This window comes from Gorilla gorilla, chromosome 6 (assembly GCF_029281585.2).
Source record: "Gorilla gorilla gorilla isolate KB3781 chromosome 6, NHGRI_mGorGor1-v2.1_pri, whole genome shotgun sequence".
NCBI classification, from domain to species: Eukaryota; Metazoa; Chordata; class Mammalia; order Primates; family Hominidae; genus Gorilla; species Gorilla gorilla.
The window spans coordinates 64,822,494-64,894,582 of NC_073230.2; the positions used below are offsets into that span (position 1 = coordinate 64,822,494).

Here is a 72,089-nt window from a genome sequence, read left to right on the forward strand (position 1 = left end):
TTATTCCTGCAGTACACCTGTCTATAACAGTGAATAAAGTGCTTGGGTTTTTTTTGTCTGCAAATTCTTAACTCTCATAAAACGATTATAAGGCATATAAAACAGGAAAATGTGGCTGAACAGAAACAAAATAAGCCTTCAGAAAACAAGCCCAAAGACAAACAGATTTATGTCTCGCTTTATGAATAATTTAAAACAACTATGTAGTCCCAGGTACTTGGAAGGCTGAGGTGGAAGGATCACTTGGGACCAAGAATTCAATGCTGCAATTACCTGTGATCTTGCTGCTGCACTTTATCCTAGATGACAGAGAGACATTCTGTCTCAAAAATAAAAAAGAGAATACTGTACCCACCAAAGCTAGCCTTCAAACACAAAAAATAAATAAAGACTTTCCCAGGCAAATGAAAGCTGAAGGAATTTCTTGACACCAGATGTGTCTTACAGAAAATGCTAAGGACAATTCTTTAATCTAAAAGGAATGGACACTGACATGTCAGAAAGAAACACCTAAAGTTATAAAACTCACAGGTAGAAGTATTAATAGGAATATAGAAAAACTCTGAATAATATCATAATTGTGGTGGGTAAACTGCTTATATTATAAATATGGACATATTCTAGCCACAAGTTCTAGCCACAAGACAAGTTCTAGCCACGAGAATTATGACAATTGGTTAAGAGATAGGTAATATAAGAAGATGTAATTTAAAATATCAAAAAGTAAGAGTGTCAGGGGGATGGTGTTAAAGTGTAGAGAGTTTTATATTACTTGTATTTGTAATTAAAGTTAAATTGTTATTAGTTTAGAACATGTTATAACCATAGAAGTTTTTGTTAAGCAGTCATTATGTTATCTGCAAAACAAAAATCTATAATAGATACATTAAAAGACATAGGATAAAATCATAACACGCTACTAGAGAAAATCACTTAACCACAAAGGAAGACAGTAAGAGAGGAAGAAAGAAAAAAAAGATTTACAAAACAACCAGAAAAGAAGTAACAAAATGGTAGTAGAAAACAATTACCTATAAATAATAACCTTGAATGTAAATGGATTACACTATTCAAGTAAACAAATGAAGCATGGCTGAATGGATTTAAAAAAGACCAAATATATGCTGTCTACAAAAATGTCAATCTACAAAAACATATAGACTTAAAATAAAGTGATGGAAAAGGGTATACCATGAAGTGAAAACCCAGAAAGAGCAAGAGTTATATTAGATAAAATTGACTTTAAATCAGAATGGTAAAATGCCATTATAAAATAATAAAGAGGTCAATACTACAAGAGTTTGTAACAATTGTAAATAAATATGTACTAAACACGGAGGCATCAAAATATCTAAATAAATATTAATAGGCTTAGAGGGAGAAATTAACTATAATACAATAATAATAGGAAATTTCAACACAAAAATAGAGTTAAACTGCACTCTATGCCAAATGTACCTAAGGGACATTTACCGAGCATTTCCTCCAGCATCAGCAAAATATAAAATTTTCTGGCAGGACATGGATATTCTTTAGGATAGACCATATGTTAAGTCACAATAAAGGTCTTAATAAATTTATAAAGATTGAAATTTTATTAACTATATTTTCTGACCAAAATGTAAGAAAACTAAAAATGAATAACAGAAGGGGTGGTGAAATCTACACAAATTTATAGAAATTAAATGACATGCTCTAGAACAATGAGTAGGTAAGTGAGAAAATTGAAAAGTGGTAAGTTTCTTGAGACAATTGAAAATGAAAATAACACATATCAAAAAAATTCGAGATACAGCAAAAGCAATTATAAAAGAAAAGCTTATAACAATAAACACCTACATGAAAAAGAAGAGATATTTCAAATAAACAACCTAATATTACATCTCAAAGAACCAGCAAAACAAGAAGAAACAAATGTTGAAAAGTAGAAGGGAAGAAATAACAAAAATCACAGTAAAAATAAATAAAAAAGAATTAAAAATAGAAAATATGAATGATGAAGTTGGTTTTTTGAAATAATAAACTCAACACTTCCTAGTAGACTAAGAAAGTAACAAAGAAGAGTCAAATAAATAAAAGTAGAAATAAAAAGGGAGAAATCACAACTGCTACCACAGACATAGAAAGGATCACAAGAGACTGTTAAGATCAACTGCATGTCAATAAAATGAAAAACTGGGAAAAAAATAGATAAATCTGTGGAAACATGCAACCTACCAAGATTAAATCATGAAAAAATAGCAAATATAAGAAGACAAATAATTAGTAACAAGGTCAAATTGGAAATAAAGACTCTCCTCTCAAAGAAAAGCCCAGGGACTAATGGCTTTACTGTTAAAGTCTGAAAACATTTAAAGAAGAATTAATACCAATACTTCTCAAATCTCTACAAAATATGAAAGAGGAGGAAATTACTGCAAACTCATTCTACAAGGCCAGTATTACCATGATACCAAAATCACAACGAAAAGTAAAACTACAGACCAATATCGCTCATGAACACAGATGCAAAAATACATGAAAAAATGTCAGGAATTTGAACTCAACAACATCTTAAAAAGATTATTTACCATGAGCAAGAGGAGTTTATCCCAAAGACGCAAAAATGGTTCAATATAGTCATATCAATAAACAAGACTCATCACAACATAATCAAAGTCAAAAACTGTATAGTCATTTCAACATATCCAAAAACATGTATTCAGTAAAATTTAGCATCATTCATAAAGAGTTCTGTAGATAAAAACTCTCTACAATTTAGATATCGGGGGAACATACCTCCACAAAATAAAAAGCCACATATGAAAAACCAATAGCTAACATCATACTAAATGGGGGAAAATTAAAAGCCCTTCCCCAAGATATGTAACAAAGCAAGTAAGCCCACTTCTACCATTTTTTTCCAAGATAGTACTGGAAGTCCCAGCCAGAGCAACTATGCAAGAGAAAGAAAAAAGGGACATCTAAATTGGTAAAAAGAAAGTGAAGTTGTTTTTGTTCACTGATGACATGATTATGTATATAGAAAATCTTGATTCCATTAAGAAACTGTTAGAACTAATACATTAACTTAGTAAAGTGGCAGGATACAAAATCAACATACAAAATAAGTATCATTCCTATATGTCAATAACAAAGTATCTGAAAAAGAAATTAAGAAAGCAATCATATAATTGCTAAAGAATAAAATAAAGTATCTATGAATAAATGTAACCAAGGAAGTGTAAGAGATCTACAATAATTATTAGGTTGGTGCAAAAGTAATTGCAGTTTTTTCCATTAACAGTAATATAAACAGTAATATAAAACACTGATGATAAAATTAAAGATACCAAAAAAGGATATTCTGCCTTCATATTTGAAGAATAATAAATATGTTTGCACTTTCCAAAATGATCTACATATGTATGACTATTTTCATCAAAATGTCTATGAAATTCTTCACAGAAATAGAAAAAAATAATAAAATTCAAATGAAACCAAAAAAATGCCAAAAATAGCCAAAGTAATCTTGAGAGAGAACACACACAAAGCTGGACATATCGCATCACATGACTTCAAGACATACTACAAATCTATGGTAACAAAAACAACATGGTACTGGCAATAACAACAGACACTTAGACCAGTGGGACAGATTAGAGAACCCAGAAATAAATCCACACTAAAAAGACAGATGATTTTTTGACAAAGGTGACAAGAACACACATTGGAGAAAAATAGTCTCTTCAATAAATGATGTTGAAAAAAACTGTATATCTACATGCAGGCTAACAAAACCAGATCCTTATTTCTTACTATATTCAAAAATTCACTTAAATGCATTAAGAACTTAAGTATAGAACCCAAAACTATAATACTACTTGAAGAAAACATGGGGAATTCTCTACGACATTGGTCTTTAAATGGAGTTTTTGCATAGGACCTCAGAGCATAGGCAACACAAGAAAATACAAGTAAATAGATTATATCAAACTAAAAAGGTGCAAAGCAAACAAAACAATCAACATAGTGAAGAGACAAGTTACAGAGTGGGAACAAACATTTGCAAACTATACAAATATCCTGAGTATATAAAGGATTCAAACAACTAACCAGCAAGCAAACAAACAACACAACAAAACAAATAATCCGATTTAAAAATGACAAAATACCTTAATAGGCAGTTTTCCAAAAAAAAAGTGTACAAATGACTGGCAGGTTTATAACAAAATGCTCAACATTACTAACTGTAAGGGAAATGAAAATTGAAGCTACGAGATACCATCCCACCCTAGTAACAAGGTTAGTATCAAGAAGAGAAAATATAACAAATACATATGAGGATGTAGTGAGAGGAAAACTCTTTGACACTGTTGGTGGGGATGCAGCTTAGTATAATCACTATAAAAGATAGTATGGTGAGTTCTCAAAAAGTTAAAAATAGAGCTAACATATGGTTCATTATTGACTACTGGTACACAGCCAAAGTAATTAAAATCAGTATGTCAAAAAGATGTTTGCACTATGATGTTTATTTCAGCTCTATTCACTGCAGCCAAGAGATGAAATCAAAACGTGTTCATCAGTAAATAAATAGATAAAGAAAATGTGGCATACATACACAATGGAATACCATTTGACTACAGAAAGGAACAAAACACTGTCATTTGTGGCAATATGTGTGAACCTAGATAATATAATGTTCAATGAAATAAACCATAGACTGAAAGACAAATGTTGCATGAGCTCACTAATAAGTGGAATATAGGAAAGCTGATCTTGCAGAAGTTAAGCATAGACTGGTGGCTACCAGAGTCTGGGGAAGGGTCTAGGAAGAAAAAGATTAAGGCAGGTCATTCACTGGGTGCAAAGTTACAGTTAGATAGAAGAAATAAGACAGAAGAAATAAGTTCTGGTGTTCTATTACACAGTTGGGTGACTAACAATTATGGTATAACAACAACATATATTTTACAATAGCTAGAAAATAGTAACTTGAAAGTTATCACTCTAAAGAAATGATAATGGCTTGAGATGATGAACATGCTAATTATCCTAATTTTTATAACACAACATACATATATATGTTTTAAAACATTACACTATACCCTATAAATATTTGAAATTAGGGGCCAGGCATGGTGTCTCACGCCTGTAATCCCAGCACTTTGGGAGCCCGAGGCGAGCGGATCACGAGGTCAGGAGATCGAGACCATCCTGGTGAACACCGTGAAACCCCGTCTCTACCAAAAATACAAAAAAATTAGCCGGGCGTGGTGGCGGGTGCCTGTAGTCCCAGCTACTCTGGAGGCTGAGGCAGGAGAACGGCAGGAACCCCGGGGGCGGAGCTTGCAGTGACCGGAGATCCGGCCACTGCACTCCAGCCTGGGCGATAGAGTGAGGCTCCATTTAAAAAAAAAAAAGAGAGAGAGAAATTAGGGCCTGACATGGTGGCTCACGCATGTAATCCCAGCACTTTGAGAGGCCGAGGCGGGCAGATTACGAGGTCAGGAGATCGAGACCATCCTGGCCAACATGGTGAAACCCTGTCTCTACTAAAAAAACAAAAATTAGCTGGGCATAGTTGCACGTGCCTGTAGTCCCAGCTACTCCGGAGGCTGAGGCAGGAGAATTGCTTGAATGCACGAGGCAGAGGTTGCAGTGAGCCACGATCATACCACTGCACTCCAGCCTGGAGACAGAACAAGACTCCGTCTCAAGAAAAAAAAAAAATGAAATTATGTGTCAGTTATAGGATAACTCACTAACTTAAATAAGTAAGTTTACCAATGCAAAAAATTCCAAGTTCCTGAAGCTGTGTTCTGTGTGTCTCTTGTAGAATAGCTTTCCCACTTTATCAGAATGTTTTCAACTTGGCCTTTCCCTTTATTTTCTGCTTGTCCAGAGATTGAAGATCAAATAAGACATCAGAAATTAGGGTCTTTCTAGGTCTTTTCTGAGCCAGCACCTGGCCCTAATCCTGTACATTGCCTGCTAGATTGTCTTAACTATCTGGACAATTCTCAAAGATTTTATTCCCAAAGCATTGACTCTCCATTCTTTCCTGTTAGGCATTTCAGTATGATTACTTTTTGTCCCAAAGAAATTCCTTTGCCCAAGGTTATTGATTTGTAATCCTTTTTTTCATGAAGAAACTGACTGCTATAAATTTTCTGTATTTTGCGTGCTTTGTTGTGTTGAGTAAACATTTTTATTCACGTGAAATATTTTCCAATTCTTAAGTTTTTATTTGACACATTGGTTATTTAGAATTTCATTGCTTAATTTTCACGTAACTGTCACTTACCGAAATTTCCTAATGTCATTAATTTTTAATTTTATTCTGTTGCAGTCAAAGAAAATTCTTTGCATTTACACAATTCTTTTAATTTTATTGTGTATTTAATCACCTAGAGTATAGTTTATTCCAAAGAACATTCCATGTGCACTTACTAAAAATGCCTAGCCTATTCCTGTTAGGTGGAACAGACAGTACCTGTCTGCTAGAGCTCAGTGGTTTTGTTTTCTTCAAGTCTATTTACTCTTTTACCTCTTGACTGTTTTTTAATTCATTATTGAGAGTGAAGTATTTAAATCTCTGTTATTTTTCGATTATCTCTTGCTTGCTTTATTTTTGTCAGTCTTTGCCTCATGTATTTTCTTTCTCTTTTCTTATTTGCATATTGGTTTATGGTTGTTACATCTTCCTAAGAAATTGACTTTTTTGGTCAATATTGAACGTCTCACTTTACACCTAAGCGTGTGTTTTTCTTTTTGTTTGTGTTAAATTCTCTTTTTTTTTTTTTGAGATGAAGTTTCACTCTTGTTGCCCAGGCTGGAGTGCAATGGTGCAATCTCGGCTCACTGCAACCTTTGCCTCCCCGATTCAAGCAGTTGTCCTGCCTCAGCTTCCCAAGTAGCTGGGATTACAGGTATGCACCACCACCCCCGGCTAATTTTGTATTTTTAGTAGAGACGGGGTTTCTCCATGTTAGTCAGGCTGGTCTCGAACTCCTGACCTCAGGTGATCTGCCTGCCTTGGCCTCCCAAAGTGCTGGGATTACAGGCGTGAGCCACCGCGCCCGGCCTAAATTCTTTTTTAATTGTGTAATTGCAACTACAACTTTATTATAGCTGCTCTTTGCAAACTTCTATTCTTTCACTTCTACACAATTTGTTTATTCGGATCCAAAGCAATTGTGCTGTAGACAGCATATATTTGTATCATATTTTTATATTCTGTCTAATAATCTGTTTTTCTTATTTAATAATCTTATTATATTTAGTATTATTTATATAGTTGGATTTATTTTTTCTGTATTTTTTTCTACATATCATGTGTATTTTATTTCTTTTTCTATTTTGCCTTCTTTTGCATTAAGAAAGCATTTTTATGTAATATTGCAATTTTAAAAATAATTTTTAATATATATTTGGAGCTATCTCTTGCTCTTTGAGGGCTTCTGATATACATCTTCATCAGAATCTGTTTTACATTTATAATAACAATACTGATAAGTTACACAAATGTTAGTTCTATGTATTTCTATTTCTGCTTATTTTGTGACATAAATTTTAGACTTATATCTATATATACTATAAACAATATTTTACACTTATTTTATATAATTTTATTTTTAAAAATAAGATGAGAAAAGAAAAAAGAGCAAAGATATAGCTACAAATCGATTGATATTAACCTTTTTATTTCCCATTTCTGAATTTTCTCAGTTGTTCCAGAATATTCAGCTAATTTTTATTGCAAAACATGTTATCATTCACCTGTTTTGTTCAGTTATTGGTGAGTATATTACACGTATTTGTAATTGGCCCAACAATATATTTTTATTTATATTGTTATGCATTCTTTTTTTAAATAATATAAGAAATGACCGGGTGCGGTGGCTCACGCCTGTAATCCCAGTACTTTAGGAGGCTGAGGCAGGCGGATCACCTGAGGTCAGTAGTTCAAGACCAGCCTAACCAACATGGAGAAACCCCGTCTGTACTAAAAAAAAACAAAATTAGCTGGGCATGGTGGCACATGCCTGTAATTCCAGCTACTTGGGAGGCTGAAGCAGGAGAATCGCTTGAACCCGGGAGGCAGAAGTTGCGGTGAGCGGAGATCATGCCATTACACTCCAGCCCAGGCAACAAGAGCGAAATTCCATCTCAAAAACAAACAAACAAACAAAAACATAAAAATAAAAACAAGATGAGAAAAAAAAGAGCAAAGATATAGCTACAAATCGTTTGATATCAATCTTTTTATTTCCCACTTCTGAATTTTCTCAGTTGTTCCAGAATATTCAGCTAATTTTTACTGCAAAACATGTTATCACTCACCCGTTTGTTCCATTATTTTTGAGTATATTACACGTATTTGTACTTGGTCCAACAATACATTTTTATTTATATTGTTATGCATTCATTTTTTAAAATAATATAAGAAATTTAAAAATGTATGCATGATGTCTTTTATAAAGACATGATTATCTTTACTGGTGCTCTTGTCATTTCATGTAGATTCAAATTATTCTCTTTGGTTATTTGATTCCTTCCTTCCTTCCTTCCCTCCCTCCCTCCGTCCCTCCTTCCCTCTCCTCCCCTCCCCTCCCCTGCTAGATCTCCCTCCCTCCCTCCCTGCCTCCCTCCCTCCTTCCTTCCTTCCTTCCTTCCTTCCCTCTTTCGTTCTTTCTTCTTTCTTTCTTTCTTTCTTTTTTTGAAATGGAGTCTCCCTCTGTCTCCCCGGCTGGAGTGCAGTGGCGCAATCTCAGCTCACTGCAATCTCCACTTCCCGGATTCAAGCGATTCTCCTGCCTCCGCCTCCTGAGTAGCCGGGACTACAGACGCCCGCCACCGCACCCAGCTAATTTTTGTATTTTTGTCTAGTTGAAATCAACTCAGTTTTTGTTTACCTGGAAAGGCCTTATGTTGCCTTTATTTTTTATTGATAGCTTTCCCATTTAGATAATTACTTCTTGACAGTTTTTCTTCGATGAGTAAACACAAAGATTTAAATGGAGTTGAAAGTCTTAGAAAGGGCAACTAAACTGTGGTCTAGAAAATGGAAATGAAATTGTTTTTAAATTGAATTGAAAATAAAATTATATTTATGGCAGATGATGATATGTTGGACTGGGATGCAGACGCCAGAAGGAATTAAACTATGGACAACAGAAATCTGTGAGTTGTTTGGTTCTGACTTAGGCCAAATGAAGGGCATGCTTTTTAGAGAATTAAAGATGTTTCATGAGAGCGCAGCCATGCTGAAACTAAAGAGGCTGAGTGCCTGCACTGTGCTAAGATCCACAGATTTATTGAAATAGAAGTCACTATTTTAACATACAACAATTTAACATACACTGTTAGACTAAGAAAGCAAGTAGGCAGTGATAATTATGATTAATGTTAACTTTAGTTTTAATAGAATCGTATTTGATGGGTGTCACAGAAGCCAAAAAAAAAAAAATGGCCTTTGCTATAAAATGTGTGCTCTACTACTGAGTGTGTAAAGCACTCCTGTGAGTGGAAGCCACAAAGAAACCTGAGGGTCAGGGTGGTAGAATAACCCTTTGATACTTCATATCTAAAAAAAAAATCTCTTGGCATGGACAGTTTGTATCCAAACACTCATTGCTTGAAATAGATGTGCATTTCTATACTCTATAAATGTACCTGGACAAAGTAGTGAGAGGTATAAAGCAGCCTACATTTTGCTCCCATGTCTAGTGCCCTGACTCAGAACTGTGTCCTCAGGAAAATGGAGCACTTTGCCCATTTAGGTCTGATAGAGGTGGCATTTTTCTGATTCTCACAAAGGTGATTTTGGTCTACTTCTTACCGTGAAAATCAGAGATTAGTAGGGAACATTAGTGAGGGCAGCCATGAATTACTTGAACCAGTATTAATGCAGTGGAAAATCTGACATTGTGTTTTACTAATTTTGAAGGCTGAGTAATTGGGAGATCACTGTTTTGTTTATAAGAACAGACACCGTACAACCCACTTGGCTGAGTATACCTGGGGAAATAAGCTTACACATGGAAAAGTTGGAGCACAGCTGTTTCTAATGTATTTTCTAGGAATCAAAAAGTTTCATTTTCCCTTGGTGGTTCCCTTTCTTAAAATCACAAAACCAGAGCTTGTACTATCTTTATATTTGACATGAAAATTATAGGCCTTGAGGGGATGGGCTGATGGCATTGCTGCCTTATAACCACATATTGTGAGCTTCATCTTACAAACATGGACTCACTCCAAAGACTCAGCTGGGTGACTGTCTGTTTGTCAGCATTATTAACAGTGAAAGCTCAAGACTCAGGTGAGTGGTGGGATGAGGCAGAACTTTCTCAGTGAAGAGCTAGGATCATTGTCTTTTCCTAATTTCAGTCATGTCTCAGTGAATCATATCTAAGTACAATAGGTGATTCCAAATGAAAAAAGCAACTTTATGAATACTGAGGCCATAATATATCGATCTTATACTTTGACAATTTTTTAATATTGTATTTGAATTGTAATTGTATTTTGTTATTATACTAGCTTTTTCTCAGTTTAACTTACTGTATATACCTAGGTAAAATTTTATATTTTGAAACACAAGAAACCTGAACTAATTCATAAGAATTTAGTCATACTTCTTTGTTCTTTTAAATTTGAAAACACTTAAATATATTATAATGTTTAGAGTCATCTCAAAGCTTGATTACTACTTAATATTTTACATTAATTAGCTTTCAGTGAATGACCATAAAATTATTTTGTTTCATTGTGGTGTGGTTATTGCACATACAGGATTTGGTTCTGGTTACCATGAAACTGTAAACAAATATCTCCTTTTGTCTTTTATCACATTTTGTAGAGTTAATCACTACATTACACATTTAAAAGCTTGTAATACTAAGCATAATTACAAATTTGTAAAACAAATTCAGCTTTAGTGTATTATATTTTATTAATATAAATAGCTAATATAATAAGTTATTTTATTAATAAGCTAAAACTTATAAAATGTTCTATAAGTTTGGGTAACATTTTAAATAATGAGAGAATAATAAACTTCGAAATTTGAAGAAAATAGCATCTCCTTATTATAAAAAATTGTCCAAGTTTTGCATTCTTACAGTTTTTCTGTAAGTTTCAAATTTACAATTTACATGTTAAAAATGCATTCATGAGTGTGGCCAGTAAATTTTAATTTTGCTGTTAAAATACATGTTAATTTTGTCTAACTTTATTAGGAAATAATGTTTTCTAGTTCTGCGATTTTTAACATATAAAAGAAAGGAGTAAGGAGAAGTCAGAAAAGAAAAAGATAATAATAATGGTTGTCTAATTGTGGCTCAAAGGGCACGAAGCCCTCAAGAAAATATAATAGCACAAAATCACTATGTCTCTGAACATTAGGAAAAAAACAGCATTTCTAAGTGCTTCAAATATCTGCATTTTATGTATTTAGGGAGGAAGGACCTCAACTGCTCATAGTAAGTGTACATGATGAATAGAAGATGCGGTTTTCCAAATTGCAATTTTCAACTTGGAAATATTCCTCCAATTTCAATATTTGACACATTTGGTAAGACTCTTATCTATACTGTGATGCACAGTGGCATGATTGTACAAGACCTTTCAAATTAAAAAAAAAAATGAGCATTACACTTAGCTGATATCTCCTCAGTTGAAATAATCAGAAAGAAGTACTCTTCCAAAAGGATTTTAGGCTTTTTCCAAATTGGTAGTGTAGAATTTGTGATCAAGAACCTCCAGTATTTTTCTATTGCCTACATTTAAAGTAATAACTTTCCTACTTATTTTTTCCTTCGAGCTAGCTGGGAATTAAATGTCTTAAAATTATAAATACCCGTGTCAGCAAGCATTGTGCTTCTAGCTGCAGTCTACACTAATTTCAACTTCCAAAGAGTGGCAGATGCATTACAATCATTCAATGCATCTGATACTTACCATATTTATTATTTTAGCCTTTGTGTATTTTATAAAACTTCTTTTAACAGGCCTAATCTTGGTGGAAACATTTTTTCTTTTCTAAATTTGCCGGCTGTATTTTTCAGTTTGCCATTTATTGCCACTTAACAACAAAGCCCTTCTCCCTGGCACCTAAATTTTTTAGGTCCAACAAGGCTGCTCAATGAATGTTGTAAAATGTATGATAAAAATGACATTTTTTATTAATATAATAAAAACATTTTAGATTTATATAGATTATATTTTAAAACTACACAAGGGACAGTGCAAACATCACTATTCAAATAATATTATTAATAAAATAACAATACTAAACAACTATATTTTATAATAAAGATGAGGAAGTTATTTTATCAAACTTCTTTTTCTACAAATAACATATCCATCATATGCAAAACAGCTTTTGGATTCCTGTTAAGTGGCTTTTTCCTTTTATATACCCTTTATCTTTGGTTCAGATGTCTGATCTAAGCTTCTGTTTTTTATGATCAGATTTTCATTCCTGGTCAGTATAATGGTGTGTTATTCCCCTATTATACATTATTGTTTTTACGCTTTGGGACTTAAGAATATTGAAATACACTAAAGTGAAAGGCAGTATAATGAGAATAAACTTGAGCTGCATTATGTGTTTACGGAGAGTGCTCAGGAGCTTCACCCTCAGCCCCAGCAGCCTTAGGTTGTCACTTCTAATGCCGAGAGCTAAGCTGTACATTTAGATTTTGAAATTTTTAATGGGTCACATGGAACAAAATTTTTCTTTGCACTCTGAACAACCTAAAAGTAGCATCTATGAATTTTTCCCCTATTTTGTTTCACCTACTTTGGCATCATATTAATGCAAATTCCATAATTCTTCTATGGTGTAGTTGCCAGACTTATCAAATAACAATATAGAGTACAGCTGAATTTAATATTTGAATTAAAAATGACTTCTGCAATATGTTAAAGGCAATTAACAATTGTTTAGCTCTGGCAGGTGAGAAAAATTTTTGAAGATATAATCAATTCAATCATACTCTATCTGTGTCCTCTAATTTATGACAACCAAGATTGTGACAACCAAGATTGCTGATCTCGTCTGGGATCAGCATCAATGCTCTCAAGAGCCTCAGTGGGAAAATACACCATCTGATCAAGCAGAAGATTATTCTGTTTCAGTGTGTTTAGGCTATTTACAGAGTAAGGAGAATGAATTAGAGAGCATAAGCTGGATGTTTTTTAGGGTGAAAAAATAAAGTATTAAAATTCTTATCTATGTTATTTAATCTATTTGTCCTATATCTTATTTTGGTGTGTGGTTCATAATATGTGGGTTATATTAATAAAACTATACAGATATATAGTTAATAACTCATTATACATATATTATTGTCTCATGTTCAAATATATTTTTCTAGTACTAAAATGTGATCCTTAAAATTTGGATACCATTAAGCCTTTAATTTAAAATTACTTCTTTTTTTTTTTTTTCTGATGTTAACTTGACAGGAGAACTGAACTGCGCTGATGGTGTAGATGTGTGCTGGTGGAAATCTTTCATTGTTTCTAAGATAAATGCATTTACTTATTAATGTTTTGTAGAAAGAGTAATAACCATTTAATCAGCTAGATGTTTCCTTTATAAAATCAAACATATCTGGTGGTTTTAGAGCAACTTTTTCTCAGTCACTAATTTTTTATTATTAACTAAGGATTCTCAATGTCAATATTTTTGCATCATCTCATATATTTTTATTTATGGAATTGTATAATGATAAGTGACCTGGAATCAGACACACTTTCATTTAAAACAAATCCAAGTGAATTTAATGGTGTTTCACTTTTTTAATGTCAGGAAGCTAAATTGTTCTTAGCCCTGGATTAAAGTAAAATGATAAATGACTTCTGAATCTTGGCCAAGTAACATGAAATGGTTACTGCAAAATTGTTCTGCAAAATTTTACAAGGTGTTATATTATTGAAGTTATCCCAAGAAAACTTGAGCAGAATTATCTTTCTCATTGAAGACTAAGTATTTTGATCTTATTGAAGATCTTATTGAAGTATTTTTTATCTTACTGAATACTAAGTCTAACCGAAGACTTAGTATTCTTATTGAATACTCAGACTAAGACTTAAGTATTTTTCTAGGCATGGTAGAGTATCTCTGTATTAAGTGAAATCTCAGGAAGAAGACCAACATGTGACATTCTGATGCAACTTTATGGTGAAACAAAGTAATTAAAAGTAGTGGCCAGGCTCGGTGGCTGCTCCATGGCCCACGCCTGTCATCCTAGCACTTTAGGAGGTCAGAAGTTTGAGACCAGCCTGGTCAACATGGTGAAATCTTCTCTACTAAAATACAAAAATTATCTGGTGTAGTGGTGAGCACCACTTGGGAGGCTAAGGCAGGAGAATCACTTGAACCCAGGGGGTAGAGTTTGCAGTGAGGAGAGATCATGCCACTGCACTCCAGCCTGGGTGACAGAGTAAGACTCTGTCTCAAAAAAAAAAAAAAAAAAAGGGTGTGTTTATTTTGTTGGTACCTGAGAGGAAAATATTAAAAAATGTGTTCTGAGAAAAGAGAGATCACATAATAAATCTCTGGGGTGTGAACTAAACTGAGATAGCCAGAACCATTTCTATATTATATGTAGTAAATTAGGGTTTGATTAAGCAGAATAATGTCCCCCAGTCCCTATAAGGATATTGACATTTGAATTCCAAGATATCACATTACACATTACAATTCATGACAAAGAGAATATAAGGGTGCAGACAGGATGAAAATTGCTATTATACTGATGAAATATCATGTATTTATCATGGTGAGTCCAGTAAAATCACAAGGGTCAAAAATCATGGAAGAGTGATGATGAATAAATTGTATCAAATGATAGATCGTGAGAAAGACTCAAATGAATGTATTTTTAATTGTTGTAGTGAGTCTTTTCACATTAACATACATTTAATTCAATTCAACTGTACAAATACTATTCATTTTATATGCCCAATTGAAGTGCTAAATATTAAATGAGAGAACATAGAATAAGGATATGATTATTCAGATGAATGCCAAGGTACATGAGGAACATAGATAGTATGCACCTTAGACAGGCAAAATTGAAAACGTATTTATTATATATAGAGATTCATAATCATTATATATGTATACATTTATTTGGTTTAGAAAATAGTACAGGAGACACATTATCAAGAATTTATATAAGATGGGGTTAATCAAGAAAATGAGAGTAAAATAAAAATAATGATAATGGTAATCATTTTGAACGCTGACAAAAGAACATTGATGACACAGATCTATTTTTTTCAGGTCTTCAAAACGTTTCTTCTATGTCATTAGGATGAACACACATTTCACATGTTATCTTTCAAAAAGGCCTTTTATTTTCAAGCTGGCATTGGAATCTCAGCCAACATCTTTCTTCTTCTCTGGCACATTTTCACATTCTTTAAGGATCACAAGCCTAAAAACCATGACCTGATCATCTGTTACTTGGCCTTTGCCCACATAGTGATGCTAGTCATTGCAGCAGAGTTATTGTCTCCAGACGTGTTTGAATCACTGAAATTTCAGAATAACTTCAGATGTAAGGCTGTGTTCTACACATACAAGATAATGAGGGTCCTCTCTATCTGCAACACCTCTCTCCTGAGCATGCTTCAGGCCATCACCATTAGCCCCAGCACTTCCTGGTTGGTGAGATTTAAACATAAAATCACAAAATACAATATCCTGGGTTTACTCTTTTTTTGGTCCCTCAATTTGTCTTTCAACAGTGACATGATAAGTTACATTGTAGGTTTTTCCAATGTGACCCAGATAATCCTGAATGTCAATAAATACTGCTCACTTTCCCCAATAAATGTCATCATCAGAAGGTTGTTTGTTACTCTGTCGTTATCCAGAGATGTCTTTCTTGTAGGAATCATGCTGCTCTCAAGTGCCTACATGGTGATTCTCTTGTCCAGGCATCAGAGGTGCTCCCAGCACCTTCACAGCACTAGCTTTTTATTAAGAACCTCCCCAGAGAAAAGGGCCACCAAGACCATCTTGCTGCTGGTGAGTTTCTTTCTGGTTATGTACTCATTGGACTTAATTGTCTCATCCTCCACAATGTTGTTATGGGTATTCAGTCCTGTCATCTACAGTGTCCACAAGTTTATGGTCAATGCCTATGCCACTGTCAGTCCTATGGTGCTAATCAGATCTGATAAAAGAATCATCAGTATTCTGCCAAAGGTTCATTGGAAGTGCCATCCATTTTTAACAAGTTGGTGATATTTATTCTGTCATCATCAATTAAATTATTCAAAAACAAAATTTGCTATCTGATTTAAATAAAACATGTGGAATTGCACTTTTGTAATATCTAATTTTTGGTTTTATTGAGATGGAGTCTCACTCTGTCATCCAGGCTAGAGTGCAGTGGTGTGATCTCGGCTCCTTACGGCCTCCGCCTCCCGGGTTCAAGCAATTCTCCTGCTTCAACCTCTCGAGTAGCTGGGACTACAGGCATGTGCCACCATGCTCAGCTTTTCTTTTTTTCTTTTTTTTTTTTTTGGTATTTTTAGTAAAGACAGGGTTTCGCCATGTTTGCTAGGCTGGTCTTGAACTCCTGACCTCAAGTGATCAGCCCACCTCGGCCTCCCAAACTGCTGGAATTACAGGTGTGAACCACTATGCCCAGCCTATCTCAATATTTTTAAAATTTCCTGGTGCTAAGAACTACATGGTGTCCTCAGTTCGGTGTCCTCAGTTCAGTTTCCCCCATGATTTAATATTCCCCAAGCATGTCTCTCACTTCTTAATTTTACCTTTATACAGGAAACACTAATTTTTTTTTCTTTTTTTTTTTTTTGAGATGGAGTTTCATTCTTGTTGCCCAGTCAGGAGTACAAAGATGTGACTTCTGCTCACTGCAACCTCCGCCTCCCGAGTTCAAGTGATTCACCTGCCTCAGCCTCCTAAGTAGCTGGGATTACAGGTTCCTGCCACCACACCTGGCGAATTTTTGTATTTTTAGTAGAGACGGGGTTTCACCATGTTGGCCAGGCTGGTCTCGAACTCCTGACCTCAGGTGATCTGCCCACCTCAGCCTCCCAAAGTGTTGGGATTATAGGCGTGAGCTACCATGCCCAGCCCATATATGTTGTTTTCAATGGCAGGATTTCATTATTTATGTAGATAAATAGCATTTCATTTGGGTTTCTATGCCATGTTTTCTTTATCTATTTGTCCCTCGATGGACACTATGATTATTCCATATCTTGGCTATTGTCATTAGTGCTGTGATAAATATGGGAGTGAAGATATCTCTTTAACATACTGGTTTTATTTCCTTTGTATATACTCCCAGTAGTGGAATTGCTGGTTCATACAGTAGTTTTATTTTTAGTTTGGGAAACCTCTACTTTTTTACGTAATGGCTGTATTAATCTGCATTCAAACCAACAGTGCATGAGGGTTTCCTTTTCTCCACATATTACCAACACTTGTTATCTTTTGTCTTTTTTATGACCATGCTAATTTAACAACTCTATTAATTTACATTTTCCTGATGTCTAGTGATATTGAGCATTTTTTCATACACCTGTCGACTATATATATATCTTGTTTTGAGAAATATCTATTCAGGTTTTTGCTCATCTTAAAACTGGGTGATTATGATTTTTATTTCTGCTGTTGAGTTATTCGAGCCCCTTACATATTTTGGATATTAACCCCTTATCGTTTGCACATGTTTTCTCCCATTCTGTAGTTTGTCTTTTTTCTTTTCTTCTCTTTTTTTTTTTTTTTTTTTTTTTTTTTGAGACAGAGTCTTGTTCTTGTTGCCCATGCTGGAGTGCAGTGGCACGATCTCAGCTCACTGCAACCTCTGCCTCCCGGGCGGGCTCAAGCGATTCTCCTGCCTCGGCCTCTGGAGTAGCTGGGATTACAGGCGCCTGCCACCATGTCCGGCTAATTTTTTATATTTTTAGTAGAGACGGGGTTTCACCATGGTGGCCAGACTAGTCACGAACTCCTGACTTCAAGTAGTCTGCCCGCCTTGGACTCCCGAAGTGCTGGGGTTACAGGTGTGAGCCACCACGCCTGGCCTGTAGTTTGTCTTTTCACTCTGTTGGTTTTCTATGCCATGTAGAAACTTTTATTTTAGTATTTTATTAACTTTTTTTCTGTTTTCTGGTTTTATACAAAGGTGAGACATTTTGCTCTCACTGCTTTTATGAGCTTTTTTTTTCATGTTGGTGTTATGAAGTTTGACCTTTTTAAAATTAAGGTTTATTTTATTTAAAATTGACATATAATTGTACACATTTACAGATACAGTGTGATATTCCAGTGCATTTATTCATTGTATAATGATATAACTAGAATAATTAACATATCCCTTGTTTTCAACATTTGTTATTTCTCTGTGCTGATAACACACAAAATTCTCTCTTCTAGCTAACTTAACCCATGTAATAATATATTATTAGTTATAGTCACGCTACTGTGTAATATAACACAAAAATTTATTTATTTATTTATTTTTGAGACAGAGTCTCGCCTTGTTACTGAGGCTGGAGTGCAGTTGTGCAATCTCGACTCACGGCAACCTCCGCCTCCTGGGTTCAAGCAATTCTTGTCTCACAGCCTTCCATGTAGCTGGGATTACAGGCATTTGCCACCATGACCAGCTAATTTTTGTATTTTTAGTAGAGATGGGGTTTCACCATGTTGGCCAGGCTGGTCTCGAACTCCTGGCCTCAGGTGATCCACCTGCCTTGGCCTCCCAAAGTGCTAGGATTATAGGTGTGAGCCACCTCGCCCAGCCTATTCTTTCTGTTAAATGGTAACGTTGCATTCATTGGCAAACCTGTTCTCATCCCTTCCTCTCCACATCATTTCCAGCCTCTGGTAACCACCATTTTACTCTGCTTCTGTGAGATCAGCTTTAAATTTTACATAAAAATGATATCATGTGATGTTTGTCTTTCTATGATTGGCATATTTTAATTAACATAATATCCTCCAGGTACATCCATGTTGCTGCAAATGGCAGGTTATTATCCTGTTTTAGCAAAAACAGTATGGAGATTCTTCTAAAACTTAAAAATAGAACTACCCTGTGATTCAGCAGTTTCAATACTGGCAATTTCAATCAATGTATTTCAAAAGGAAATAAAAGCAGTATGTCAAAGAGGGTGTTTATTGCAGTGCTAATCATGCTAGCCAAACTATTACTTCACTTAAGATTTTTTTCATCTCTTTTTGACACATTACACTTGTAAACTTTCAAAGGATTTAAAGATTTTCAGTTTTAGAAACTATCTAATCACCAGTTCTTTAAATTTTTTTTGTTTATATAGTCTAGTAAAGGAATTAGATGTTCATTTCTTCTCAATCCTATCTTCATATATGAATAATTTCATTCTCTATTGACTTGTCTTCTGTAAAATATGTAACTATATCAATTTTGCTTAGTATTCGATTTTATTGGCCTCTCGTCAGCTCAGTGTATTTTAATATGTAACCCATATGTTGTACATTACACTGTTTCACCACATTTGTAATAGCTTACTTTCAATTTGCTTATTTTTTCAGATATGACTTGAGAAGCTTAGTTTTTTTTTCTTTGCCCATTACTTTGGCTGTTTTTCATTGTATTGACAAATATTTAAACATAAGCTAAATATCTGATGTTTATGTACCATATAATTTCTTTTGACCCTTCATCTTGGTGGTTTATCTAATTGTGTGCAACATAATGCATAACTTAGTTTTCACATATGGAAGATATCATACTTGGAATGTCACCAGTCTGTATATTTCTTCGCTGATTCCATGTGCCTTGTTGGAAGTTGAACAACCCACATGAATCTGACGTTCTTGTGATTAGTCCTGTCTGAATAGAGCACGTGCTTCTTAGGTTGACTACTCCACTGGGATTATTCCCTTCATTTACTTCTCGTCCTGGGAATTTATATTTTTCTTCAACTATATTTAGCATAATATGGATTGTTTTAACTTCTTGACAATTTTAATTGTCTGTATTAAATGTTTAAAAATATATATTATTTTCCTGAAAAGCATAAATAGCAACAGTTGCATACATTAGTAAAATGTGGCATAGTCTGACATAAAACGTCATCTCGTGTGAAATCTCAAGTCTCTTGATGTAGAAGACCTCCTTCCCAATACATCATATTGTAGTAACTTGTGAAGTGTGATTACTTTTTACTATTATGTATGTATTGTATATGTATTATGCACAAATTTCAGAAACACTCCAATGAATATATAGCCAGAATTACTGTTTTATATCATAGAAAGCTAATATGGGTTATTTACCTTAATTCAGATTTTTTTCTAGAATTACTATTATTTCTCACAGCACTTCCCTGATATCAAAAATGTAGTTGGATTTAGATTTTTTATTTAATCCAGAAGATGTTGAAAAAGGTTTTAAGTGGAGTTTACCCGTGGCTAGATAGTACTTGTTAATTACCTTTAACTTTTTTTTACATTTATTGAGGTATAATTGACAGACTAAAAGTATATATATTTAGGATGTGGAATATGATGTTTTGAGACATGTTTATATATTTTTTAATTACCTCGGTTAAGCTAGTTAACATGTTTATCACTTTACATAGTTACTTTGTGTGTCTGTGTGTGAGTGGATATGAGTGATAAGATTACTTGAGATTTGATTTTGAAAAAATTTTAAGTATACAGTATTATTAACTATAGTCACCAGTCTGTATGTTGCATTCTCAGCATTTATTTATCTTATAGCTGTAAGTATGTATCTTTAGACTGATACCTTGTCATTTCCTCCCACATCCTAGCCTATAGTAATCATTATTCTTGTTTCTATGAGTTTGAGTTTTTAAAGATTTCACATAAATGTGAAATCATGCAGTACTTGTCTTTCTGTATCTGACTTATTTCACTTAACATAATGTCTTCATGGTTCATCAATGTTGTTGAAAATGGCGGAATTTTCATCTTTATTAAAGATAAATTACATATATTAGTTTCTTTATATATTCATCTATGCTAAGTAGTAACCTCTGTAATTTATCAAATTATCTTTTCCATATTATCATTCAAATACAATCTTGTTTTGCATTTATTATTATTAATTTTAATAATAATTAAAATTATTATTAATCCTGTCTTTAAAAAATTTTTATGAAATTCATGGGGCCAATTCAATCTGCCCTCTTGATAAAAGCCAAAGTTACATGTCAGTTTTACTAATTTGGATTTGATTGAGATTTTTATTGCCTCAAATAATAAGTATAAGCATTAAGGATAAAAATACAGTTATGTTCTTCATCTTACAACAAAGCAATCTTTGGGTTATTTATTGGACAAAAGACTTAATCTATATTATTATTTCTATTTTTTATGTTACTTACCTAAACGTTTATTACACATAGAATGCCACAAAATATGAATAAATTGGTAGTCACAAATTATGAAAGTAAAATTAAGAAACAATATATGCTTCCCAGAGAATGTCTGTAAAAAAAATAAATGAAGTATGTTTTAGGTGATGCATATTCTAATTCCCCTGATTTGATTATTACATATTATACACTTGTATCAGACTATCACATGTATTACATAAAGATATACAACTATTATGTATCTGTAACAATTAAAAATAAAAAAGAAAGTAGATATGAATATATGTATATATAATCATGTAACAAGTAAAGTATTAATTAAAAATATTTCCACAAAGAAAAGTTTACAGCCTGATATCTTATGTGTCAAATTCAATGAACATTTAATAAATAATATCAATTGTTTAAAAAAACTTTCAAAAATTGAAAAGAAATTTATACTTTCTAACTCACAACACGAGTTATTATACAACAAAATATATGACAAAAATGAAAAAAATTCTCCAGATTGAAAAATAACAAAACTGTCTTTTTTGGCAGATGATATAATTTTCTATATAAAAATATATAAGGGGTTCAATAAAATATCCCTAAAACTATAAAGTTAATTAATGTCACAAAATGAAAGATCAGAAAACAAAATTAAGTTGCAGTTATAGATGAAATAAATCAATGAAAATGAAATAAAGAAAAAATCATTTATAATAGCAATAAACAGAAATATTAACAAAGTTTTAAAAAGTACAAATGTATTACACTCGATTTCTTAATTCAGAAAAATCATAGAACTGAATACATTAACATACATTAAATAATCAATTACCATTTTTAAGATTATAATATCTCACAGATCTACAGATTCAATAAAATCTCTTCAAATTTTTAACTAGTTCTAGTGGAAATTGACAAGTTCTTCCCAAAAACAAATATAGATAAGCTGGGCTTGGCGGCTTTGGGAGGCTGAGGTTGGAGGACTGCTTGAGGCCTGTAGTTGAAAAAGAGCCTGGGCAACATAGGAAGGTACTGTGTCTACAATGATAAAAAAAATAAAATTAGCTGGATATGGTAGTGCATGCGCATAGTCCCACCTACTTGGGAGGCTGAGGTGGTGGAATTGCTTGAGCACAGGAGTTTGAGGTAACAGTGAGCTTTGATTGATCCACCTCACTCCAGCCTGAGTGGCAGAGTGAGACCCTGTCTCTAAAAAAAGATTTTAAAAAACAATATAAATGTGCACAGAATACCAAATACACAAAAGTCTTTAAAAACAATTTATACTTTTTGATATAAATTATTATCAAAGATAGATTCATATAATTAATAGAATATATTTGAAGATCCAGCTGGGCGCGGTGGCTCATGTCTGAAATCCCAGCACTCTCGGAGGCCGAGGCAGGTGGATCACTGGGGTCAGGAGTTCAAGACCAGCCTGGCCAACATAGTGAAATGCCATCTCTACTACAAATACAAAAAAATTAGCCAGGTGTGGTGGCATATGCTTGTAATCCCAGCTACTCGGGAGGCTGAGGCAGGGGAATCGCTTGAACCCGGGAGTCAGAGGTTGCAGCGAACTGCGATTGCACCATTGCACTCCAGCCTGGGCAACAGAGCGACCGTATCAAAAAAAAAAAAAAAAAGACTATCTCAAAAAAAATCCATTAAAAAACACATTGATTTATGGCAAATTAATATTCACAAAAGTTCCAAAAAATTTAAATGTGGAAGAAACATCTTTTCTGGGAATTTTTCTAAGAACATTGGCTATAAACATTTAAAATAAAAAGTTAGACCCCTATCTCAAATCAAACATACAGAAATAATATAAGCTGTAAGGCTAAATGTAAGAGCTAAAATGACAAATTTCTCACAAGAAACATGGAAGTAAATTTTTATAATCTTGTATTATTTCTTTTGTTTTTTACATTTAGGTTTGTTTTATTTAATGTTAATTCCATACTGTGTTTCAGTAAGAACGATACAGATTCTGTATCTGTGGCTCCAGTCAGATATCCAGTAGTACAAATTAGCTTCCAGTTACATATACTGAACAAAAGAGATTGAGCTAGCAGAGGGCAGGAGTGAGGGGAAGGAGGTAGGGGGAGGGAGAAGGAGAAGAAACAAATAATTGAACATGCATGCAGGCTTTTCCATACCACCTGCAACGCTAACCTGCTTCAATGGGAGCGTAAAAGTAGGCAAGAATGAGCAGCCACGATTGTTGAACTGTTACCAGCACCATGCTTTCTAGTAATATTTCAGCAGAGTTTGAAACACTTTTTACAGCAAAACCATTACAACTCCTCCCTCCGCAAACAACGTTTAACCATCTCAAGCTAACACCCAATTACTTTGAAACATTTGGTATAAAATACGGTTCAAACAATTAGAAAAACTGAAAAATGATACCAGTTAATGCCTCTATAGTGTGATTAACATCTCCCTTAGATGCTTGCATCACCTAGAAGTCTAATGGCTTTCAAACGTAATTTCCATTTCTAATGGTAATCTTGCCACATCTGCCACGGAGACAATACAGTAATGTTGAAAAAGCCTCTGCGGTCCTGTTAGTGTCTTAAAGAACCTAAAAGCTGGGACCAGTAAAATTCACAGAAATTCACTTCTCTAAGAACTTTTGAAAACTGTTAAAAAACAAACAAAACACACACACACACAAATCCCACAAAAAACAACAACAGGGCAGGAACCTAAATTCTGAGGCCAAATGTAAAAGTCAGATTTGGTGGTTCTTAGTGACAATGGGGACTTTCCAAGGGGTGGGTGGGATGGGGAAGAGTGGGGGGGTCAGGGATGGTTTCTCTTGTTGGCTTTTATATCTCACTGATTTTCATCTTCCACGTCCTGCAGTGCTTCTTTATTCTGTTCTTCACCATCACCCTGCATGCCTGAAGTCCATAGTGTCATTATAGCTTCCTTCACTCAGCGTATCCAGTTCTGCAATTGCATCATCAAAAGCTGCTTTTGCCAACCTGCAGGCACGGTCAGGGGACTTAAGAATTTCATAGTAGAGCACTTTGGGAGGCCGAGGCGGGTGGATCACGAGGTCAGGAGATCGAGACCATCCTGGCTAACACGGTGAAACCCCGTCTCTACTAAAAATACAAAAAATTAGCCAGGAGCGGTGGTGGGCGCCAGTAGTCCCAGCTACTCGGGAGGCTGAGGCAAGAGAATGGCGTGAACCCGGGAGGCGGAGCTTGCAGTGAGCCGAGATAGCGCCACTGCACTCCAGCCTGGGTGGAAGAGCGAGACTCCCTCTCAAAACAAAAGAAAACAAACAAACAAACAGAAAAACAAAGAATTTCATAGTAGAATAAGGAAAAATTGAGAGCAAGACTTAAGCGAATTGGATGCGCAGGTGGAAGTTCTGTCATAGCAATATCACTAGCAGCTTTATAACCCACTAGGCTGTTCTCCACAGCCTCCTTCCTGTCATTTCCTGTGGCAAATTCTGCCAGACACCTGTGGTAGTCCCCTTTCATTTTATAATAGAAAACCTTGGACTCGCCAGTGTTAGCTGCTGGAATGAGGTTTTGTCCAGTACATACAGAAAGTGACAACAGATTAACTTCAGCTCAGTCTCAACCATTTGCTGATATTCCCAAATCATTTTTAGCTTGTCTTCTCCCTTGTTTTGTTCTTTCTGTTCAATGCTGATTATTCTCCAGAAGGCTCTTCTAGCTTCAATCACATTGTTATATGAAACAGATAGGAGGTTTCTTTCTTCAACTGTCAGCTCCACATCCATCCCTGCTACTTTCTTCATTGACAACACTATTCCTTGGAAGATACTGCGGGTTCAGTTCCAAAGCACGTTGTATTGCTCAGCATGCTGGCCTGCTTTGCCTGGTAGCAGATTCTCTTTTTTTTTTTTTTTTGGAGACGGAGTCTCGCCCTGTTGCCCAGGCTGGAGTGCAGTGGCTCTGGCTCACTGCAAGCCCTGCCTCCCAGGTTCACGCCATTCTCCTGCCTCAGCCTCCCGAGCAGCTGGGACTACAGGCGCCCGCCACCACTCCTGACTAATTTTTTGTATTTTTGGTAGAGACGGGGTTTCACCGTGTTAGCCAGGATGGTCTCCTGACCTCGTGATCCGCCCGTTTTGGCCTCCCAAAGTGGTGGGATTACAGGCATGAGCCACCGCGCCCAGCCACCAGATCCTCTTGATCATCCATAGTGGCAGAGGCTCCCACAGGGTCTGTGCGACGGAGGGAAGCAGATAGCGTCTCTGACTCTCTCAGCCTCTCGTTCCATGCCCGGGCAGCAAAAACGGTGGCACCTCAATCCGGGACTTCCACCTGCGCACGCGGACAACTGCTCAGCTCTATGGCAACCGCTCCCTGGCAACTACGGATTTCTTAAATAATACAACAAAAATGCATAATCAAGAAGAAACTGATAAACTTCATCAAATTGAGAAACATTTTTTTCAAACACCAAGAAGAATATATAATCTAAGCTGCATAATGAGAGACAATATTTCAAATTATATATCTTCTTAGGCTCTAGTATCCGGAATATAAACAAAACCAAAACAAAACTCTTATATGTCAAATAAAAGGACAAATTACCAATTAAAAATGGTCAAGGGACTTGAATATATGTTTTACCAAAGAAGATAGACAAATTACTAATATGAACATAAAAATATACTCAATATAATTTCCTACTAGGAAAATAAAAATCAAATGACAATGAGATAACAATGAACACACTATATTGGCTATAACAAAGAGACAATAACAAGTGTCGGCAAATCTGGAAAGTATGGAATTTCTATGCATTGCAGCTGGAAAGGTAAAATAATGTAGTCATTTTGTAAAACAATTTGGCAGTTCTTCAAAATTTTAAACACAGAATTGCCACATGGCCCAGAAATTTTTCTCCACATATGTATGCAAAGGAAATGAAAACCTAAGTCACACAAAGACTTGCATGTGAATGTTCACAGCAGCAATGTTTATAAGAGCCAAAGGGGAATACCATCCAAATGTCCACCAGCTAGTGAAAAAATATGTGTCATATATATGCAATAAAATCCTCAGCATTCAAAGGGAATTAAGCAATAATCCATGCTACATTGGAAATAAACCTCAAAAATAGTAAACTAAGTGAAACAAACTAGGTTTCAAAAAGATTATGTAATGTATAATTCCATATATAAAAAGAGTCCATAAAAAGCTCATTGATAGAAAATAAATTAATAGATGTCTAAGGCCTGGGTGATGGTGGAGAGTGAATGAAAACAAGATAGATTTTACTCTGAGATGATGAACATATTTTAAAGTTAGTTGTGATTATTAGTATGTAACTCTGTTAAAATATTAAAAACAGGCTGGGTGCGGTGGCTCATGCCTGTAATCCTAGCACTTTGGGAGGCTGAGGCGGGTGGATCATTTGAGACCAAGATTTTGAGACGAGCCTGACCAACATGATGAGACTTCCATCTGTACTAAAAGTACAAAAAAATTAGGCTGACGTAGTAACGCATGCCTGTAGTCCCAGCTACTCGGGAGGTTGAGGCAGGAGAATTGCTTGAACCCAGGAGGCAGAAGTTACAGTGAGCCAAGATCCCACCACTGCACTCCAGACTGGGCAACAGAGCAAGACTCTGTCTTAAATAAATAAATAAATAATTAAATAAATACATTGATATTGTACAATTACAATGTCATTGTATTATATAAATTATATCCCATAAAGCCTATCAAAAATAAACATGCCAAAAGTATTAAAATAGTTTCTGACTTTAAGAAATCCAAGTAACAGACTTTTAACACCAAAGTTATTTCTGCTGATTTAATAAATATTAAAGAAAGAAGAAGATACTTTAAATATCACAAAAGGACACAAGTGCAACCAAAAACATTATAGAGGTTACGTAAGCAAAAAGAAAACAGTTTGTAAGGAGTATTTACGAACAGGAACCATCTGGTTTTACTAGACTAGAAAAGAAGTCATTCACAGAAGACTACTGTAACTCACAGATTGTTAGAAACAAGTTATGTCATCATAGAATTAAAACAATTCATTTTAAAAATTAAAAACTAATTAAATTTTTAAATTAAAAAATCATTAAAATTAATTAATTAAAAATATTCAGAGACTCAATCTAACATAAAGTTAGTTGATGGCACCCGTCTCTACAGTTAGAGTAGCCTATTGCTAATGCAAAAGCTGCACATTCGTCGCTTCTTCAAAACCAATCTCAATACCCAAATCTGATACTAATCTCTAAATTTATTACTATAATTTATGAGAAGATATCTGCCTATTTTTTAAATTATGTAACATGGCTAATGTTCAGTGTTTGAAGGTTTTTATTAAAAATAACTTAAATTTTTTATTTACAACTCATTATGGAAATTAAAAATGTAAACAAAAGATATGGAAATTATACAAAAATTCATGAGTACCCATCACAAGGCTCCAGCCATTATTTTGTCTTTCATTTTCAATTATTAACTCCATATTTTGGTAAAATGTTAAAGTAAATATAAAAATCTGTATTGTTAAATTTGTAGAAATTTTGTAGCTGTAACAAAGAAAACAATGAAAATATTATTATGATTCCTCATAATTTTTTCTTTTTTGAGACAGAGTCTTGCTCTGTTGCCCAGGCTGGAGTGCAGTGGCATGATCTCTGCTCACTGCAACCTCCGTCTCCCAGGTTCAAGGGATTCTCCTGCCTCAGCCTCCCGAGTAGCTGGGACTACAGGTGCGTGCCACCATGCCCAGCTAATTTTTTGTATTTTTAGTAGAGATGGGGTTTCACCGTGTTAGTCAGGATGGTCTCTAACTCCTGACCTCATAATCTGCCTGCCTCGGCCTCCCAAAGTGCTAGAGTTACAAGCGTGAGCCACTGCACCTGGCCAAAAATATTTTAAAATATATATTTGTGTGTATATTTATGGGATACATGAGATGTCGATACAGATGTGCAATATATAATTATATCATGGGGAATGAAGTATCCATCCTCTCAAGCATTTATTCTTTGTGTTACAAATAATCCAATTACACTCTTAGATATAATAAAATGTACAATTAAATTATTATTAACTATAGTCACGTTGTTGTGTTATCAAATACTAGGTCTTTTTCATTTGTTCTAACTACTTTTTGTATTCATTAACTATCCCCGCTTCTTCCCAACCCCCACCACCACCCTCCCCAGCCTGTAGTAACCATACTTCTACTCTCTATTACCATGAGTTTAATTTTTAGCTTCCACAAATAATTGAGAACATGTAATATTTGCATTTCTTTCCTGGCTTATTTCACTTATCATAATGACCTGCAGCTCATGCTGTTGCAAATTACTGGATCTCATTCTTCTTTATGGTTATGTAGTATTCCATGGTGTATGTACCACATTATCTGGTGTTCTATGTACCTCTTTATCTGGTCTTCTGTTGATGCGCATTTAGGTTGATTCCATGATGTTGCTATTGCGAATAATGGTGCAATGAATATGTGTATACATGTGTCTTTATGATAAAATAATTTATATTTCTTTGGTTATGTACCCAATAATGAAATTGCTCAGTCAAATGGTGCTTCTGTTTGTAGTTCTTTGAGAAATCACCACAGTGCTTTCCACAATGTCTGGGCTAATTTACATTCCCATCAGCAGTGTACAAGCATTCCACTTCCACCACAACCTTTGCAGCATCTGTTACCTTTTTGTTTTTTTGAGACCGAATTTCACTCTTGTTGCCCAGGCTGGAGTGCAATGACACAATCTTGGCTCACCGCATCCTCCGCCTCCCAGGTTCAAGCAATTCTCCTGCCTCAGCCTCCTGAGTAACCGAAATTACAGGTGCCCGCCACCATGCCTGGCTAATTTTGTATTTTTAGTAGAGACGGGGTCTCACCATGCTGGCCAGGCTGGTCTTGAAATCCTGACCTCAGGTGATCTGCCCACCTCAGCCTCCCAAAGTGCTGAGATTACAGGCATAAGCCACCACACCAGCTCTTTTTTTTTTTTTTTTTTTTTTTTTTGAGACGAAGTCTCACTCTGTTGCCATGCTGGAGTGTCAGGCTGGAGTGCAACCAGTGGCACGATCTCGGTGGCTCACTGCAACCTCCGCCTCCAGAGTTCAAGTGATTCTCCTGCCTCAGCCTCCCTAGTAGCTGGGACTACAGGTGTGCACCACCACGCCCAGCTGATTTTTGTATTTTTAGTAGAGATGGGGTTTCACCATGTTGGCCAGGATGGTCTCAATCTCCTGACCTTATGATCTACCCGCCTCGGCCTCCCAAAGTGTTGAGATTACAGGTGTGAGCCACCATGCCTGGCAGCAGCATCTGTTACCTTTGAACTTTTTAATAATAACCTTTATAACTGGTGTGAGATAGTATCTCATCAGTACTTTTAAGGAAAACTTGAAGGTTTTTTGGAATAAAAAAAGTCTTCAAGATATGTTATCTTAACAGAAACCTTCCCCTTTCTTGAGCTAATCTGTATCCTTCACTCTAGATTAGTAGAAATCTAGAAATTCAGTGGCATAAAATATTGTTGCCCAAATATTGAAATCCAATATTCATCACCAATTTTAAATTCATTAGTGTTGGATAGTAGAGCTGTGGACCCAGAAATGTAAAATATGTTTTAAATATTCTAAAGGTTCTGTCAGAAAACACTATTTTGAAATTAATTTTCTAGAATCTTTCATAATATTCTCTCCTCTCTACTGAACATAGTACTAGGTTGGTAATTGGAGAATCCCAGCAAGTCATGTTACTTTTTCTGACAAAACAGGTCTTGCTATCTCTAACCCTCATTTGATCTGCTGCCTTAAGCAAATAAAAGAGCCCTGGAATGTGAGGAGACATGAGACAGTAGTCAAATACTAAGATAGGTAAGCATGAATGAAGCAGATAACACAGACCAGAGGTACAAAGGTCAAAAAGAATGCCAGACCTTAAAATGTGATATGGGACACTCTGCTTCAATGGAAATGTTTCCTAAAAAGCCACTTTTCCCTCTTGCTCTCAAATAGGAGCATCTTCTGTCCCATACCCTTAAATTCTCTAAGGACTCTACTTCCCATTCTGTGATTTTCCTTTGAGATTACCATGACAGCCAGAGTCTCCTTTATGGCTTATAAGGTACTGCATGATATGCCTGTTCTTCCATTGCTTTGGGGGGATACAAGAATATCTTTATTTTTGAGGAACCGCATATTAGATCATTTTTAAAGTTTTCTTTTTCCATCATGTCTGAAACGTGTGAGAGCAGTGCTGATATTAAGATTTGTTTCAGGAATCTTAGAAACATCAATGACAAAAGTTGCTTGTTATTTCTCTATTTTTTCTTTCTGATTTTTGCAATCCTAACAGATTTGAAGTGATTGCTCATCATTGTTTTCATTTGCAACTGCCTGATGGTAGGTGATATTGAGCATTCTTTCATATACCTATTTGTATATATTTGTTGACAAAATATTTTGTCTGTCTTCTGTCTATTTTTCAGTTGGATTATCATCATTATTATTATATTTGCCTTTGCTTTGAATTTCTTATATATTTTGAATATTAAACGTATTGTATATATGGTTTGCTCTTGTGAGTATGAAACAATAAACATGCAAATGTATCTATCATTTTAATATAATAAATTCTTTTTGGGGGTAGATCCCCAGTGATGAGATTTCTGAATCAAATGGTAGTTCTATCCTTAGTTATTTGAAAAATTTCCATTTTTTTATAGAAGTTGCATTAATTTATATGTTTCTGCTGACAGTGTATAGAGTGTTCCCCTTTCTCCACATCTTTGCCAATGTTTATTATGTTTTTTTCTTTTTAATAGTAGCCACTATGGCTAATGTAATATCTCACTGTGGTATTACTTTGTTTCTCTGCTAATTAGTGATATTGAGCACTTTAAAAATATGCATGTTGGCTGTGTATGTCTTTTTTGAAAAATGCCTAGTTATTTGCCCATTTTTTAATGCAATTCTTTGTTTTTATTACTATGATGATTTGAGTCATTTGTAAATTCTGAATATTAGTTCCATGTTGGCACATAGTTTGCAAATATGTTCTTTTATTCTGTAGGTTGCCTGTTTAACCTGTTCAATTTTTTTTTCTGTGCCAAATTTTTTTAGTTTGAGTCCCATTTGTCTATTTTCCTGTACTTTTTTTTATTGCATGTTTGAGGCTTTAGTCATGAATACTTTGCATAAACCAATGCCCAGAAGAGTTTTTCTTATATCTTCTTTTAGTACTTTTATAGCTTCGGGTCTTACTTTAATTCTTTAATTCATCTTGAGTTGATTTTTGTATATGGTGAGTGATAGGGGTCTGTTTTTATTCTTCTGTATATGGTAATCCAATTTTCTCAGCACTATTTATTAAACAGGGTATTCTTCCTCTGGTGTATGTTCTGATCAGTTTAGTCAAATATCAGTTGACTGAAGATATGTGACTTTATTTCTGGGTTTTCTATTCTGTTTGCTTAATCTACATGTCTGTTTCTATACCAGTACCATGCTGCTTTGGTTACTATTGTGTTGCAGTATAATTTGAAGTCAGGTAAGTGATGCCTCCAGCTTTGTTCTTTTTGCTTAGGATTGTTTTGCCTCTTTGGGCCCCTTATAAATTTTATGGTAGTTTTTATCTAATTCTGTAAAAAATAATGCAGATATTTTGATAGAGATTGCAGTAAATCTGTAGATTGCTTTGGGCAGTATGGTTATTTTACCAATATTAATTCTTTCGATCCATGAGCATGAGATGTTTTCCTTTTTGTGGCATTTACATTTTGTCTAATCAATGTTTTGTAATTTACCTGTAGAGATCTCTCATATGTTCCTATGTATTTTATTTTTTTTTTGTAGCTATTGTAAATGAGATTGCCTTCTTGATTTGGTTCTCAGTTGGATCATTGTTTGCGTATAGAAACACAGTGATCTTTTTTATTACTGTTGTATCCATTGTAATGTCTATTATTTCTGATTTTGCTTATTTAGATCTCTCTTATTTTTGCAGTTAGTCTAGCTAGCAATTTATCAATTTTGTCTTTTTGAAGAACTAACTCTTTATTCTGTTGATCATTTGTATTGTTTTTAGTCTTTATTTCATTTGATTCTGTTCTTTGTTATTTTTTTCTTCTTCTAACTTGGAATTTGGTTTGTTATTAATTTTCTAGTTTCTTGAAGTGTGATGTTAGGTCCTTAATATGTAAGCTTTCTACTTTTTTGATGCAGGCATTTAGTGCTATAAACTGCTGTCTTAGTACTATTTTTTGCGGTATCTCGCAGGTTTTATTGTATTGTGTTTCTATTTCCAATTTGTTCCTACAAATTTTTGCTTTTCATCTTAATTTTTTACTTGAGATGGGGTCTCACTCTGTCACCCAGGCTGGAGTGCAGTGGCACAATCTTGGCTCACCGCAACCTTCACCTCCCAGGCTCAAGCAATCCTCCATCCTCAGCCTCCTGAGTAGCTGGGACCACAGGTGTACACCACCACACCTAGTTATTGTTTTGTATTTTTGGTAGACACAGAGTTTTGCCATGTTTCCCAGCCTAGTCTCAAACTCCTGACTTCAGGTGATCCACCTGCCTCAGCCTCCCAAAGTGCTGGGGTTACAGGTGTGAGCCACCACCCCTGGCTGACCATCTTAATTTCTTAATTGACACGGTGACTGTTTAAGAGTATGTTAATTTCTTTGTAATCTTATAGTTTCTGAAATTCCTCTTGATATTGATTTGTAGTTTTATTCTACTGTGGCCTAAAAGGTAGTTGATATAATTTTGATTTTTGAGGGTACTTTGTTGAGACTTGTTTTATTGCCTACCACATGGTCTATGCTGCAGAATGTTCTATGTTTTGATGACGGGGTGTATATTTTATGGTTGAGTGAGAAGCATGTTCTGTAGATGTCTTTTAGGTCCATTGGGTCTAAAGTCCAATTGAAGTCCAATATTTATTTGCCAACTTTTCTATTTCAATGATCTCTCCAATGCTGTGAGTAGAATTTTATTTTCTCCACTATTAATTGTATTACTGTCTATCTCTTTCTATAGGTTTAGTAATATTTATTCTTTAAATCTGGGTGCTTTGATTTTGGGTGCATATATATTTAGAATTGTTATGTCCTCTTGCTGAATTGATTCTTTATTATTGAATGATTACCTTCTTTATTCTTTGCGTTACTGTTTTTTGTTTAAAGTCTGTTTTGGTTGATATATGTATAGATACACCTGTTTGCTTTTGGTTTCTGTTTGTGTTAATATATTCCTCCCTTCACTTTTAGTCTATATGTGTCTTACAAGTAAGGTGAGATTCTTGTAGGCAACATACTATTGGATCAACTTTTCTTATCCGTTTCCTAAATCTATACATTATGCAGAATTTAATTGATTTGTATTCAAGGTTAATATTGATATGTAAGGTTTTGTTTCTGTCATGTGTTTTCTAGTTGTTTTATTTTTTCTTTTATCTATTTATATTTGTGGTTTGATAAAATTCTGTCATGTTGTGATTTGATTTTTTTCTTTTACTGTTTTATTTTTTAAGACGTTTTATACTTTGACATGTTTTAATGATGGTGAATATCAGTCTTTTGTTCTTATATTAGAAATCCCTTGAACATCTCTTGCAGGCCCAGTCTAGTGGTAATCAGTTTCCCCAGCATTTATTTGTCAGGGTAAGACTTTATTTCTTCTCCATTTCTGAAGGTTAATCTAGCTTAATATAAAATTTTTGGCAGGCAGTTTCTTTTTCTTTCAACTTTAAAAGTGCCATCCCATTCTCTTCTGGCCAGTGAAGTTTCTGTTGAGAGGTCTGCTGTTAGTTTGATGTGGTTTCCTTTATAAATGACTAGATGCTATTTTTTTGCTGATTTTAGAATTATTTCTTTCACTTTGACTTTAGATATTCTGATTATCATATGCCATGATGAACCCCTTTTGCAATGTATTTTTCTGGTGATTGCTGGGCTTCCTGTATATGGATGTCTAACTCTGTTGCTAGACTTGGGAAGTTTTCTTAAACTTTGTTTTCAATTATTTTCTTAAATAAGTTTTCTAAAATGTTGATTCTTTTACCCCTCAAAAACAATGATAATTTGTAAGTTTAGTCACTATATTTAGTCCCAAACATCTCAAAGTCTTTGTTCATTCTCTTTCATTCTTTTTGCCTTATTTTTGTCTGAGTAGACTATTTTGAAAGATCTGTTTTCAAGTTCTGAAAATTCATTTTATTCCTCTTCTCATCTATTATTGAATCTTTAAATGTATTTTTTTCCTTCAATAAACCTCCATAATTTTTTAGATTTCTTTTAAAAGATATCTATCTCCTTGATACATTTCTCATTCATTCTCTATATTTATTTATTATTGTATTGGTTTTCAGATTTCTCTTGCATCTCTTTGAGCTTCTTTAAAATCTTTTTTTTTAAAGTCTTTTAAAGTCTGACATTTCAATGAATATTTTTTTGTTAGAGTACCGGAGAATTATTGTGTTCTTTTGAACATGTCATAAACCTTGCTTTTTCATGCTTCCTGTGTCTTTTTATTGATTCCTGCACATTTGGAGTAACAGTTTCTTCTTTTTATTTTGAATTTACATTCATTGGACGAAGCTTATTTTTTGAAGTTATTACCATGATGTTTATTGCATAGGGCCATTTGGCTTTAAGTTTGTGCAGTGGGAAAGACTCTGTATACGTTTCTTGAGTATAAACAAATACACAAACACACACACAAATGCAATGTTTTATTGGCTTAGGAGTCATCTGTTACCTTAGGTTGATTTTCAAAACTGCATCTCAGAAAACAATTAATGTATCTTTGTTGTGTTGGTCATTGAGGTCATTGAGGTCCAGCACAATATGACACCTGACTTAATAGGGTGAGCAGTTAGGATGGGGGTGGAAGATGAGAAATTACTTAATGGTTATAATGTACATTATTTGAGTGATGCATGCCCTACAAGCCCTGACCTCACCACTGTGGAATATATGCATGTAATTGAATTACACTTGTACCACATACATTTGTATAAATAACTTAAAAAGAACTATTAGAGTTTGCTATCTTGCTTGTTCATAAATACAAATACATTATGGATGTTTCCCATGACATTAACTATTACTGATACAGGAGTTAAAAAGAAATTTTAATTTTAATCAAAAGCAACCCCCAAATTATTTCTTTTCTAACATAGAGCAGCCTGTAAAATTGAGCTGCACACATACATAAGCAAGATGGAAGCTTGTACAAATAAATGCCGGCAGCTGTGCCAATAGGAAAAGGTGCCACCTGGGGACTAGGCATGTTCAAAAGGGTGGCTCTATCTTCCCTTTCCTTTGTAAACCATGCGTACAGTAAGAAGCAGGCAACGTGGTGGCAGGCAACATGGCATCAGCCAGGCAAAGACCCCATTTGCATAATAGAAGAGTGGTGGTGGCAGCCAGCTTTCTCATACACTGTGTAAACATCACACCTGGCCCAACCAATCTTTGGGCCCTATGTAAATCAGACAGTGCCTCCTCAAGCCAATCTATAAAATCTGGTGCACTTTGCTGCAGGCCGGAAGTCCACTTGGGCAACCCTCTCCCTCCCAGTAGAGAGAGCTATTCTCCTTTCTCTTTCTTTTGCCTATTAAAGCTCCACTTCTAAACCCACTTCCTGCATGTCCACATACTCAATTTCCTTGGCATGAGACAACAAAACTCAAGTATTTACCCCAAACGACACCACTTCATTGTGTTGTAAGTCATTAATTTATTAGTTAAAATTGCTATATTAAGAAATATAGCACATTTTAAGGCTGCTGATGCACAGTGCAATAACTGCCATATACAAGTATGACACCAGTTTATACTAGGAGCCCAGGTGCAGTGGCTCATGCCTGTAATCCCAGCACTTTAGGATCCCGGGTGCAGGTGGATCACTTGAAGTCAGGAGTTTGAGATCAGCCTGACCCAAATGGCAAAACCCCATTTCTACTAAAAATACAAACTTTTTTTTTTAGTAGAAAAAAACATTTATATTAGTGAGCATGGTGGCACACTACTTTAACCCTATAAGGGTGAGTCAAGAGAATCACTTGAACCCAGGAGGCAGAGGATGCAGTGAGTTGAGATCACACCACTCCAGCCTAGGTGATAGAGCGAGACTTCTTCTCAAAAAAAAAAAAAAAAAAAGAGTATTACAAAACTCTTGTTTCCTTACACTTACCATTTATGAATAGTTTAATGAAATATGTTATTTTTAGAAACATGTTTCATTTTGGTATGTAAAAAACTGGCATTTGAGATGCATTTTAGTAACTATTTAGTTAACTTGGTTTTATATATGTTTAGTGTACTACTTTTTGAATTGCCTAATCATGTCTTCTGCTTATTTTGCTATTCAATTATTTAACGTTTTACTGATTCATATGAGCTCCCCATTATAGTAACCACTTGTCCAAAATTTTATATAGATATACATATCTATATATATATATCTCCATTGGATTCCAGTGTTCATTCTCAATGTTTTTGAGAGAAAAGGAGTTCCTCCCTTCTAAAGATTTCCACTCTCTAAAGAGCTTAAATTATTACCAATTACTAAAACACAATTAGGGAAGTTTAAACATTGTCTAATTGAACTTTATTTGTGGAAAATAAATGTTCTCACCTTTCCATTATTATTTAACCATGTATAGAAAGGAGTCCATACATTCTGGGCTGATAAATTTCTCTTTTAAGAAAGGGAAAATGTATGCTGTCAAAGAGGGTACCAAATTCCAAGTTCACACTTCACTTTGCTAAACACATTGCCTTTGTGTTGGCTGTGTTCTCTCTGAAACACAGAGCTGCTCACATCACGGCCTTGTTCCAAAACATTTGATGGCTTATAGCAGCCAACACAACCGATCCCCCATTCATTTTTCCAAGGTCAACACCTCTTACTATCACAACTCTACACAATATTTCCAAACTCTTCTCTCTACTCACACTCCACTTCTTGTCCTACTCTGTCCTCGAATAAGCCTCATATTTTTATACTCCAAGGCCTGTACTTAAACTGTTTTTTTTTCCTAAATGTACATTTTCCCTGCCCCACATCTTTCTCCTCCACATGGCAAACCCTGCACGTTTGAGGGCATCACTTTCTCTTTCCACTTGAATGTTCTCCACTTGTTCTTGCTGGTTGTGAGGCACTGGTGAGTTTTAGAACTGGAACCATATTTTATCCATCTTTGCAGTTCTAGAGCCTTGCACCAGGGGTAATTGTCAAAAAATGGTTCCCAATGCAAGCTTGCTGATGGTGATATTCAACAGATGAGAAAATGAGCCAGAATGTCTGTCTACTAATCCAGATTGCTTTTCACTATTATTTTGCTAAAACTCCCCCATTGTCATCAGCAAAATAACAATGATAATAATGATACTAGTACTAAATACACAAGATAAGTCAGTTATAACTGAGCTGGTAGCATGCATGACTTAAATTCTCTATTTACTGCTAGTTTCAAAATAGTCCTTATCCACAGATAGGAAAAAACAGGAAACAGACCCTCAAGTGCCTATCACAATGCAAACTCTTCCAATTCTAAAACTTGTTCAGGCACATTTATAAAATAAGCGAGGCACACTGGTGACCCCCATCTCAGACACACTCTAAGAGAGATAGAAGGTCTTCCTCTCACTGTCCTCCACTATACGTGACTCCTCCTGCTTCAAAAACAACAACAAAATAATATCTCCCAGAGGCTATCACACTTGAACTTGGACAAATTTTTAGATTTGATTAGTAATTAGGTCAATACAGTTGTTGCCCTTACTTGACCCACATCACATGTTATAAACATCTTGGGATCATCCCAATACAAATTCTGAGGCAAAACTTTGAGTTTCTTATTATGTAAAATCACAATAACCTCTTATAACATAGAACAATGGACCTGTTCTCAAGGCATTGGCCCTACCCAAACAAAACTAAATTTCCCACACACTTATAAAGTTTACAGCTTCAAATCTCTTCAAAAGTAGGCTATATATGAGTCTTTGAACAGGGCTGAGCACTTTGAGGTTAAAAGTCAGTGTCCACAGGGAAGGTTTTGAAAGACAGGAGAGTCCCCCACTATCCACCACACAGAAGACCATTAGAATGTTAGAGTCCACGCCCACTTCTCCACTTCTAGGACATCTCCCACCATGTGAAAGACCATCTCCATTCCACACTCTAGCCTTTCCAATCAGAGCAGGGTAAAAATTCAGTCTTTGGCAGGACTTGTCCAAGGTTTCACTCTAGTTTGCCACTGGATCTCACTCTGCCAGCCTTCTGCTTTAGTATCTTGTTGACCTCCCCATTTCTAAGGGCACACAAATCCCAGTCAGTTCTTTCATGTACTAACACCACCTCTGCAAGCCCCTCATTCCACAAAACATCCCTCTCACTTTCTGACCATCACAGAAGTAAAGGTCTAACTTATGTTTTCAAATACTAGCTAGAATGTGCTGTAATCTATTTCTGGAAGCCAGAACCCTGTGCTGGCACACTTCTTTTTCTCTCTTGGTGTGTCCATCTTTTCCCTTGATGTGCCTCATAGGGAGGACTCTGCACACAGGAGGTTATCAGTTAGTGTTTGCTTGGTGAATGGATCATGACTCTATGGCAGGTAGTCTGGAAAGGGTCAGAAGCACAGCCCTGGAGACACACTTAACAGTTTGAGTTCTAATAGCTGGCTGCCTCTCTGGGTCTCTTTCCTCATCTGAATCCTGAGGATAGTAATTACATCTACATCTCTGTGTTAGAGAGTTGTTGTGGTGAATGAATGAGATGATGCATGAAAAAAAATTAGGATGCTGGTAGCTAGCGCTCAAAAATCATTAGATCTTCTGGCTTCTGCTCCTACTGCTATTATGCTGAGTGTGTTTCTACATAAAAAAGCTAACAACCAACAAAGGGTAAAAATTAAAGTATGAGTTTAGATTCTTGACTTGTCAAACTGGAGACCTACTGGGGTAATAAGTCTAGCACAGGCAGAAGAGAAAATGAAATACTTTATTTCTGGTTTATCTGATTTAAAGCAAATACAGGCAGGTCTGGTTAAAAAATGCTTTTCATCAAAGTTTGTCTGTAACTAGGATGTTGTAGGTTAAACTTATTTAAAAGTAGTCTAGACAGATTCATTTGAAATGTAAGCATGTCATAGTTTCTGGCGTTTAGGACTGGATTTCTGTTTGTTTGTCCAATTACTGATTTTTGAGATGGAGCCTCACTCTGTCACCCAGGCTGGAGTACAGTGGCATGATCTCGGCTCACTGCAACCTCTGCCTCCTGGGTTCAAGTAATTCTTCTGCCTCAGCCTCCTGAGTAGCTGGGATTACAGGCACCTGCCACCACATCTAGGTAATTTTTGTATTTTTAGTAGAGATGGGGTTTTGTCATGTTGGCCAGACTGGTCTTGAACTCTTGACCTCAGGTGATCCACCTGCCTCAGCCTCCCAAAGTTCTGGGATTACAAGTGTGAGCCACTGTGCCTGGTCAGGATTTCTGTTTTTTTTTTAGTTTTCTGAAGAGACACAAAAGACAGCACTAGCTACTATCAGACCTCCTAGAGACAAGCTGGTCCAATGAGCTTTTACACAATTTCATTTACTGCTGGGCATGGTGGCTCATGTCTGTAATCCCAGCACTTGGGGAGGCCGAGGCAGGTGGATCACCTGAGTTTAGGAGTTTGAAATCAGCCTGGCCAACATGGTGAAACCCCATCTCTACTAAAAATACAAAACTTAGCTAGGTGTGGTGGTGGATGCCTGTAATCCCAGCTGCTTGGGAGACTGAGGCAGGAGAATCGCTTGAACCCAGGAGGCGGAGGTTGCTGTGAGCCAAGATCACCCCACTGCACTCCAGCCTGGGCGACAGAATGAGACTCTGTCTCAAAAAAAAAAAAAAATCACTTACTGTAAAGATAGTAATGTAATAAATCAGAATCTATAAACCTAATAATTTGATCAGTGCTAACCACTCCACTTTCCCAATATACATATACTTCTCCCTTTTTCTTGAGCATGTATCCCAATGCCACATTCTTAGCAAGATGACAGTGGGTTTTTTTGTTTGTTTTTGTTTTTCTTTTTTTTTGAAATGGAGTCTCAGTCTGTCACCCAGACTGGAGTGCAGGGGCGTGATCTCCACTTACTGCAACCTCTGCCTCCCATGTTCAATTGATTCTCCTGCCTCAGCCTCATGAGTAGCTGGGATTGCAGGTGTGCACCACCATGCCTGGCTAATTTTTTGTATTTTTAGTAGAGATGGGGTTTTGTCATGTTAGTCAGGCTGGTCTTGAACTCCTGACCTCAAGTGATTCACCTGCCTCAGCCTCCCAAAGTGCTGAGATTACAGGCATGAGCCACCGCACCTAATCAACAGTGGTTTTGAGTGTGCAAAGAATGAGCATATCACAGACATGCTTAAGACACATTACATGGCCTGGCTTACCTGATACAATTTTTAATTTCTCTAAAGTAAACTCACTAAAATTTGAAAACATATATTTCTTTAGTAACTTATTTCATTAATTTTCTCAGGGACTTTACAGAAAACATATTCAACTTTCATTCATTTAATCTTAGCGCGATAGATTATCTAACATATTTAGAAGACAGAGTATATAAGGTGTGCCCATACCCAAAGCATAGAAAACTCAACACACCAGGGCCTTGAGGAAGCCAACACTAGAACAGTACAAATACATAATTTTCCCTAAAATGGAGAGACTAGTGCTCACTGGGGCCCAAAGGGATGTTCAGGTTGCATCTGTCAGGATTGACACCATAAAAGAGAACTTTCTTTGGAGCACAGTGGGGCTTACTTGAGGTTTTGGTGAGTCATTTGGATGACATCAGAGACAAGCATTACCCCAAATGAGAGTCACGTTAAGACTTCCATGTGAGATTGTCTTAGAGGATTGTGGCCCAGTTCACACATAAGAGGATGGCTGTGCAGCCCAGGGAGACAGATATCTTCTCTCAGGAGCAGAAATCTTCATGTAAAAGATGGCCACTTGCTGAGTAGTTGAAGCACGCCCTGATGGAACTCTCTGGGGGTCAGATTGCACACTGTCTCTTGAGTTGCATAAAGCACAGAACAACATGTCTGCACTCCAGCTTCTAGCATTTACCAACCCGGCAGAAAACACATCATTGTCTATCTCATTCCAGAAAGATCTTATTTGCCGGGGGAAAAAAAAGTGAATTAGGCCAGGTGCGGTGGCTCACGCCTGTAATCCCAGCACTTTGGGAGGCCGAGGGAGGCGGATCACGAGGTCAGGAGTTTGAGATCAGCCTGGCCAACATGGTTGAAACCCCGTCTTTACTGAAAATACAAAAATTAGCTGGGCGTGGTGGTGGGTGCCTGTAATTCCAGCTACTCAGGAGGCTGAGGCAGGAGAATCACTTGAACCCAGGAGGCAGAGGTTGCAGTGAGCTGAGATCACACTACTGCACTCTAGCCTGGGTGACAGAGCAAGACTCTGTCTCAAAAAAAAAAAAAATAAAAGTGAATGAATGTAGTAGGAACCCAAGGACTGTCTAAGGGTAGGTAGTAAGTCTGCCATCACCAGAAGTATTTAAATGCTGGCTAGACAATCACACTGTGGGAATAAGTTTCACTCTTTGTAAAAGGGGTAAATCTTTTTCTTTGGCACCCACAGATCTAGTGAAGATCTTAGCATACAGTAGATACACGGCAACTTTTGTTTACTAAATAAACTTTATTTTCACACAGATTACTGGTAAGCAAAATATTGATATAACTCTAAGACATTAAGGATATCAGAAGACCATTCATGTTCTTTATGGGGTTCCAATTAAGAAATAAGTTGAAAAATCAGGCAAAGAAAGGAGTTCTGATGCTCCTAAGTAGCATCAGAACTATTCTGATGGACTTAAGCCATTGTAAGAGTCCCAGTTTGGTTCCTACCAAAAGTCTCTTTCCATGAACATTATGCTTACAATCAGACAGATAAAGCACCACTAAAGCAAACACAAACTCCAACACTTAAAATTTAGGTGTACATCTCATTTGAAAATTATTCAAAAGCGAGACTTAGGAAGACTGGTTGATGCATTTGGGTTGTAGCTAGGCTTTTTCTTTTCTTTCTCTTTTAAAACATATCCAGGATAAGGAAAACAAGCCTCGGATCTGATTTTTCACTCCTTGTTCTTGTGCTTGGTTCTTTCTGTGTTTGCGTATTTTAAAGGTGAGAAGATGAGAGCAACAAAACCAGCTGGATCCATCCATCACCGTGGGTGGTTTTAATTTCTCGTTCTTCTCGTTAATTTTTTTAAACAACCATTCTTCACAATGAACAAACTGTATATCAGAAACCTCCATGAGAACGCCGCCCCCTTGGACCTAGAAAGTATCTTCAAGGACGCCAAGATCCCAGTGTCGGGATCCTTCCTGGTGAAGACTGGCTATGCGTTCATGGACTACCCAGAGGAGAGCTGGGCCCTCAAGGCCATCAAGGTGCTTTCAGGAATTGACGCTGTATAATCCAGAATGCACCATTACAGTTAAAGGCAATGTTGAGGCATGTGCCAAAGCTGAGGAAGAGATCATGAAGCAAATAAGGGAGTCATATGAAAATGATATTGCTTCTATGGATCTTCAAGCACATTTAATTCCTGGATTAAATCTGAACGCCTTGGGTCTGTTCCCACCCACTTCAGGGATGCCACCTCCCACCTCAGGGCAGCCTTCAGCCATGACTCCTACCTACCCGCAGTTTGAGCAATCAGAAACGGAGACTGTTCATCTGTTTATCCAGGCTCTATCAGTCGGTGTCATCATCGGCAAGCAGGGCCAAGCACATCAAGCAGCTTTCTCGCTTTGCCGGAGCTTCAATTAACATTGCTCCAGCAGAAGCACCAGATGCTAAAGTGAGGATGGTAATGATCACTGGACCACCAGAGGCTCAGTTCAAGGCTCAGGGAAGAATTTATGGAAAAACTAAAGAAGAAAATTTTGTTAGTCCTAAAGAAGAGGTTAAACTTGAAGCTTATATCACAGTGTCATCCTTTGTTGCTGGCGGAGTTATTGGAAAAGGAGGCAAAATGGTGAATAAACTTCAGAATTTGCCAAGTGCAGAAGTTGTTGTCCCTCATGACCAGACACCTGATGAGAATGACCAAGTGGTTGTCAAAATAACTGGTCACTTCTATGCTTGCCAGGTTGCTCAGAGAAAAATTCAGGCAATTCTGACTCAGGTAAAACAGCACAACAGAAGGCTCTGCAAAGTGGACCACCTCAGTCAAGATGGAAGTAAAGACTCAGGAAACAGCCCACCACAGAGGCAGATGCCAAACCAAAGACAGATTGCTTAACCAACAGACGGGTGCTGACCCCCTATCCAGAATCACATGCACAAGTTTTTACCTAGCCAGTTGTTTCTGAGGACCAGGCAACTTTTGAACTCCTGTCTCTGTGAGAATGTATACTTTATGCTCTCTGAAATGTATGACACCCAGCTTTAAAACAAAACAAAAAGAGGGTGGGGGAGGGAGGGAAAGAGAAGAGCTCTGCACTTCCCTTTGTTGTAGTCTCACAGTATAACAGATATTCTAATTCTTAATATTCCCCCATAATTCCAGAAATTGGCTTAGTGATGCTTTCACTAAATTCATCAAATAGATTGCTCCTAAATTCAATTGTTAAAATTGGATCAGAATAATTATCACACGAACTTAAATGTTAAGTCATTAGCATAGAAAAACTGTTCTCAGTTTTATTTTTACCTAACACTGACATGAGTAACCTAAGGGAAGTGCTGAATGGTGTTGGCAGGTGTATTAAACATGCATTTTTATTCAACTACCTCAGGTATTCAGTAATACAATGAAAAGCAAAATTGTCCCTATTGGGCGAAATTCACCCCCGATATTTCATGTAGGTTCTTTTCTATTTTCCCTAAGTGTCAGCTGGTATGAGAAATAAAGGGACAGAGTACAAAACAGAGAAATTTTAAAGCTAGGTGCCCGGGTGAGACATCACATGTCAGCAGGTTCTGTGATGCCCCCTGAGCTGTAAAACCAACAATTTTTTATTAGTGATTTTCAAAATGGGAGGGAGTGTATGAATAGGGTGTGGGTCACAGAGATCACATGCTTCACAAGGTAATAAGATATCACAAGGTAAATGGAGGCAGGGTGAGATCACAGGACCACAGGACTGGGGCGAAATTAAAATTGCTAATGAAGTTTCGGGCAGGCATTGTCATTGATAACATCTTATCAGGAAACAGGGTTTGAGAGCAGACAACCGGTCCGACCAAAATTTATTAGGCGGGAATTGCCTCATCCTAATAAGCCTGGGAGTGCTACGGGAGACTGGGGCTTATTTCATCCCTACAGCTATGACCATAAAAGACAGCCACCTCCAAAGTGGCCATTTTAGAGGCCTACCCTCAGGGACACATTTTCTTTCTCAGGGATGTTCCTTGCTGAGAAAAAGAATTCAGTGGTATTTCTCCCATTTGCTTTGAAAGAAGAGAAATATGGCTCTGTTCCACCCAGCTCACCAGCAGTCAAGAGTTTAAGGTTATCTCTCTTGTTCCCTGAACATTGCTGTTATCCTGTTCTTTTTTCAAGGTGCCCAGATTTCATATTGTTCAAACACACATGCTGTACAAACAATTTGTGCAGTTAACGCAATCATCACAGGGTCCTGAGGTGACGTACATCCTCCTCAGCTTATGAAGATGATGAGATTAAGAGATTAAAGACATAGGAAATCACAAGGGTATTGATTGGGGAAGTGATAAGTGTCCATGAAATCTTCAAAATTTTTGTTCAGAGATTGCAGTAAAGACAGGCATAGGAAATTATAAAAGTATTAATTTGGGGAACTAATAAAGGTCTGTGAAATCTTCACAATTTATGTTCTTCTGCCATGGTTTCAGCCAGTCCCTCCATCTTGGGTCCCTGACTTCCGGCAACAGTTCCTTAATTTTTGAAAATTTTATATACTTTATAACGATAGAAGTCCAATCATTTTTTAAAAAATAAATTTAAAATGTAACAGAATCAGCTAACAGGCAAATTAAGAATTTTACTTCTGGCTGGTGACAGTAAAGCTGGAAAATTAATTTCAGGGTTTTTTGAGGCTTTTGACACAGTTATTAGTTAAAAAATCAAATGTTCAAAGATATGGAGCAGTGCCGAATATCTGGAGAGCAGCAATACCATTTATTCTTTCATTTATAGTTGAAAAAGTTTTTGATGGTACTAACAAAGTGGTGGCAGGAGGTTTTGGAATGGCTGGTTTAAATGGCTTTAGGAGACTTCAGTTTTTTGTTTAGCTACATGATTGAATGCGTAATAAATGCTGTGTGTTTTTGACCCTTAATACCTAGAGAAAGTGCATCATTGAAGAGATGCAGGACTTTCAACTGATTGGCAAAAAGCAAGCTTTAGCTTGTCTTACAGGATGCTTAGTTTGCCAGTATACTTCAGACCAATGGGACAGTCATAGATGGTGTGACAGTGTTTAAAGGCAACAAAAGGCTACATCTCCCTGTGGCTGGCACTGTCATGAGCCTCACTAAGCTATTTCGAAGATTTTTAAGCAATGATAAATTTTAAAAAAATTAGACTCTGCCTAAAGTAGTATATAAAGTATAGCAGGATTTCTGTATATTCTGCAATCAGTTCTTTTTTAAAAAAAGTCAAAAGGTAGAGAATACAAGAAAAGTTTTTGGGATATAATTTGAATGACTGTGAAAACATGACCTTTGATACTGAACTCATTTGCTCACTCCTTAACTGGATAGCAAAGTCCAGTATGTACAATTGTGTTGGGTGTGGGTGGTCTCCAAGGCCACACTACTCTCTGAATTGACTTTGAGTTTTGTTTGTAAGATGATCACAGTCATGTTACACTGACCTGAAGGCTATATATCCCTTTAAAGAAATCACTCTGCCTCATTCTTATTTCAAGATGAATTTCTATACAGATTAGATATGTTTTTCTGAAGATCATATCAATTAGACATTTTGAAAATGATTTAAAATGTTTTCCTTAATGTTCTCAGAAAACAAGTTTCTTTTGTAGTTTTAATCAAAAAAGTGCCCTTTTTGTCACTGGATTCACCTAGCATTCATAATTTTTTTTCATACAATGAATTAAAATTACTAAAATCATGGACTGGCTTTCTGGTTGGATTTCAGGTGTGATGTGTTTAAGGCCAGAGCTTTTCTCGATATTTGATTTTTTCCCCCAATATTTGATTTTAAAAAAATATACACATAGGTGCTGCATTTATATCTGCTGGTTTAAATTCTATTATATTTCACTTATAGCCTTTTAGTATGGCAAATGATATTTTACTTTTACTTAAGCATTTGTAATTTGTAGTATCTGGTACTAGCTAAGAAATAATTCTATAATAGAGTTTTATACTCATCATATATGGATCATTCCTCATCTATAATGTGCCCCAAATGCAGCTTCATTTTCCAGATACCTTGATGCAGGATAAAGTTTTTCATCATTTAGGTGCCAAAAAAAAAAGAAAAGAAAATTATTCAAAAGCTCAGGCAATCTATAAGAAATCTTTTCTTTGCCTCTTAGTATCAAGAAATTAGAAGAAAAAGAAGTGGGTAGGAGGAAACCATTTAGTTATTTTAACAGGTAAGATAATAACATTGATTTTTCTCTGTTACATAAGTACTTTTCATGCTTCATCCATGCCAGGTACATAATTTTTAACCAACTAAAACACATTACAAGTAAAGAAAAAGCTAAAAACATAAAAAACATGTACATAACTCTTTAAAGGGTAGGGAACATGCCCTGTTCATAAACATTGCTTAATCCAGCATTCCAATATCAGTGAGGCATCAGCATCCACCCAGCTATAAAAGCCAAGATCAGAAAGTCATCCAGCACTTCTCAACACCATTCCATTAGCAAGCTTTTCCTACCTCTTATATCAAATCCATCTGACCTCCCATCTTTACTGCCTCAATGCTCTAAGCCACCACTGCTTTTCAAAGTTTTCATAAACTAGCCTTCTAACTGAGCTTCCAAAGAGAAGGCCAATTATTATTTCCTCTTACAAGGTCCATTTTCTACTCTGGGTAAAAATAGTCCTTAACATGTAAATCTCATCATGCTGCTTTTTTTTTTTTTTTAAGGTGCAATTTCCCTCTTGTTGCCCAGGCTGGAGTGCGATGGCATGATCTTGGCTCACCACAACTTCTGCCTCCCGGGTTCAAGTGATTCTCCTGCCTCAGTCTCCTAAGTAGCTGGGATTACAAGCATGCGCCACCATGCCTGGCTAATTTTGTATTTTTAGTATCGATGGGGTTTTTCTGTGTTGGTCAGGCTGGTCTCAAACTCCCGACCTCAGCTGATCCGTCTGCCTCGGCCTCTCAAAGTGCTGGGATTACAGGCTTAAGCCACTGCACCCAGCTGATCATCATGCTGCTTTTTGGCCCAACACTTTTCACAGCTTTCCAGAGTTCTTACAAGCCTGCTCTAGTCCCTACCTTCTTCACCATTCCTGTCATTTACTTCATTCAGTGTTTTTTTCTTGTTCCAAACACACTGTACTTCTCTCACTTCCCTGGACACATCCACCTTTTCAACCTCAGGGCTTCTGTACCAGCTGTTCTCGGAAGCATTCTTTACCTCCTGTCACCCATCCCTCAGATATTAGTTAAAATGTCACTTCCACGGGATGCCTTCCTTCACCTGCATCCCAGCACATACTTAACTTTTAGCAGTTAACACAGATATAAATAACCTCTTCATGGCTGGATGAGTCTCTTTCAATGTGACATATCATCTATGAGACTAGCAACTGTCTTATCTTTATACCAGTCTGTGGCCCAGGGGTTGGAGACCACTGATGTAGGGCAGTTGCATTTATTACCAGTGCACCTATGTTGTATAGTGCCTGGCATACACCAGGTAGCCAATAAACAGCTATTGATCAAATGCAGGACTAATAAGGTAAGACTTATTTTTTCTCTTAAAAAAGAAAAACATGCTTTAGATAAAGGCCACATGGTGTACCTGTGTCAGATGCAAATAAGACCTCAGGAGTATGCCTGAAGAAACTTAAAATAAAAGATCCTTTCATCAAAAGGTCACTTGTTGGATGGTGTAACAAGTTAGGAATGGGTGCAGCACCTGTACCAGCTCAGTGAGATTCATGTTCCCATCACATAACAAACACGTGTCTGCTGTAAGGGCTTAGAGTGTGAATTTCTGATGAGAGATAAAATGGTATCTAGAAAACCCCAGAGAGGGTTCCTACCCCGGCGCATGGGGAGGCAGGCTCGGCCGGGCCCGCGGAGCTGCAGCAGTCCTTAGCGCCCTCCTCGCCCTCCCCACTGACATCATGCTCCAGTTCCTGCTTGGATTTACATTGGGCAACGTGGTTGGAATATATCTGGCTCAGAACTATGACATACCAAACCTGGCTAAAAATCTTGAAGAAATTAAAAAGGACTTGGATGCCAAGAAGAAACTCCCTAGTTCATGAGACTGCCTCCAGCACTGCCTTCGGGATATGCTGATTCTACTGCTCTTGAGGGCCTCCTTTACCATCTGAACTAAAAGCTTTTGTTTTTATCTCCAGCCTCAGCGCTCCTCTTCTTTGCTAGACTCTGTGTTTTTTGCTTTAGCGCAAGCAAAATGGGGCCCCAATTTGAGAACTACCCTACATTTCCAATATACTCACCTCTTCCCATACTCCCTTTCTAACTGCATGGGAGGTCCTAAGACTGGAATTATGGTGTTAGATTAGTAAACATGACTTTTAATGAGTAGTATCTTCTTTATTGTTTCCGATTTTTACTACATTTTGTCAAGAGAAAAATTAATGAGTTTTGTATAGCTGGTCAGATACAAATAATAGTGACTTTGACTTCACAGTTTAGCCATTATAATGGGTACTTGTTCAACATTTGGTACTAAATTATGTTGCTGCAAAGTAATTAAAATTAATATCTAGAGTAAAAATAAAAAATAAAAGAAAACCTCAGAGAATGACATTCTATATACCAGTATATATAGCATCGGTGGCATTTTTTAAAGTATCACACATCCAGCGAATCCTTTAAAAAACAAGACACCCTAATATGCAACCAGTTTAGCCATATTTTTAAGAATGATAAGACAGTGTAACTTCATGTACCTGAAATGGAGCACAGGATCCTTTTGAAGGAATTCATACCCATTCCTGCAGAAGTTCTGTGGAATCTTGAATGTAGCACTGAACTAAGTGATTTTTGTTTTTTCAAAGAGGTTTTAGCCAAGACTTTGGTCTCTAACCTCAGACTCCCTAATTAAACTATGGCTTCAAAACTGTGCCTGCCTAATTTCAAGTGCTTTTTCAAAAGCACCAAATCTAGAGGATGCTTTTGACGAGTGTGAAAAAATGAAACACAATCACATCCTTCTCTTTGCAGTTCTCTTTCCCTCACCTTCCACTTCTATTAAACTTCCTTCAGAATAATCGTGCACAGATTTAGAGACAAGTATGTATCCGGGTCGGGCGGCGGGGGAGCCCTCTCATGCACCTGTAGTCCCAGCTACTTGGGAGGCTAAGGCAGGAGAATCACTTGAACCCAGAAGGCAGAGATTGCAGTGAGTCGAGATCGCACCACTGCACTCCAGCCTGGGCGACAGAGCGCAACTCTGTCAAAAAAAAAAAAAAAAACAAAACAACAAAACAACAACAACAACAAAAACCCTCTCAAATATTTGTGGGTGCACTGAAAACTCTGCCTTTGCAGAAATCATTTTAAGTTAAGACAGAAATTTCTCACTATTTTCAGCATCCTTATTCAACAGGCACTTTGTTTCCATTGACTTTGAAAGGGCTAAGCTTAAATTTAAACTCTTAAAAACGAGAGATCAATTTTCTATTAATAAAAATCCCGGACAGGTTTTTCAACCTATCAAATAGTTATATTTTTTATTCACCCTTCTATCTCTCTCTGCAACCACGATCATCACCACCCACAAAAGAAGAAGAAAATCCCTCCAATGTTCCCCAAGTACGTGCTGGTGCTAGCTCGGAAGCTGCGCAGAGTTTTGTAATGGAATGTGAATTGCTACGGCGGATCTGGATTTCGGTTCTATCTCCTAAGCAATAAGCAGAGAGGGAGGACAAATCGGCTAAGCAGGGAAATTTTCTTTCCTTCTCTACATAACCTGACTAATGCAAAGCTGACAAGGGTCGCCAGCAGCACATGGCACCTGCCAAGCGGCCCGCTGGCAAGTGTGTTCTGTGCTGGGTAAGTCTCCTCCCTTCCTGGAAAGGATAGCGCCCCGCTGAGCAGTGGGATCCGCCGCCAAGCCCCAGCCGGGGAGTGGGTCACATCCTCAATGCGTCCTTGGCTCAGAAAACATGCCGCTTCCCAGGGAGGGAGTCGGCGACGGGAAGGACCTCACCCCTGCTTCTTAGTAAACATTAGGGTCGCAGTTTTCTAAGAGTGGGGAGGGGGCGAGGGCCCCGCCCCCCGGCAAAGGCTGTTGCTAGGGGCAGAGGTAGCCACACTAGACTGTGGGCCGGTATGACAGGAGGAAGGGAAGCCCCGCAACCAGCGACAAATTGTTCCAGCGTGGCGGGGGCGGTGGCTCAAGCCTGTAATCTCAGCACTTTGGGAGGCTGAGGTGGGCGGGTCACTTGAGGTCAAGAGTTGGAGACCAGCCTGGCCAACGTGGTGAAACCCCTCTCTACTAAAAATACTAAAATTAGCCGGGCATGGTGGCATGCGCCGGTAGTCTCAGCTACTCAGGAGGCTGAGGCAGGAGAATCGCTTGAACCCGGGAGGCAGAGGTTGCAGTGAACCAAGACCACACCACTGCACTCCAGCCTGGGTGACAGAGTGACACTCCTCCTAAAAAAAAAAAAAAGTAACAGTGGGAGAAGGACACCTGCCTTTTTTCTGGGTTCACCATGGCACCCAGCACCTAGCCCCCCACCTCATGCAAGGAAGGTGCACTCCACACCAACAGTTTTCAGTAAAACATGCACCCTGCCAATGGAAGTTCAAAGAACAATAGGTGACCCCATGACCAGGCCCTGGCCCCCCTTCTTTCCTGGGTACCTTAGGTGGTAGTCAGTCACACCACAACTGCCAGCCAGGACAGGGCCAGGATGCAGGGCTGCCTGCTGGCCCCTTGGCGCCGCCAATGTCCTCTGCCCAGGAGGATCAAAGTCCACAGAGCAGAGCACAGCAGATGCTCCTACCAAGCACCTTCGCAAGAGCACCCCAGGAGGCCGCCTCCTAGCTGGCACCCTGATACTTTGTGGCTGCAGTGGAAAGCAGACACCCTAGTCTCCAGGCTTCCCTGTCAGGGAGGGACTGGAAAGAACATAAGAGAAAAGTTCCTCCTTCCACAGGGGGAAGGATGCCAGGACAGAAGGTGGGGAGTAGCGTCAGGAAGATGTTTCTGGCCTACAAGACTTGCACCATCGAATCCTACAAAAAAATATAAATTCACCCTAATATTCTGGGAGGCCAGAAGCCCCTACTTTAACTGAAGGCCACAATGATGTTTTGGATCCCCTGGAATTAACATCAGCTCAGAGCCAGTGTCCAGTAGTCCCCAAAATGTCTGGACATTTTCCTTTCCCAAATGCACAGTTACCCTGGTAAAGGGCCGGAGGTGTCCTTGGAGAAGGATGGGAGAAAGATTCACTGCTTAAATTGTCGGTAATGTAGTGGAGTCCCCCCTCAAGACAACCCGGCCTCCCTTTCATTCAAGAGGTTCTGGGTCTGTAAACTGGCTCAAGTCTGGAAATTGATTGAGGCGCCATGATTCTCTGTTTTTATAATTCAAATTAGTCATTTGTCCATTTGCCCTAGAAGTTTTCTCCTTATATAAATTAAGTAAGAATGCAGTAGGCATCCTATCAGTTTCACTTCTAGGAACACCGTGTTTAATTAGCCAATGCCAGAGCTCTACACAAGTCAGACTATTCTGACTGCCATTTTGCCTCTGCTGTCCATTATGGTAACTACACCCACCTTGCCTTTGATGGCTGAGTGTCACCACTTGGTCCCTGCCACCTCGGGATCCAATTATTCCCATTGCATTTAAAATTTGTAGCTGAGTGACTGCAGTTCCCACCATTAGATCTGACCTCAATTAGATCATCAGATGGTAATTTGAAAAGGAAGTAATTACCTTCAGTTCTCTGAGTAAGAAGAAAAGAATTACCTCAATTAGATGGTAATTTGAAAAGGAAGGAATTACCTTCAGTTCCCTGAATTCTAGAATTTGTAACATTTCACCCCCTGCTTTTTCCTGATCTGCAGCAGAGCATCTTCTGTTTCCACTCTGCTCAGAGTCCACTTTCCCTTCCCTGACAGCCAGCTTCACTGAGGCTGGTTTAAACCTAACACAAAACATTCTCACTAATTAATGAATTCCCACAAGGAATTCCATATAGATATTGTATGATCTTAATCTTCTAAGACATGAAATATTTGTTTTCATCATAGGCAAGATGCAATGTAAATCCTATCACAGATGCAGGTTATATACCTCTGAAATTCCTGAGGTATTTATTGAAATAGCATCTTTCAAGTTCTTCGTAGAAATTTTTTTCTGATTTCTGCACACACAACAGAAACAAAAACTGTACTAGGATTTTGATAGAAACAATGGGTGATCTAAAAAGATGAAAGAGCAACTACATCTATCCCACAGCCACTGCTTGGTTTCATGGGAAAAGTAGCTGGCCCAGTTCAGGGCTAGGAGAAATGTCAAACACATGAAGAAATGAGAAGTGATGAAACACTGTGAGTCACCCACAACCTCCCTGCTTAGAAGATAATGGGATAGATGACTAGATGACAAGGAGAAAGATGAGAAGGTGCAAAGATGTCCAAGTCAAACTGCTCGACTGAACTTTTCTTAATGGAATATTTAAAAAGTGGTACAATAAAAAACTTTCTCCAATTTACAGTGAAAATTCTCTGTTCAGAAGTAAGTGGGATAGAGACTGTTTAATGTGCATAGATATCTTTATAACTTACATATTTATTTTCTGTTTTCTACACATCTTGAGGGGCAGTGCTAAATGATGTGGGTTGTAAATATAAAACATACTTCCTCTTCCTTTGAATATAAAAAATCACTGTGGTATTAGTATATTTTTATAGATCATTGTTCAGAAGAAGGTTCAGCCCCCAGACACCCAGACACTCTTACTATAATGAACAGCAAGAGAAAATGTAGAGCTCAGTTTATCCAATAAACAAAAGGCTTAAAAGCCAAATTATGGCACAACTTAGCAGCCAAATTCTTACCAAGTACAGACTTTTGACATACTGATCTCTCTCCAATTGCAACGGGAACATGCACTTTGAATAATGTCATTTGAAATGATCACTTATTACCCTGTCCAGACACACTTCTTAGTTATTATTTGGAGGATTTTCTCTTCCTCATGAGATGCAATGCAGTTCTTTTTTTACCTTCCTGCAGTTTGTCGCCTCTTCCCTACAATCTCAGAGGAACTTTGTCTCAGGCCAATTGTTTGTTCCTTGAGTTCTTTCATTTCCCCTGAAAAATCAAGTGGTGCTCCTCTAAGTTACCTGTATCTTCATCTCCCTCTCCCCTGAGAAGAGGGTGCTCTTTAAGCATCAAGAATCTGGCTCTTCTTGCAGTCTCATTTTTTGGCTGGCTCCTATGTTTATGCCTATTAATAAGGTTGCATGTTTTTCTTCTCCTGTTAAGCTGTCTGTTGTCAGTTTATTACTGCAGTGAACCTTTAGAGAAGAGAGTAGAAGCTTTCCTTCCACCCATACTATAGAACTATAAGGCAGAAAAGTTTAGAAATAATTTTCTATTTAAGTGGTGAAACTTCATACTTCATTTCTGATAAAGAACACAAAGGAAAAAAACTTATTTTTAACCAAAAACTCTGTTGACATTCTATTAAATGAACACCAACCTATTTAATTTTCATAATGTTAATGGCAGTTTTTTAAATAATTCTTATGCTAATAAATCTTTTCCCTGATTTTTTTTAAAAAACCCAATATTCATAATGATAATGGCTTCTGATAAGATTCTTACATAGCTTGCTCAGGATTTAATTGTATGTCCTTGGAAACATCTTAATTTTAAATATTTCTTTCAAGATGGTGAATTAAACAGAGATAGCCATTCAATAGGTAGGACTAAACATATGCTGAGTCCTAAATTGAAAGAATTAGAAATACATGCAACAATGGGAATAATTTCAGAAACATTGTGTTGAGCAGAATATGGTAGACAGAAAAGAGAATCTATGTCATGGCCTGCATCTATATACGTGAAATTCCAGATTAAGCAAAATTAACCTATGATGAGAAAGGGATTGGCTGGGAAGAGGAGAGTTTACTTTCTGGGGTGACATTATATTGTAGATCTAGAAAGGGGGTGAAGGTATGCTGGTTTCAAAGTTAGTAAACTCACACTTAAGATTTGTATATTTTCTTCTGTGTCATTGTTCCTTAGAAGAAAATTTTATTTAAAAAAATACTGAATTCCAGTTAACATTAGTCTTGCTAAACTATTCAGCATGAAGTATGTTGATGTCTCCAATTTAGTTGGAAATATATCTAAAATAAGATGGGGTGATGAGTGGATGGAGGAATGGAAAGATGGGTAGATATGTGTTAAGTCATGTTCATTAAAATGTTAACAAATCAGTGCTGTACGTATGAACATTTTTATAATAAAATGTTGACGGTAATTGCAAAACTCACTTGTCTCATGTCAGTAATTTTTCCTTTTAACATGAGTTCCAAAATAATTATTATTAATGTTCTACATGTTTGAACAATTTTAAACACAATATCAATTGGATGTTTTCCCTGTCAATTGATCATGGAGTTGCAAAATGCAAGGAGACACAGAGAAATCTTGCAGAGGTGCTGCTTTCTGGGTTTTGGTTTTCAGGACAAAGACCAAAAGGAAAAATTAAGCCTCATGTCTCTTTCTAAGGTAGAGGATAGACACACTGTCACGTGACCATACAAAAGAATTTTACTTAGTAATAAAAAAGAACAAACTATTAATATTTAAAACAATGTGGATCAATGTGAAAATGATTCTGCTGACTTTACAGAATCCACAACAACAAAAATACCTGTCCTGTATGATTGCATTACATGAAATGGCAGCTCAGGGTAAGGATAATAGAATGGAGGGAGAAGGACAGATGAATTAGAAAGGGGGAGGAGAAAAGCTTGGAGAGGGAGGCGTGTGTTTATTATCTTGAATCTGGAATATGATGGTGCTTTCATTGCTGTATCTATGTGTAAAAGTCAGCAAACTGTATTCTTTAAAAAGATGCTATTTACTATAGAGGACATTACACAACTTAAACTGTAGGAAGGAAATCTGATACTCAAACTATTAGTTTTTATTTATCTGACAAAAACATTGCAAATATTTTAAAAAAATAATTACAGGACTTTACCCGGAAATGTATAATTCAATTTAAAATGGAGATAATAAATACAAACTTACAATGGTCAGGAAGCCAACCTCTTCTTATAAATATTTAGAATTTTGTCATACATTTTGTGTAATATATCCAAAAATATGCCTGCACTGTTTGGAAAAATGAGAAAAATATAAGAAAAAAATTTTAAAGTTATAGATAAAAATATTACATAAAGATATGATTATATAGACACAAAACTGAGCATGGACAGCTGCTATAATAATAATACTTGGGATATATTTCAACAACAATAATCAGACTGTTGTTTAGTCCAAGTTTCTAAAACCATTAACCTTTAAAAATTAATGTTTACTTGCTGCTGAAAAGGGGACTTTTTGTTAGATTTTCAAAGTCCATAAATATTATCATAACATAGTCTTCTTGGAATTATGATTAACACTGTGAGAATTGAAATTAGTTAAAACACAACACCAAATCACCAATAACAAAAGCTCACCTTCATATGTTAGATCATTGCAACCAAAGCAAGCAATAGCAACTCTGAAAATCTATATGGAAAGAAATACAAACTTTCTGGAATGTATGGCCACCACCAAAAAAGGCACAGATATTATTTTACAAACACCAGGTTTACAAGTATTGAGAGAGAAAATAAATTCAAAATGTAATTTAGATCAATCCACACAACAAGACTTGGTTTTGTACATATAAACCCTCTCTAAAAGCAGCCTCTGAGCTCTGTAGCACTTTTGTCTTTAGCCTCACAGTGGAGGTGAGTAAAGCCTGGGCCCATGGGAGGAAAGTACTGTCTCTGAGTAGCCTCCATCTGAAAGCAAGCAGGAGCTCTGAAAACAATGGTTAAAGATGTGAATCAAATGCACAAGAAAAACAAACACTATCATAAGAGGTGGTGAAAGTCACAATCTTAACATTTAGCTGGGCCCTGTTATGAAACTCTCTGTACCACCCAAAAAGTTTATACAATACATGTTCATGTTTTAAACTGTGTGAGCTTTGTACAAATATGCAACTCAGAACCTTACCTATTGTCCTAAGCCTTGCTATGAGAGGCAAATATCTCCTGTTGGTTGAATCTCGGTATAAGTTTAGTCATCAATCCTGGGAACTGAAGCACGGTATATGTCATAATCCCATTTGTGGGCAAAATACTAGGCAGGGGGGTAATATCCTTTAGGTGCTGTCCCAAGCAACATGTTACAATGCCCTCTCTAGGCAGGCCCTAGGAAGGAGGGTAACATTAACTGGGTGCTGGACCTAGCAATAGGACACAATTCCACATGTGGAAAAAACCCAGCCAACAGATAAAAGACAAAAAACCTACAGAATGGGCCCAAGATATGTCAAAATACCTTCTGTGGCTCCAGCACATGCAGGAGAGTCACATCATCAGGGTGCTGGGACTAGCAATATGTCATAATTCCCTCTTTACGCAGGACCCAGGCAGAAGAGTGACATCATCTGGGTGCTGGGCCCAGCAATATGTTAAATTCCCCTTTTGTGGGCATGGTTCAGGAAAGAGGAGAGTCACATTACCTAAGTGCTGGACTCAGCAGTATGTCACAATTCCCCCATTGTAAAGGCCCAGGTGGAAGAAGAGAGTCACATCACTTAGCTCATAGGCTCAGAGATATGTCCCAATGTCCCCAGTAGGCAGGGCTCAAGCAGAAAAGGGAAGTTGTATCACCTAGGTGCTTCTCTAGATGTACGTCACAATGTAACATGTGGGCAGAAACCAGGCAGAAGAGTCACATCACCTGGGTGCTGGGTCTTGAGGTATGTCACAGGCTACCTTAGGACAAGGCCCAGGCAAGAGAGTTACATTGCCTAACTTCAGGTTCCACCCTTATGTCACAATGCTCCATGTGGACAGGGCCCAAGCAGGGTGTCACATCACCTAGGTAATATGCTCAGAGATATGTCACAACACCCTCCTTGGGGAATGACCCAGGCAAAAGAATACCATCATTTCTCTGCCTCACCTAGATAGATGTCATTATTCTCCCTGTGTGCAGGGCTTATTCGAGAGAGGAGAGCTACATCACCTAAGTGGTGGACACAGTGATATGTCACAATGATTTCAGTCATCATGTTGCAGGCAAGAATGTAACATCACCTGGGTGCTAGATCCAGTGATATGTCACAATCCTTACTGATAGAAGAGTCCAGGAAAAAGAGTTACATCACATAAAGGCTGGTGCAGGTAGATATCACAATCCCTTGTGTGGGCTGGAATTAGTCTGCAGAGTCAAATCACACAAGTGCTTGGCAAAAACTTATATGACAATCACACGGCAGAAAATTTCAGGAAAAAGATTTACTATACCATACACGTCCTGTTTATATATATGACAGTTGGTTTCATTCATGTGAGAGAGTAACAGTCTTTACTGTCAGCTGGGTGTGCATACGAGACTCACAATTTCACCTGTGTACTGGGCCCTGTTATGACACTCTATACAATCCAAAAGCTTTATAAAATATGTGTGGGTATTATAGTCTTCTGTGACCTTTTTACCAGAAAAAGATCCAGGATATCACTCCTGTCCCTAAACCTAGTTATGAGAGTCCAAATTTTCCTACTGGCTGGGTCCACATATGACAGTCATTATCATGCCTGTGAGCTGTGCCTAGGTATATGTCACAATCCCCTCTGTGGTATTGAGACAGACAGGACAGCCACATCACCTAAATGCTGGGCCAGAAATATTCCAATATTATCCTTGTAGGCAAGGCCCTGGCAGAAAATTCGCATAACATGGGTGCTAGGCCCAGCTCTGAGGCACAATGCCTCTTGTGGGCAGTGTCCAGGCAGGATAGGAAATTCATGTCACTTAAATTATGGGCCCAGAGATACGTCACAATGCCTCATGCGAACAGGGTTCAGGCAAGAAAGTCATATCATTTGGAAGCAGTGCTTAGAAATGCTACAATCTCCACAGGAAGCAGGGTTCAGGCAGGAGAGGAGAATCATGTAACCTAGATGCTGGGTATAAAGGTATGCTACAATCCCCCCTGAGGACACTGTTAAAACAAGAGAGTCAAATCACTAAGGAGCCTGGCCCTGGTATATGTCAAAATCTCATGTGTGTGCTAGACCTAGGAAGAGTTATTAAATCACTCAGGAGCTGGGCAAAGGTATATGTCACAAAAACACCTGTGGAAAGGCCCAGAGATGAGAGTCACCATTCTGAACATGTCCTGGCTTCAGGTATGAATACTGGTCTCAGGTTTATGGTGCAATATCACCTGTGGGCAAGGAGAAAGCAGAAAAGTCACATCGCCTGGGTGGGTGTGGGTCCAGTGAGATGTCACAATCCTCTTTATGGGCAAGAACCTGGCAGAAGAATCACATCACCTGGATGCTGCTTCCAGTGATACATCTAAATCCCCACTTTGTTCAGGACTTAGGCAAGAGAGGAGACTCACCTCACCTAGGCAATTGGTCTAGATATATGTCACAATGGCCCTTATGTGCAGTACCAAGGCAGGAGGGTGACCTCACATTGGTGCTGGGCCCAGCAATGTGTCAAAATCTTCCCTGTGGTCAAGGCCCAGGCAAAAGTGGAGAAACATCACCTAGGTTACAAAGCTTCCTGTTGGAAGAACCCAAAAAGGAGAGTCACATCACCTGGGTGCAGTACCCAGTTATGTGTCACAATGCAGCATAAGTGCAGGGACAAGGCAGTAGAAGGGAGTCACATCACTTACATGATGGACCTAGATATAAGCCACAATACTTTTTGTAAGCAGGGATCAGGCAAATAATTCACATCACCTGCGTGCTGGTCCTAGTAATATGTAAAAGTGCCCTTTGTAGGCAGGCCCAGGCACCTTTGCTTAGGTGTATGGTCCATGTATGTCAAAATTTCATCTATGGTCATGGCCTAAAAAGGAGAGTCAATTATTCAGGAGCTGGGCTAACTTTTATGTCCTAATCACACACTTGGAAATATTCAGAAATAAGTTTCACAGTCCCACTCAAGTCCTGGCTTCATGTATGTGAGTCAACACCTCCTGTGAGTTGGGTCAAAGCAGAGGAGTCACAATCTCAACAATGGGCAAGATCCATGTATAAGATGCCCAATCCCACCTGAAGATTGTGTTCCAGTAGGGGAGCCCCAACCTCACAGGTGTGCTGAATATGCATCACCAAACCACCTGTGGGTCAGATCTGTGTACGAGAGGAACAATTTCAACCTTCAATTGCTCTTTTGTGTGAGTTTTAGTACCTTATATGTAGGCCCTGTTCTTGTGAGAGAATGACAATCGGGTCAGCTGGGTGAGCATCCAAGGGTCACAATCGCACCTGGTTGCTGTTCCCTGCTATGACACTCTTTGTACCACTCAGGCTTTATATGATGTGCCTGAGTGTCATAATCCTCTGTGAGCTTTATACAAACAGGGGACCCTTTACTTTACTTATGGCCATAGGACTGGCTATAAGAGTCCAAATATCTCTCCTTTCTGGGTCCAGGTATAATAGTTATATTTGTGCATGTGAGCTGAACGTAGGTATAAGTCACAATTTCACCTGTGGGCAGAAAAGAGGCAGGAGAGTCTCATCTCCTGGATTCTGAGCTCAGGATACATTATAATTTCCTTTGCAGGCAGGGCCAAGTCAGAAGATTCACATCACCTGGATACAGCCTCAAGTCATATGGTACCATGTCCACTGTAGACAGGGCTGAAGAAGAAGAGGAGAGTCACATCACCTAGCTGCTGGGCTCAGCAATATGTAACAATCCCCTGTTTTGGCAGACTCCAGAATAAAGAGGAGAGTTGCATTACCTAGGTTTTGCCCTCAGTGGTATGTCACAATTCCTTTAGTGGGCAGGACCTAAGCAGGAGAGAAGAGACACATTTCCTAGATGCTATGTCCAGCGATGTCACAATGTTCCTTGGGGGCAAAGCACAGGAAAAGTAGGCAAATCACATAGCTGATAGGCTCAGAGATATGTGATAATATCCCTTGTTGGCAGGGCCCAGGCAGAAGAGTCACATTATTATGATTCTGACCCAACAATATGTCCCAATGCACACATGGGAAACAATTTAAGCAAAAGTTTTCACAGCTGGGTACTAGGCCCAGTGATATGACACAATCTCCTCATCTTTGAGGGTGACACCTTTAACCGTTAGCTAGGTGGGTATATGAGAGTCACAATGTCACGTGTGTGCTGGGCCATCGTATGACATCCTCTACAACATCAGAAGGCTTTATACGGCATGCATGAGAGTTGCAAACTACTCTAAGGCCCACATGCTCATATGGACTCACAATCTTATATATCGCCTTAAACATAGACATGATAGTCAACATCTCTCTTTCAGGCTGAGTTCAGGAATGAGACCCATTTTTATCCCTGTGAGCTGGGTTCAAAAAAGAGTCACGATTGCACCTGTGGCCAGATCCACATATGAGAGTCACAATTCCATCTTTGTACTCTTTTCAATTGTTAGACTCAGTACCTCAACAGTGGGCTTTTTAAATGTGGGATGGTGACAACTGTTACTTTCACTTGAGTGTGTAATTGACAGTCATAATCTTAACTTTTTGCTGGGCCTTGTTATGAAGCTCTCTGTACCACCTGAGGAGTTTATACAATATGAATCAGTGTTGTAAACTTCTGTGAGCTTTGCACAAATATGCAACCGAGGATTTTACCTATTGCCCTAAGCCTAGCAATGAGAGGCAAAATTGGCTGCATCCCAGTATAAGTTTGACCACCATGCCTGTGGACTGAAGCAAGGTATATGTCATAATCCCATTTGTGGGCAAAAAATTAAGAAAAAGAGTAACATCACTTAGGTGATGTGGCAAGCAATGTGTCACAATGCCCTCTCTAGGCAGAACCTAAGAAGGAGGGTCACATTAACTGTGTGCTGGACCCAATAATATGACACAATTCCACATGTGGAAAAACTTAGCCAAGTGATGAGAGCCAAAACACCTACAGAATGGGCTGAAGATATTTCAAAATACTCTCTATGGCTCTGGCACAGGCAGGACAGTAGCATCATCATGGTGCTGGGCCCACCAGTATGCAATAATTCCCTCTTTATTCAGGACTCTGGCAGAAGAGTAACATCATCTGGGTGCAATAGGTCAAAATTTCCCTTTGACATGGTTCAGATAAAAGAGTAGAGTCAGATGACCTAAATGCTGGGCTCAGGAATATTTCAAAACCCCACCATTTTAAAGGCCCTGGCAGAAGGGGAGAGTCCTATCACTTAGGTCATGGGCTCAGAGACATATTCCAATGTCCCCAGTAGGCAGGACTCAGGAAGAATAGGAGAGTCATATCACCTAGGCACTTCTTTAGGTATATGTCACAGTCTAACACATGGGCAGAAACCAGGCAGAAGAGTCACATCACCTGAGTGCTGGGTCCTGAGATATGTTGCAGGGCTCCCTTAGGACAGGACCAAGGTGAGAGAGTTACATCACCTTTGGTGCAGGTTTAGCTTTTATGTCACAATGTTCTATGTCGGTGAGGCCCAAGCATTGAGTCATATCACCTCGGTGATAGGTCCAGAGATATGTCACAATGCCCTCCTTGAAACATAGCCCTGGCAAAAGAGTACCAATACCTGTGTGTCTGGCCTAGGAAGATGTCACTACCACTCCGTATTCAGTGTCCATTCCGGAGAGGAGAGTTACATCACCTAAGTGGTGGACACAGTGATATGTCACAATGATGTCTCTGTGCATGGTCCAGGCAAGAATGTAACATCACCTGGGTGTTAGATCCAGTGATATGTCACAACCCTTACTGAGAGAAGGGCCCAGGCAGGAGAGTCACATTATCTAGAAGTTGGCCCAGGTAGAGATCACAATCCCGTATATATGGGCTGGAACCAGTTTGGAGAGTCAAATCACACAGATGCTTGGCAAAGATTTATATCACAGTCACACTGAGAGAATATTCGAGATGAGATTTACAATACCACACATGTCCTCTTTTCATGTGTGACAGTTGGCTTCATGTATGTAAGATGGTGACAGTCCTTACAGTCAGCTGGGTGTACATATGAGACTCACAATTTCTCCTTTCTGCTGGGTTCTGTTCTGACACTCTCTGTACAAGCCAAGGGCTGCAAATTATCTGAGGCTGTTATAATCTTCTGTAACCTTTTTGCCAGAAAGAGATCTAAGACATCACTTACGTTTCTAAAGCAAGTTACAAGAGTCAAAATTACTCCTACTTGTGGGGTCCACATATGAGAGTCATTATCATGCCTGTGAGCTCTGCCTAGGTAAATGTCAAAATTTACTCTGTGGTAATGAAAGGCATGACAGCCATATAACCTAAATGCTGAGGCAGAAATGTTCCAATGTTCTCCTTGTAGGCAAGTTCCTGGCAGAAAAGTCACATAACTTCGGGGCTATGCTCAACTGTATGGCACAATGCCCCTTGTGGGCAGTGTCCAGGCAGAAGAGGAGAGTCATGTCACATAAATGATAGGACCAGAGCTATGTCACAATGCCTTCTGTTGAAAGGGCCAGGCACGTATCATTTCTGATTATAGTCATTTTAACTGGAGTGGTTTGGTATCTTATTATGACTGATTTGCATTTTTCTAATAATAATGTTGAGCATCTTTGCATGTACTTGGCCATTTGTATGTCTTCTTTGGAAAAATGTCACTTAAGGTCTCTTGCGTATTACTAAATTGTGTGTTATTTTTGCTGTTAAGTTATATGTTCTGTATGTTTATCCCTTGTCATATATTTTGCAAATATATTCTCTCACACTGTAAGTTGCCTCTTCACTCTGTTATTTTTGCTATGTATTTTTTTTTTAATTCTGGTAATTTCACTTCTCTGCTTTTGCTTTTGTTGCCTGTGCTTTTGAGGTCTTATTTAAATTTTTTTTTCCCTGTCCTATTGGAGAAAGAATTTTTCTGTTTTATTCAAACAGTTTTATGAGTTTAAGTTTTACATTCAAATCTTCTATTTATTTTTAATTAAGTTGTTTTAATATGGTAACAGGTAGGCACCTTGTTGTATTCCTCTGTATTTAAAAAAAATCAATTTTCCTAGCACCATTCATTGAAAATGTTGTCTTTTTTACATGTGTTCTAAACAACTTAAAAATTATTTGTCTCTATGTTTATGAATTTATTACTGGTATCACTGAATACTTTGGTCTCTGTGTCTGTTTTCTATGCCAGTATCATGCTGTTTTGCTTGTTATAGCTTTGCAGTATATTTTGAAGTCAGACAGTTTGATACTTTCAGTTTTGTTATTTTTTCACAAGATTACTTTGACTATTTGGGAAGGTGTTTTTTTTTTTTTTCTTGGTTCCCCATAAATTTTAGGCCTGTTTTTTCCATTTCTGTGAAAAAATGTCATTGGTATTTTTAGAGTTTGCATTGAATCTGTAAATTACCTTGAGTAGCATAGCCATTGTAACAAAATTTTTTATAATTCATGAGCAAAAAACTCTCAAATTTTTTATGTTTTCAGTTTCTTCATCAATGTTTTATAATTTATAGTGTAGACAGTGTTTATCTTTTCAATTAAGTTTACTGCTAGACACCTTTACTTTTTATTCTAGATGCAGAAGAAGTATTTGGAAAAATTTAACATGGTTTTGTGATTAAAACAACTGAACAAAACAAATTAGGTCTAGATGATATGTACCTCAACGCAGTTAAGGCAAAATATGACAAATCAATAGCTGATATCACACTGAACCGAAAAAGAAGAAAGCTTTTTATTTAAGACCTGAAAGAAGACAGTGATATCTGCTTTTATCACTTTTATTCAACAGAGTACTGGAAGTCCCAGCCAGATCATACATGAAAGAGAAAGACATAAAAGACATCCAAAGACATAAAAGACATCCAAATAAAGGAGGAGAAAGTCAAATTGTCTGTGTTTGCAGATCACGTAATTGTCTATATAGCAAAACTTAAATACTATACTAAAAATCTTGAGAATTAATAAAGAAATTCAGTAAAGTGGCAGAATACCAAATTAACATACAAAAATTACTAGGAGCATTTTTACATGCCAAGAATAAGCCATCTGAAATAGAAATTCAAGAAAAAATTATTTACAATAGCTATGAAAAATAAGTCTTACTTCATTTTAAGTTCATGTTTGTGCTAAGGTTCAACTTTATTTTTTATCATTTGGATATTCAGTATTCTCCAATCCATTTGTTAAAAAGACTGTTCCTTTATCATTTTGAGTGACAGAGACAGGAGATAGCCAAGGGACCTTTTCTCATTTTGAGTGATAGAGACCGGAGACAGTCTATGGTCCTGGGCGAAACTCTGCCTTCAAGCCTAAAACAGCAAGAAGGCTGAAAAACCAGATGGCTGGTTTCAGATGAAGCCCGCCCTTTCCTGACTGTTTCTCTCTGAGTAATACCCACCTGTGCACTGGGAAAAGGAGGTGGAGGCAGGGAAATTCACACCTCTTGGCAGGGGAGGAGCCTAGACTCTTCAGTTGCTATGTGGTGACCTGGTGTTCATCAATACGTGAGGTGGGGGTCTGTTAACAGGAGTCCCTCTCACTTTGCTGACAGTTTTTCTCTTTTTCCTTTTCCTTTTTGTCCAATAAACTTTACTCCTCACCCTTCAGTGTGTCCGGTATCCTATTCGTTCATGGTCATGTGACAAGATGCTGGTTTTAGCTGAACTAAGGAAAAAGTTCTAGAACATTTCAGTGACTAGATGTGGGGCTTCAGGAAGGATAAGATGTAAACCAAAAAATCATTTTCTCTTTTGTTTGTAAGGCTTTTCATCCTTGGACTTCTCCCGGGGGTAGAGGAAACTGTGCACCACCCCACCCCAACAGCCCCAAGCACATGCGGGATGGACAGGTGAATGGCGGCTCCTCACCCCCATGTCCTCTGGGCTGGAAAATGCCAGGCATTCATGGTGTCCTACCCTTCACCTGCCAAGGAATCTAGCCTCATCCAACAACAATTAAGTTTTTCTCTCTGTTGAAGAAACCCATTTGCGTAAGAATGAAAATTTTCTTCCCTGCCCTACACTTAAGCCTTTTTTTTTTTCTTTTCTTCACCCTCTCAGCAGTTTACTTTTAAGCAAAAGGCTTTTTTCTTCTTTTTAGAAAATGTTTTGCTGGGCTTGGACCCCAACGTTCACTGTTTATATTCTCTGTAGAGTTTTAATTGTGAAAGGGTATTTGTGAGGTTGGTCTTGACCTGTGGCCAATCTGGTGTGCTTTGTATGTCATTCTCTAAGGTTGTTAGGAAATTTTGCTGCAGGCCTCCATCTTGTTTTATGTTTTTAGGAGCAGGACTTGTCACCACGTGGCAATGTTTTGTTTTGGCCTCTGCCATTTTACAATGGTGGCCCAGGTTTAATCCTGGCTTCGGGAATGAATCCCTTCTGGTTTCATATCAGTATGTAACTTTTGCCATTTGCGGATTCTCTTCCCCTTCCCAAACTGCCTTAATTTTTTTTTTTTTTTCCTGTGAGCACCTGGTAAGCTACCTTTGGTAAAGTTTGCAAGCCAGAAATACTGGCTGCTTGGCACTGCTAGAGTCAAGAAATAAAGAATTTAACAGGATTTTCTTAAAGAGTGCTCAACTTTATTAAAAGTGGATATCCAAATTATAGGTATATTTAAAAGACCTTTATGTTTTTCTCTTCTGGCATCTTGTTTTGCTGGGAAAAGGTTTTTTCTCAGCCAGTTGAATTCTTTTTCTTCATTTTGTCTTGCCACTCTAATGCATGCATGAGAGGCCAGTAATTCAATCAGGAAATTGGCAAATAAAAAATCTTATGGCTACAGGGTTTTCTTCTGCCTGTCTGTGTAGTTATGTATGTGTTGTGTGTGTAGTGACTATAAAAAAAAGCTCTAATAAATTTACTTAAAGAATGATGAGAACTTGGATCAAATATTTTTTAAATGAAGATAAAAGCTATGTACTTTTTAGTTCACATGACTTTAATCTTTGAGAAATAAAAGCAGCCTTAAATATTATGGGTAAAACACAAATGTCATCAATATATGAGTAGGTGAACTAAATTATGCAGGTCAGACACTAGGTTTGCTATATGTTTTGAGGTTATAAACTGCTTTTTAAGTTTTTGAGAACAGTTAAACTTTGCTTCACAACTGGAAAGACCTGAAGGACAAATGGAATTAACCACACCCTTAATTATGCTGAAAGTGTCAAACCCTTGGCTGCACCTAGCACATAATTAAAACAATTTACCTGGTTTTACATTAAAGTTAAAATTGCTAGAAGTTACCATTGTAACATGTAATTGAAACCATTGGAAGTAGATTTACATACAAGGTGTGTAAGAACAGTAAAATGTGTTTATAATAAAAGATTATAAGAAGGCTTGGAAATATAAATTATTGCCTAGGGTCAAATAATTGTTTTGAGTTAGATAAGACAAAGCTAAACATTCAAACAAGTTGTGGAAGGATTGCAAAAAATAAATCTTGCCAAAGAAATTATGTGTGTGAACATTAATTAAATTCAAAAAGGTATTATATGGTTTTTTTTGTAAAATTGAGCATTGAAATAAATGCGCAACAAGGTACTCTTAAGGCACTAATCTGCTCTTTAGCAAAATTTGTAAAGAATTATAAAAGGCTTTTGCTTTTTACATTTCTAAGTCATCATTTTGGTTAAATAAGTAATTTATGGCAATCTGGAATTTTATTTCATAACATGAAGTATTTTAAACCCCTAACATGTAACATCCTTCTCAAAATCAAACTTTAGTTACAAAATTGTCTTTCCTAATTCCCGGCTTTTGGATGCTAAAGAGGGCGCTTGGAGTATCCACAAGAGAGGTAAACAGGATTATATGACATGTTTAGCTACACGGAATTGCCAAAATGGTGTTTAATATTCTTTAGATGATATTTTGGTGAATAACACTAATATATGTTCCAAAATTGTATGGGATTTCTAAAATTCTAATTTCTGAAGTATATGCTATCAACCACAATTAAGGATTTTATGTTAAGTTTTTGTATGTTAAGTTTTATGTTAAATTTTTGTCAATCATGTTTCTGACTGTAACTAATCTAGACATTTTATTATACACAGACAATTGTTGTCCTGTTTTGATTTTTTCAAAAAATGTTTTTTAATCAGCTATAGAACTTTGACAGGTATTCTCAAATGCAGGCTTCTGATAACTTTGGAGCCTGTGACATTTGGAATACAGGATAAACGTACAGGACTCACGAAAAGCTAAAATGTTCATGAATATCAAACATAAAAGAGTTAACTGAATGGACTGGACTAGTAGAAAACTGAGGTAATCTGACTTTTGCTTATAACATTACTGATCCTTGTATTGTTTACCAGAGTCAAGGAAACTTATTATGAGCTATCTACAGCCTTTAATATTTCACTAAGCTGTACTCCTGTGAACAAGATTTGGAGCTTGTTTGTCTCTCTCTGCATTGCTTCTCCAGAGTTTGAGAAATAGTTGTGAGTATTCTTAACTTATGGCAATACAGCTGTTTGCATCAGTGTAATAATAATCCATTTTCTTTTGCAACAGGACACAATTGGAGAAACTGGTTGTTTTACCAAGGCCTTGACTGAAAGGGTATGCTTCCCTTTAAGGAGTCAATCTCAACTTGCAGAGCCAGTAAGCACCCCTTGGGAAAAACTGGCCTCATACCTTATCTATGCAGTCCTTGTGCAGGGTTCCTGATCTGTGGTAAGTAAAGAATGACACTTTCTGACAGGCCCAGGAGCTCCAAGGTTATCTTGGGATCATAAGAGGAGAGGATCACACTACAAATATTTGGTGGCACAAACCCCTGGCTGGGCTTGACTTTAGAAAGTCCTATTTGAAATTTCTTGTGGAACAGAGTTCCATCAAAGCCAGTGTAAAAGACCTATGTAGAAATATTCTTGCTGCACTTTATGGAAATAATCAGGCCAAGTATAAGATTAAAGTTTATTTTACAAACAACTCAGTACTATCATGATTTGTTTTTAACAAAAAAGAGAACTTGACAGAAAAGATTATGTTTCAAAATTATACATTTGTTATTAAATTCTTAACTTACTAGTTTTGAATTTTTGCCTACATTTTAGACCAACCCTGCTTATTCCTGTGAAACAACTAGTTATCTTCAACTGCAGCTCAGAAGAAACAAAAAAGGACAGGTAATGTAAAAATCTGGATTAATATTCTAATTCTGGGCAATTATCCTGCAAATCCTGTAGAATGGTGGGAATGAATCAGGTGCCCACCCAAATCTTAGCAAGCATAAATATAGCCACTAGTTATCTGGGCGTGTCACAAGATGTTTCTTTTCTCTCCCTCATGGAAAGAGGACTCAATTCGACAGCTTCATCTTAGCATTCAGCTCATGATAAGTAGTCCATGCAATACTCTGACACACATTTTTATCCCAACCTCAATTCCAAGCTTCAGGTTGAAGCCCTAGGAAAGAATACTGGATCTGAGAAATTCAGAGGCAGATGATAATGGAGGCTAAAAGGCACAGTGAAGGTGAGCATGACTAATTCCAGCTGATTAAGCCAAGCCTCCTATTTCATGGATAAAGATCATGCTAGGATCTGTGGCATAAATGAGGTCTAGTGAACTCCACAACTACTGGCAGCAGGGGAGATAGGGCATATATGGGTAACAGCAGATATTTCCACCCCCCCAGGCCTCCCTGTTAACATGGGTGAAAGCTGCTTTGACACCCATGGGTGGCACCATGTCACAATCACTGGGACTTGGGGATACAAGAATGGAAGTGGGAAAGAGAACATTCTTTCTTCTATCCCTCAACATACCCTGGGTATTTGCTATGAAGAGAAAGAAATCAGGGACAGCTGCTCCTTTCTTTATAAATGAGTAGCCATTAATCTTCAGTCTATACCACTTTTGAATGCATCCTGGACTCTTGGGACTCCTTTGAAAAAATGCTTTTTTCCTTTTTTCTCCTCTGTCCTCCCTTTACAGATAGGTAATCATGTCTTCATACATGATCGATGTCTACATACATCCCCTCAGATGCATCCTCCAAACTTGGAAGAGTTAATTTCCCAAGCCTTAGACTGGTTGGCTTAACATTGAACTCAGGGCAAAAGAACCCGGAAGCTTGACATGCTGGCAAAAGGTCAAAAATATACTTTTCCAGTTGGGCTTTTGGCTTCCCTCTCCCTATGCAAACTGATAAAGGACATAGGAATTTTTTAGTTGTCCTTGACACCTTCCCCTTGTTTTGTTTTAATACATGTTTTTTAATAACCCAGTTTGATTCTTCTCACCTTCAGGCTACCAAACTTTAAACAGTCATGCAACCAGAACTTTGAACAATGGCCCCTTTCACTGGGGACACTTAGATAGGCCTCTTAGGGAGATCTAACTGTTGGTTTTCCAAAACAGTGACCCCTGTCAGCAGGAAGCACTTAAAAGTGGTTTTTGTTCTCATCCTTATCCTTATTCTAACTGCAGTTAGATGTATTTCTTTAGAGGGGGAAATAACACAGTTAAAAAACAGCCAAGAGTCCTGGGTGAAACCCCACCTTCAAGCCTAAAACCTGCTGAAGGCTGAAAAATCAGACTGCTGGTCCCAGATGAGGCCTGCCTTTTTCCAACTGATTATCTCTGAATAATGTCCACTTGCACACTGGGGGAAGGGACTGGAGCCATGGGAAGTTCACCCCTTGTGCAGGGAGGAGGAATCTGGCCACTTCAGTTCTTGTATGATGGTCTGGTGTTCAGCAATCTGGGAGGGGGCCTGTAAACAAATTTTTTCTTTACTTCTTTTTTTTCTTTTTACCCAATCAACTTTACTTTTCATCCTTCAGAGTGTCCCTGACCTAATCTTTCCTTGTCATGTGACAAGAACCCAATTTTGCTAAAGTTCTGCAACATAAGGATTTGGAACCCTCGTTTAGAATAAGCTGAGGATATGCATGTAGGTGTCTTTCTGGCTTCTCTTATCTGTTTCAACATGTATTTTTCTGTCTGTATGCCAGCACCACACTGTTTTGATTACTGTAACTTTGCAATATGTTTTGAAATAAAAAAGAATGATGCCCGAGTTTATTCTTTTCTTCCAAGTTGTTTGGCTGCTTGTGGTTTTTTGAGTTTATATAGAAATTATAGGGCAATATTTGATGGCTCACTCCTGTGATCCCAGAACTTTGTGAAACCAAGGCAAGTGAATTGCTTGAGCCCAGCAGTTTGAGACCAGCCTGGGCAATATGGTGAAACCCTGTCTCTACAAAAATTACAAAAACTTGCTGAGCAAGGTAACATGCAACTGCAGTACAAACCACTTGTGAGGCTCAAGTGGGAGGATAAAATGAGCTTGAGAGGTCAAGGTTACAGTGAGCCATGATTACAACACTGCACTCCAGCCTAGGTGACACAGCTAGATATTGACTCAAACATTTTAGAATATTTTAGTACTTCTGCAAAACGTACCATTGGACTTTTGTTAAAGATATCTCATTCATCTGTAGATCATTTCAAATACCATTAACATCTAAAGAAACTTGCATGTTCTACATCTTGAAAAACAGTATGTTCAAGAATTTGTCTAGTTTTCATATATATGCAGACATGCTAGTTTTCTTTTGGTTTTTAACTTCGAGTTATGTTTTATTGCAGTCAGAAATAATATTTGTTGTGCTTACCATCTGTTTAAATATGCTAAACCTTGCATTCTGTCTTAGAAGTTTGCCTATCTTAGAAAACGTTCCATATGCTATTAGAAATATTATGTATTATGTTATTGTTGGGTCAAATGTTTTGTAGATTATCCCCAGGTCTTATTTTTCTTTTTAACCTGTATTTCTCTGCATATTTGTCTTTATCGTTATTTTGTTTCTCTTTATTTACTTTCTTTTTTTCTATTAATTTCTATTTTTTAATTTTCATTACATTTCCTTCATTTCAAATTTTCTAGATTTATCTTGCTTATAACATTTTAAAATTTCTTTTAGTTTCTTTTATTTCCATTCATATCCCTTCATATTATTTTTTCTCCAAATTTTTTTCATTTTTTTATCTCATTCTTAAAATTTTATTTTATTGCAAATTATTTCATTTATTTCTCTTAATTTTATTGTATTTCATCTTCATTTTATTTTCACTGATCTTAATTACATTTCTCTTTATTTTTCTCTATTTTATTTCAGTTTATTTGTCCTATTTTTCAATTACTTTAAATTTTTATATTTCTCTTGATTTCATTTTTTCTCACTTTATTTTTCTATATTTTGCTTTGTAAAACAGAAGAGATGAG

The 72,089-nt window shown here is 37.2% G+C and overlaps 2 protein-coding genes and 2 pseudogenes across 2 annotated transcripts; 3 read left to right on the forward strand and 1 right to left on the reverse strand.

Moving 5' to 3' along the window:
- Positions 1-15,288: 15,288 nt before the first annotated feature.
- On the forward strand, positions 15,289-16,252 carry LOC101141519 (vomeronasal type-1 receptor 48-like). The gene has a single exon (XM_055392501.2). It carries the CDS (start codon positions 15,332-15,334, stop codon positions 16,250-16,252), a length of 921 nt encoding a protein of 306 aa, XP_055248476.1. The 5' UTR covers positions 15,289-15,331.
- A 7,146-nt stretch (positions 16,253-23,398) lies between these two features.
- Positions 23,399-25,231, reverse strand: LOC101143013 (14-3-3 protein epsilon-like; annotated as a pseudogene).
- Positions 25,232-42,819: 17,588 nt separating this feature from the next.
- Positions 42,820-43,889, forward strand: LOC101143377 (insulin-like growth factor 2 mRNA-binding protein 3; annotated as a pseudogene).
- A 4,764-nt stretch (positions 43,890-48,653) lies between these two features.
- Positions 48,654-48,910, forward strand: LOC101141893 (short transmembrane mitochondrial protein 1-like). The gene has a single exon (XM_055392502.2). It carries the CDS (start codon positions 48,748-48,750, stop codon positions 48,889-48,891), a length of 144 nt encoding a protein of 47 aa, XP_055248477.1. The 5' UTR covers positions 48,654-48,747; the 3' UTR covers positions 48,892-48,910.
- The last annotated feature ends 23,179 nt before the right edge of the window (positions 48,911-72,089 follow it).

What these genes read in the sequence shown, in the direction of transcription:
- LOC101141519 (XM_055392501.2), top strand. Translation starts at nt 15,332, where the DNA reads ATGTTATCTTTCAAAAAGGCCTTTTATTTTCAAGCTGGCATTGGAATC.
- LOC101141893 (XM_055392502.2), top strand. Translation starts at nt 48,748, where the DNA reads ATGCTCCAGTTCCTGCTTGGATTTACATTGGGCAACGTGGTTGGAATA.